This window comes from Cervus elaphus, chromosome 21 (assembly GCF_910594005.1).
Source record: "Cervus elaphus chromosome 21, mCerEla1.1, whole genome shotgun sequence".
Lineage (NCBI taxonomy): Eukaryota > Metazoa > Chordata > Mammalia > Artiodactyla > Cervidae > Cervus > Cervus elaphus.
Window position 1 is genome coordinate 33,354,686 of NC_057835.1, and position 60,948 is coordinate 33,415,633.

At 40.4% G+C, this 60,948-nt stretch overlaps 2 long non-coding RNA genes across 2 annotated transcripts; one reads left to right on the top strand and one right to left on the bottom strand.

Moving 5' to 3' along the window:
- Nucleotides 1–32,258: 32,258 nt before the first annotated feature.
- LOC122679363 lies at nt 32,259–55,072 on the top strand. The gene is made up of 3 exons (XR_006336373.1): nt 32,259–32,299; nt 32,482–32,636; nt 54,996–55,072. It is a non-coding gene; the product is annotated as an uncharacterized LOC122679363 (long non-coding RNA).
- On the bottom strand, nt 32,961–59,895 carry LOC122679362. Its single transcript, XR_006336372.1, has 3 exons — nt 58,636–59,895; nt 47,177–47,213; nt 32,961–33,018 (listed from the first exon to the last, which is right to left on the bottom strand). It is a non-coding gene; the product is annotated as an uncharacterized LOC122679362 (long non-coding RNA).
- Nucleotides 59,896–60,948: the final 1,053 nt, after the last annotated feature.

Sequence of the window (60,948 nt, forward strand, 5' to 3'; positions counted from 1 at the left end):
TGATGCCATACACAAAAACCAACTCAAAATGGATTCAAGACTTAAATGTAAGACCTGAAACCATAAAACTTCTAGGAGAAAAAAAATAGGGGATAAGCTCCTTGACGTTATCTTAGCAATGATTTTTTGGATTTGACATCAAAAGCAAAGGCAGAAAATACACATACAGAAATGGGACTATACCCAATTAGAAGGCTTCTGTATAGCAAACAAAACTCTCAACAAAATGAAAAGGCAACCTGGAAAGGGGGAAAATATGTGTAACCATGTATCCAAAAGGGGTTAACATCCAAAATATATCAAGAAGCCATGCAGTCCAAAAGCAAAATAAACAGCTAAACAATGGGTAAAGGACCTGAATAGATACTTTTATGAAGACAACATACAAAAGACCAGCAGATACAAGAAAAGCTCAAAATCACCTATCATCAGGAAAATGCAGAGCAAAACCACAAGGAGATAGCACCTCAGACCTGCTAGGATGTTTATTATCAAAAACACAAGAGATAACACATGATGAGGAGGGAGGGATAAAGGATCCCTGTACATGTTGGTAGGAATTTAAACTGTGACAGCTACTACAAGAAATGGTATTGAATTTCCTCAAAAAATTAAAAGTAGAACTGCCACAAGTATATATCCAAAGGATAGAAAATGACTTTCTTGAAGAGATATCTGTACTCCCATGTTCATGCAGCATTATTTCCAATAGCTAAGATATGCAAACAACCTAAGTGTCTGCAAAGCAATGAATGAATAAGGAAAATGTGACAATACACACACACAGAAATATTATTCACTTATAAAAATAAGAAAATCCTGGCATTTGCAACAACATGGATGAACCTGGAGAGCATTATGATAAATGAAATAAGCCAGACAGAGAAATACAAATACCACATGACATCACTTTTATATGGAATAAAATAAAAAAGTCAAACTCATAGAAATAGACAGAATGTTGGTTGCCAGGGGCTGGAGTTGGGGTAAATAAGAAAAAAAGTAAAAGGTATTAAAAGTTACAAACTTTCATGAATAATGTCTGAGGATCTAATGTAAAACATGATGACCGCAGTTGATAACACTGTATTGTATAACTGAAATTTGCTAAGAGAGTAGAACTTGAGTGTTCTCACACACACAAAAAAGGTGGATATGTGAGGTGATGTATATGTTAATTAACTTGATATTAATTTACATCACAATGTATACCTATATCAAATCATCACATTGTACACGAAATATGCAAGAGCTTCATTTGTTAATTATGCCTCAATAAAGCTGAAAATAAAAATATAAAATATTTTCCACATTTCAATAATACTTTTAAGTTACTTAAAAAATTTGCCTAAAGAATGTTAGATGGCAGAAATGGTGTTCCTATGTTCAACAGTGAGTTGGAGAGACTGTTGTTGCAGAGATGGAGTGAATAAAGATGGGGAGATCAAGGGGTTGAAAGGATAGGTCTGGGAATCAGAAAGCAGGACTCCCCTGGTGGTCCAGTCATAAGACTCCACACTCCCAATGCCAGGGTCCTGGGTTTGATCCCTGGTCAGGGAACTAGATCCCATATGCTGCAGCTAAGAGAACTAGCATGCCGAAACTAACCAACTAAGAGCTGGTGCAGCCAAAGAAATAATTATTTTAATTTTTTAATAGAGGACTTCCCTGGTAGTTCAGTGGTTACAAATCTGCCTACCAATGCAGAGGACAAAGGTTTGACCCCTGGTCTAGGAAGATCCCACATGCCGTGGTGAAACCGAGCCCATGCTCCACAGCTACTGAACCTGAGCGCTAGAACCCGTGAGCCACAGCTACTAAAACTCACAGGCGTGGAGCCTGAGCTCCACAGCAAGAGACGCCGTCACAGTGAGAAGCCTGCGCGCCGCAACTAGAGAGCAGCCCCCCAGCACAGTCACCAAGACCCAGTACAGCCAAAACTAATTTTAAAAATTAACTCATTAAAAAATAAATAAAACTTTAATTAGAAACAAAAAATAAAGAAAAAAGAAAGGCCTGCCACTTTGTAGGTCTTTGTCATTTGGCAAAGTACACCTCTCTACCCTGCATTCCCTTCACTTGTATTATAAGAATAATACGTCTGTAGGTGAGTCTCACAGGGATTAAATGAGTTGAAGCATGTCAAGACTCACAAGGAGCCAGGTGGGTACACATATGTTAAAAACACAACAAATGGCCAGTATCAATATTAAGAATTCATCATTTTAATATTCTGTTGATGACTGGGGCCAAAACATCTTCCTTCCTACTGACTGTTACATTTCTTGTGATATTGCCCTCAAAGGAGAGTGACGGTATTGTCATCCCTATCATTTTGATTTAGCTGGAGAGGAAGCTGGACTTCATTTGAACTACTGTATCAGCATCAAATCCCATTTTAAAAGCAATTGTGAAGAATTCTGAGAATAAACTTAAACTGTCTTTGATCAAATAAGCTGCTGTAATCAGAATGAATGTTCTGCAATGATCAAGCTATTTATTTTTCAGAGCTTCCAATTTTTTGAAGCCTAAAATGGTTTAGTTCTGTCCACCAAGCAATTAATATGTTCTACTAAACAAATCAGAGCTGGAGAACCAAATTAACACCTTTCAAGAGTGATATATCAGCATGGCTTCTACAGAATGCTTTATGACCCTTCCACCTAATTTAATGGATAAATTCTGAGCATCAGAATGCCCCAGTATGGCTTGAATTCTTTCAGAGGGAAGAAAATAAACATTTGTATGAAGTGTAGCTTAGTAGAAAAATTAAACTGCTCCGCATGAAATTCTACTTCCAAAACCCTTTACCTTAACCTCCAAACTAGGAATTAATTCACTTCATGAACCCAGACTTAATTCAGTTAAGAAAGATATTCTGTGTAAATGGATAAGAGTTGGGACAAAGGCACACCAAATCCCAGCATCATGCAACTGACAGATCATGTCCCAGGATTCAGGACCACACAGATGTAACTATCCCTTCCTGGTCTTCAGTTTGGGGCAACTGATCAGCCTTTCTGCAAATCCTGAAGCTACAGCAAAGGAGTCTGAATTTTAAGTTGTAAGTACTATCAAATAAGATCACACACACACACATGCACATGAAACAGCTTGTGATATTCAGGAAACAGAGTAAGCTCATCCCAGGAAGTCCCTTGGAATTCCAGAAGTCCTTGAAATTTTTGGAATTCCAGAAATCTAGAATGTTTAAAACATTGTAACATTCTAAACACTCTTAGGAGGCATAAGAACAATATACATTTTAAAATAGCAACAATGACAATGACCATTCAACAATTTAGTGAGTAGATACTGGAGTGACACTGATCTCATTTTATATCCAGCTCTGACCTTAGAAAAGTTTAGACTACCTGTTCCTCAATTCTATTATCTGTAAAATGGAAATGATATATACCTACCTACATCCTTGGGTTGTGCCAAAGTCAAACCTGCATAAAATGCTTAATACTTCCCTTAGCAAGTAATGATGTAGAGTCAGGGGACATTTTTGAGATGATGCACTTTGATATAATTTTATATTGAGTTATTTTGCATAATTTAAATATGATATTAAGGTAATATAAATATGTATATAATAGAAAATGTTAAATTTTACATAATTTTAATATAATGCTGATGGTCAAAGAGTTCAAATAAATAATCTTTATTAGTACATCCATCCTGCCTATAAATCAGATATACAATCAACGAAAACAGGAACCTCACTCTGAATAGAATCAGAATTCATTCACTTTAAATGCATTATGTTGCACTGGGCCTGAGGAAGTCCTAGCATAAAATGCATGCATGTGTGCTAAGTCGCTTCAGTTGTGTCAGAGTCTGTGATCCTGTGGTCTGTAGCCCACCAGGTTCCTCTGTCCATGGGATTCTCCAGGCATGAATACTAGAGTGGGTTGCCATGTCCTCCTCCAGGGATCTTCCTGACCCAAAGATCAAACCTGTGTCTCCCGCATCTCCTGCACTGCAGGTGGATTCTTTACCCACTGAGCCACCTGGAAAGCCTATCATAAAATAAATCAATATAATAAATAGTATTATCTATTAATGTTAGAGTGTTAACACTGTCACAGAGAAAAATGGTAACAAGAGGTAAAATGCCAACTCTCCCACTGAATAACTATGAAGGTAAATGCTGAAAGGAAAAAAGAAGTGTTCTCCTACAAAGATCTATCATTAATTGAATATTTCCGTGGTACTGTATCATATCATCACAGCAAACCCAGGAGGAATATATCATCTTCTCTATACAAATGACAAGGCTGGGGCCTGGAAGTGGTGGGTAACTTACTTGAGATTACTCAGTAAGGGGAGAAGCTGGAATCTAAGTAGAGACTCACTGCCTCAAAAAAGTCAGTTTTCTCCATCTCTGCCATATGGTTGCCCCAGAGGTACCAAGCCAAATAACTAAACCTGAGACTGATATTCCAGTAAGCAAACCTGACTATCCCTTTCTACAAAAAAAAAAAAAAGAATACAAAAACACAGCAGAAAAATGGTTTCACCTAGAACCCAAAATAAACTCAAAGATCAAGTATTTTTAAGCTATATCAGGCACCTATTACAAAGTAAACAAAAATCATTATTTCATTTGCTAACAAAACAGAAATTATATAGAAATGAAGCAGAGTTAATATAAAACATGAAATTTTCCCCACTGCTGGAAAACTTACACAACCAGTGCTCATATTAAAACTGGAGGCAGAATACGTGGTAAATCAGAGCAGAAAATCTATGATTCTACATTCAATAATATTCAATTAGGTATCTGTAGATATTAAGCATCATACATATATGTGTATGTGTATGTTATTTAATTTTCTGTAGGATTTACCAAAACTACAACTCTATAAACATATTTATAAGAAAATGTTTTAACCTACCATTACTACTAGAATACTTTGGGGATTTCATTTTTTTAAATTAAACTGCTTCATTAATTTATCCTTTGCTGTGTAGCAGGTGGGATCTTAGTTCCCAGACCACGGATCGAAGCTGAGCTTTAACCACTTGGGAGAGCACAGTCCTAACCACTGGACCACCAGGGAAGTCCTTTACTTCTTTTTCTAAATGATATTATATAAGCTACAGTTGTAAAATATAGTGATTCATAATTTTAAAAGGTTATACTTCCCAGGTGGTGTAGTGGTAAAGAATCTGCCTGCCTATACAGCAGATGTGGGTTCAATCCCTGGGTGGGGAATATTCACCTGGAGAAGGAAATAGCAACCCACTCCAGAATTCTTCCTGAAGAATCCCATGGATGGAGGAGTTGATGGGCTACAGTCCATGGGGTAGCAAAGAGTTGGACATGACTGAAGTGACTTAGTATGCACACATTCTTTTTCAGATTCTTTTCCCATCTAGGTAATTACAAAGTATTGAGTAGAGTTCCTTGTACTATATAGTAGGTCCTTGTTGATTATTTTATACATGGTAGTTTGTATATGTTAACCCCAAACTCCTAATTTATTCCCCCCCACACACAATTCCCCTCTGGGAACCATAAATTTGTTTTCAACGTTTGTGAGTCTACTTCTATTTTGTAAAGCTCATTCATTTGTATCACTGTTTTATATCCACATATAAGTGGTATCATATAATATTTGTCTTTCTCTGTCTTAGTTCACTTAGTATGATCATCTCTAGGTCCATTACAAAAGCTACTTTTAATTTCACTTACTCCATAGGAGATACTGAGATCATTTTTCTAGTACGGCCCTTTATTTATCAAGTCCTCGTGGGGCCTCACACTGCAAACCACCGCCATCCCTGTGCCTTACAAATTTTAATCTCTTTTTCCACCTTTAGTTTCCAAACCAATATGGACTTTGTCATCCACTTTCCAGTTTGGGGTGAAGGTCATCTCCTGGTCATTTCTATTGCTGTGTTCTCAATATACTTGAGACATATGGTTAATGTGTCCTTAATTGCGTTATTTCTGGGGGCTCTGGTGCCATCACATCTCCTGAATTTTCTTCAGCCAATAACTGTCAAGTGCATTTAATTCCTTCTGTTTCATGTTAGCCCAAGGCCAATAGTCTCATGCCCACAGGGCTGATATCCTACTGGAGAAATACTGGGCTTTTATTTTACACGAATGCAGTCACTCAATAACAGTTTCCTGAAAGTGAAGTTCTTCTATTCAGGAAGGCTTAGACATCCTTGAGAGAGCTGGCTTCTTTTAGCCTTTCACGTTCACATTCCTTATTCAGTATGTCACTGTTCCCATGTTCCACTTAATTATGTGATAATGCGGAGAGTGCCACAGTAGTCTGAGAAAACAGGTAGAACTACTCTAAATGTCAACAACAAGTGGCAGGGTCCATAGACAATGCTCTTTACTCATCCTCCATTTAAAAGAAAAATGCTACTGAAATCTTAGGAGAAAGATCTGAAGGCATAAGTGAAAGATCCAAACTATCTAAATTCCTAAGAAAAGAAATGTGTTTCCCCTAAATATACTATACTGACTATAGATTTGGGAGTTTTCTGTTCCTCCTCAGAAAAATGGTATAAGAATCATTTAGAAAACCCTTGGTCTATGATACAACTGAAAAACTTCATATATAAATTGGAAAATGTTGTAACTATACTTAGTGTATGGATGCTTCTCTGATTTCTTGTTGTTGTTTAGTCCCTAAGTCATGTCCAACTCTTTTGCAATCCCATGGACTGTAGTCCACCAGGCTCCTCTGTCCGTGGGATTTCCCAGGGAAGAATACTGGAGTGGGTTGACATATTCTTTTCCAGGGGATCTTCCCAACCCAGGGGTCGAACCCATGTCTCCTGCATTGCAGGTGGATTCTTTATCTGCTGAGTCATATCAATAGCTTCTTTGTTTTCTTTTTACCATAGAAACAGGGCAGGTTACTTCCTCCCTCCAGAATAAAATTTAAATTTCTTTATATTTCTTTAATTTTTTTAAGTGATTGTTGCTACAAGTTTCAAGAGTTGGTTTCAAGATGGAATTCACAATTTGCATCTTTTAGGTTAGATTCCATCTACGTGTTTTAGTGCAGATCCTAGATGTACTAAAAAGTGAAACATTTCTAAAAAAAAAAACTCAATACAGCAGCTTAGTCCAGATCATGATTTTCATAATTTTTGCTATTTAGGGAAAACTTTTTTTTTTTAACAGTGCAACAGTCCATCGTGAAATCTGCAGTGCATGGATACCAAATTTCCCCACAAAGATTTTTCAAAGGTAGGTAGGCACCAAATTTCTCCGAAAAGATTGTAAAGCGAATATTAGCAGTAGACTTGGGATGCTGGGTGGCAGCTGGTCTGACATGACAGGCGTGAATAAATGTGCCAACAAAGCCCTTATGGTTTATTGGGTAATTATGGGAAGTGACACTGGTCCAGCCAATCGGATTCCTGGACAGCTACTTCTCAACCCACTTACTCTTAAAGTAGATCGTTAAAAATGCACTTTGGTGGAGAAGCTGTGCTCCTACTAGACATAAATAGTCTATTTGCAAAGTTAGTCATTTGGTCAAAATGCAGCCCATCAGTGATGGTACAGTGAACAAGCACCTCTATATCACACAAACATCTTCCGTTAAAGGCATTTCAGAATGAAGCTTTTGAACTGAGAGGAACGAATGGGCCTGCAACGGGCATGTGCCCATCCATTCCCACCCATAAAATCACATATTGACACACAAAAGTGAGTTTGTTCCATTTCTGAAATGTAACTGTAGAGCTTATGGGGACAGTGCAGACCGAATCACATTTTTTAAAATGTCAAACAGAGGACACATTTTTTTTACTTGAAAAAAATGTTAAGTTCAGTCTCTAAGTCATGTTGAACTTTTTTGCAACCCCATGGACTGTAGCCTGCCAGACTCCCCTCTGCCCATGGGATTTCTCAGGCAAGAATACTGGAGTGGGTTGCCATTTCCTTCTCCAGGGAATCTTCCCACCCCAGGCACTAAACCTGTGCCTCCTGAATTGACAGGCAGATTCTTTAATGCTGAGCCACCAGGGCAGCCCCTTTTAATTCCTAGAAGCTGGTAAAATCCATCTCCTCTAGCCACACCACTAAACAAAGAGGTCATAACTAAGAAGCTCTCCAAAAATTTCTCAGCAAGATTAGAACTTTTTCTTAATGACATGGAGGTAACCATTCTTAAATACACAATCTCCCATTGCCCAAAACTTCAAAAGTAAAATTGCCTTCAAATACTGCTTGGAGGAGAGATCTTAGGATGATATCAAGAAAACTATGAAGGCTTTAGCCTAGGTCAGAAAAGCTGCTTTTAAACGACTACTGGATTGATATAGACATGATACTTCTTTTCTAATATGACATTTACCTTCATCCCCTGAAGGAGACTGATAGTCAATCCTGAAGTCAAGCCTCTCAAGAAAAAATTTTGGTCCCTAGAAAAGATATCCATGTTAAGGTCTAGAATGTTCTACCAATAAATTTCGTTTTGTGCATAACCAGGGGCAATGCTCAAAATATTCATAACTGGTTTCTATGGATAATAACCATCCACAGTGGATTCCTGGATGCCCTGAAATGCCTCTTGATGTTCCAAGGGATGAGTTCCAGGGTAGGGGCAAGGAAGTCAAAATGGCAGGAGTACCCAAAATATCAATAAAAGGGCTGTTTACTAACCAGTTCAGATGCATTCAATGTTTTAACTTGTGTAGATACACCAGTGTGTACTGATTCCTATCAGCCTTGTTCTTTCCTCTATGAAATATCTATCACTCTAGCCTAGACCTAGAGAAAAAGTATTTTTAAAAGAGACTGATGGACTCATTATCAGAGAAACGCAAATCAAAACCACAATGAGGTACCATCTCACACTAGTCAGAATGGCTGCTACCAAAATGTCTACAAAAAAATAAATGCTGGAAAGGGTATGGAGAAAAGGGAACCCTCTAACACTGTTGGTAGGAATATAAACTAGTACAGCCACTATGGAGAACAGTGTGGAGATTCCTTAAAAAACTGGAAATAGAACTGCCATATGACCCAGCAATCCCACATTGCTGGGCACACACACCAAGGACCAGAATTGAAAGAGACACATGTACCCCAATGTTCATTGCAGCACTGTTTACAATAACTAGAACATGAAAGCAACCTAGATGTCCATCAGCAGACAAATGGATAAGAAAGCTGTGGTACATATACACAATAGAATATTACTCAGCTATTAAAGAGAATGCATTTGAATCTGTTTTAATGAGGTGGATGAAATTGGAGCCTATTATACAGAGTGAAGTAAGTCACAAAGAAAAACACCAATACAGTATATTAATGTATATATATGGAATTTAGAAAGGTGGTAACGATACAAGACAGCAAAAGAGACACTGATATAAAAAACAGACTTTGGACTCTGTGGGAGAAGGCAAGGGTGGGATGATTTGAGAGAATAGCATTGAAACATGTATATTACCATAAAGATAGATGACCAGTCCAAGTTCGACGCATGAAACAGGGCACTCAAAGCCAGTGCACTGGGACAACACTGAGGGATGGGATGGGGAGGGAGGCGGGAGGGGGGTTCAGGATGGGGAACCCATGTATACCCATGGCTGATTCATGTCAATGTATGGCAAAAGCACTACAATACTGTAAAGTAATTAACCTCCTATTAAAATAATTTTTTTTTTTTTAAAAAAGAGAAACTGATGGGATTCCCTGGTGGTACTGTGGTTAAGAATCTGTGCTTCCACTGCAAAAGGCATGGGTTCGATCCCTGATCAGGGAATTAAGACCCTGCATGCTGTGGGGCACAGCCAATAAATAAATAAATAGGTAGATAGATAGATAAAGAGACCAGTGACTTACATCGAAAACGGAGACACTGATCAAATGCACTTGAGGTTTTCCTGTCAGAACACAATGGGGCAGGTGGGAGAGGAAGAAGAGAAGAAAGAAGGGAGAAGTTCAAGGATGACTATAACCTATCACAGCAACTAAAGGACTCAACAGCATGGATCTTGAGAAAAGGGAAGAAATACAGACTAGAAGGGAAACCTGAGGGGATTCAGCAGGTAAAAGGTTGCCTTTTCTCTGGGTGACAGGAATGACAAGTGTGTTGGCCACCAGGAGCAATGAAGTAGGCACAGGTTTCCATCAGTATCCCAAATCCAATTTGAAACCATCATTCCATCTTCAAAGCAGTAGATGAAAAAGTTTACACTGAAGACAAAGCACCTGAAGTTGAATCACATCATCAACCTGGGGCTGATGAGATACCGAATGGATTTTCTATTACATTTCTACAGACTGAACATCTGTCTTAGAGTGAGCTTATTCAGCCTCAGCCAAAAGCTTTCATATCCAGGCGTACTCATCATCATCTGAGGGCACTGAACTGAAAGATACTCTGAGGAGACAAGACAGACCATTGGGAAATTGTTGTAATTCATGAAAGCTTATCCTGAACAAGAAAAAACACTCCAGACAAAGCAGCACGAGAAATAATCTATGGTCTAGCAACCAGATTCTTTTAAAAAACTAGCCCTCACACTACTGCTGTTAGCAAAGTGACCTTTCAGTCTCTGAAGAGGTACCAGGTACCAAAGGGTGAGTGAAGTAACAAAGGCACAAAGCCTTCTTCCACTGAGGCAGAGGAAAATTCAAGCACTTCTGTTTTCATAGAAGAGATGTCAATACACGCTGATCAGAAAAAGAAGGGGATGAAGACATCCAGAGATCGAATCATTGTGGTATTTTGAGGACAGGAAGTTATGACTTAAAACTGCATCTCTGAAACAGTGATGAGGATGCGATTTGAAGATAACAGAGAAGACAGAGATTAAACATCAGCCAACCTTCCTTTAAGAAACCCTTAATACAGAGAACAAATTAGTGGTCACCAGAGGGGAGAGGGGTGGAGGAAGGGGCAAAATAAGTGAAGGGGATTAAGAGATACAAACTATTAGATATAAAATAAATAAGTTACAAGGATAGAATGTACAGCACAGGGAATATAGTCAATATTTTTTAGTAACTTTATATAGACAGTAATCTCCCTGGTAGCTCAGTGGTAAAAGAATCTGCCTGCCAATGCAGGAGCCACAGGTTTGCAAGTTCTATCCCTGGGTTGGGAAGATCCCCTGGAGAAGGAAATGGCAACCTACTTCAGTATTCTTGCCTGGAGAATCCCAAGGACAGAGGAGCCTGGCAGGCTACTGTCCATGGGGTCTCAAGGAGTTGGACACGACTCAGCCACTAAACAACAACAATCTATAAAAATATCAAATTACTATGCTGTAAACTTGAAACTAATATATTGCAAATCAACTATACTTCAATTAAAAAAAAATTAAACCCTTAGGGAGACCCCATAGGATCCTGGAACTCAACAGACTGAATTTGGAAAACCATGACAACATACCAGAGTATATGTTAGTCTCTTTCATTTCAACTTGTTGGCCTTTCTTTAGGGTCTTTTACGAGGAAGAAACACTGAAGATGATCTGCTCCAAAAGGGATTCCCCTCAATCCCACTACAAGCAAGAAAATTAAATCTTATGTCCTAGTTCTCCCCACAGAGATTTAAAAGAGAAGACCAATAAATCAAAGAAATAACACTTTGCAGCAAGTGCCTAAGTTAAAGTTGTGCCTTCTTTCTCTGGGGAAAATTGATACACACGTTTCTAGATCCAAGTTCTGAAATGCTTTTGCAAACAGTGTGGAGGAAAATCTACCTCACTTTCTTACCTGCTCTTGAAACTCTGCTTGATCAGATTCACTCTCCTTGAGATGCTGACCGACATCTCTCAAGGCAGTGGTACCCTTCATTTCACAGAAAGCCTCTCCCTGGAAGGCAGAGCTCCTTGGAATGGCACCACATTGGCCAGAAACTCTTGTTTCCTGCAGTGCAGCATCCAGCCAAGAAATAGTCTCTCCAGGACCAATTTTGCCAAGAACAATACAGAGAAGCATGCTGGCATTCACAAACTGAAGGTAGCCCAGAAACTGAGGTGCTCAGCTCACTCACAGTAGAGAAGGACAAACACACTTCACTTCTTTGTCTGGATTACCTACCACATACCTGAGAGATTTAGCAAGCCCATTACCAGTGAACAAAGACTAGCTCAAGAAATAAAGGTCCTTAAAAAAAAAAAAAAAAAAAAAAAGCTCATTCTTAAGAGTTGGAGACTTAGGGAAAATCTGATTTTTTTTTTTTTTAGAATGGTACCTCCCAACAATGCTGGACCAGATTCTGCCAGTGCCTATATTCTATTTTTGTGATTGAAGTTAAACACTAAGGACAAGGGTCTTCAGCCAGTCAAATAAAACTAAATAACTGACCTCAGTCTGGATTCAGCAGAATGCACAAAATTAGTAAAGCTAACCCGAAGTTGGTCTCACCAATCTTTCAAATGCCCCTGCATTTGAAGAGAGCAGGGCTGTGAACAGAGGTGACTATTATGGTTCCCTTCCTGAACCCCTATCTCTCAGCCTTTTTTTTTTTAAATTTTATTTATTTATCTTTGTCTGTGTTGGGTCTTCATTCCTGCCGAAGGCTTTTCTCTAGTTGCAGAGAGCAGGGGGTACTTTCTAGTTGTGATGTGAGGGCTTCTCATTCCGGTCGCTTCTCTTGCTGTGGAGCATGGGACTCCAGGCACCCAGGCTCAGTAGTTGCGGGTCCTGGGCCCTAGGGCACAGGTTCAGTAGTTCTGGTGCATGGGCTTAGTTGCCATGCAGCACGCGGAATCTTCCGGGACCAGGAGTTGAACCTGTGTCTCCTGCATCGGCACATGGCTTCTGTACCACTGAGCCACCAAGAAAGCTCCTCCCACAGCCTTTTTAACAAGGAAAGGACACGCATGCAAAAGCTACAAGAGGTTTAAATATTGACAGACACTGTTATAATATTACTTCTTTCAACTTCATGGCAGGAAATCTTGGTCAGAATTTTCTAAATTCCCTGCCATATTCCTCAGGAACCTCCTACCTGCCTAACATTCTCACAAACTAATTAATCCCCTCACCTCTTCTGGCTAGTATAACTCCTTACGATAAAGAAAGGGACCAAACTCTAAAAAGGATCACTTTATTTCAGAGTATTTACATATTGTAATTTATAAATATTCCCTAATAAGTTTTTTTGTACACTGTACTAATAATTTAGTTTATGAAACTATTAATAACTAAGTTAATACAATTTCGTATGTGCATGCATGCTATCTTGTCAGATTCCTTGTGACCCCATGGACTGTAGCCTGGCAGGCTACTCTGTCCATGGAACACCCCAGTATTGGGTTGCCATTTTCTTCTCTAGGGGATCTTCCTGACCCAGGAATCGAACCTGGGTCTCTCGCATCTCTTGCATTAGCAGGCAGATTCTTTACCATTACACCACCTGGGAAGCCATGCAATTTCATAAGAGACCAATTTATTTTCTGGACTTATTTTTACAATTATACTTCCACATACAAGGTGGAGTTTTGTAAGTCAAACTTGAAGTTATTTTATAGCAAAGATTGACTTGAAGAAGAAGAAGACTGGCAAATACCCTGGAAAAAATAATGTTAGAAATTGAAATCACAAGGCCATCAACAGAGGCAGAGTAAAATTAAGAAAGATGAGCAAGGAGAAAATATCTAAATACCTTTTAAATGAGATTTGAAAAGGAGATGGAGGAGCAATGAGGTGTAAAGATAAGACAAAGGCAAACTTTCAGATTTCCAGATAAACAAGCAGACATCATTCACACCCAGTGAGCTACGAGACATGGAGAGACCATCAAGCCTCACCAGGAGCAATGCTCCCACCTCGCACGTTAATTATAAAAGGAAGTCTAGTCCTTGTCTGCCATATAGCTAGTTAGATTTCTAGTTTTCCGTCTCACTGCTCTAAGGAATCATTTATGTTGGCTCAAGCCACCAGAGACTAATGGATATTCCCCACTCCATAAACCAGCAGCCACATTCATGTGTTTCTATGGAGAGGCTGGGGAAGGGGCCATGTACGTAAGGTTTTCTACATAACCAAAACTATCGTTCACCTCACCAACAACATCAATGCTAAGACACGCCCATGGGTAAATCCAGGGGACTCACACACTTCTAAAGTGTTGCTGCTTGCCTTAATAACTTAGGCAAATACTTACCAGTTCTAGTGATGAGTACAAAGTCTCACTAATCAGGAAACAGAAACTCCAACTTGCACTGAGCCTAAACCATGGTAACAGAAGAGAAGTCTTGACATTCAGGTGTGCTAAGGTTCCGAGTACAAAGAAGCATGCCTAGCTACCCAGTACCCAGATCTGATTAGAGAATTGAATAAACATTGCTTCTGGCCCTTTCTTTCTCTGAAACATACCAACTTTGACCACTTTAGTTTACATCAGTACACCCATCAAGGAAGACTTATTATTACCTAAACTTTATCTTATAAAGATTTAAAGCACCAAAGAAATAGAGGGGAAAAAGCAAAACAACTAGTTTTTCTTATGTTTAAAAAAGGCAAAAAGAATAATGAAATCATTAATAACTTTTTTTTTGACTGACTAAAAATTTTAATCACTGATTAAAGCTAAATATATCAGGTTTAACCCACGATATCAGGCCCTCAGTGGCATTATCTTTTACTCAATTGAGGAAAACAGTCTTTTTCTTTAAAGAAAAAGGTAGAAAGCCAAATAGTACAAGTATGAATTAAATTCCAAGCCCCATGAAATTAGCTTCAGAATAAAGTGAATTGTCAATTATTCTAGCTTTATTCTAATTAAGTTCAAATATCTATGCTTGGCTTTTTTGTATGTATATTTGCTTTTTGTGTGTGTGTTCTTTTATAGTTGCTGTCTACTGAGTTCAACAAAACCAAAGATGATGCTGGCTGGAAATTTTGGTCTGTAGCTGAGAACTCAGATGTCAGCCTTATCAAATGTGTTTGGCAATACAGCCAGAGTCCAACTGTCATGACCATTCTTATACACTCAGGCTACTCCTGTGGTATTTTCCAATTCAGGAATAGAAAATTCACCTCAGGCGAAAGCATTTAACTCATGTACTATGGAGCAAACCCAAGTGCTTCCTAAAAATAATATCAAACTAGACTATTCCTATACCTGAATCAATATGGAGAAAGTTGGACCTTTCAGAACAAGGATTCTCTGCAATTCATGGATAATCATTCACCCAGAATTGTGGAGAAATCACTATTGGTCTTGGGTAGAAGTGAAAGATGACGTTAATTTTTCTTTCATAAAATCCTTTGTAAACAAGAATACTCATAATTTTTAAAAGACAAAATACCTCCTTTGTATTTTTTCTTTAATACAATAAATGACAATTTCATCTTTATCTTCTCTCTAGTCATTAAAGAAAACTATCAGATGGAAACCATGAGAATAAAAGCTCTATCATCAGTGAAAAACAGCAGTCTAGCAGACACTGGAGGAAACAGAAGGGGTTTGGAACTCTAAAAGCTCTGTCCTCAGAGAACTGTCACCATTTGATCTGGAAACTCATTGAAAAACTTTATTCTCAGGCTTATCTTTCTTTAACATGACTCAGAACTCACTCTGTGGAAACAACCCTATTTATAGAATATTTGTGAAAATAATCAGTGGCAACTGTTTAACATTGCTGCTGCTTGAGGCAGCATCACCAACTGTGACTAACAAGGAGATGACCAAAAAATTTAAAAGGAGAAACTTGGGGGTGACAAGTCCATACAAGCTTTGAAAACTCTGAATATTTCTGGCAAGCAAGAAAGCCATGTGTCTAAGCAAGGCTGTGTGTACACCGAGGGCTGTGAACATGTCCAGAAAATATCTAAGATGGCCATGATTTTGCATCCTTGGTTGACCATGACACTCTGTCCAAGCAGAAAGTGAAGGATAAGGCAGACTTAAAAATAACTTGCCATAGCACTGAAAGTGTGCCCCACCACACACACACACACACATTAGGAAAGAGTTATAAACTATGTTGTAAATTATAATGTATAAAGATGTAATTTTTATGACAATAACTATACACCAGAGAAGAGAGTGATACTGGAACAAATGTGTTATAAACTATAAAAATTAGTTTGGTATTACTATAACAGGATTATTTTAAGTTAAGATGTTAATTATAATCCCCAGGACAGCCACTACTAAAATAACTCAAAAACACATACTGAAAAGACAGAAATGTAATTAAAATGGCATGCTAGGAAATGTCTACTTAACATAAAAGAAAGCAGTATTATAGCAGTAGAGGAACAAAGAAGCAATAATATATACAGAAAACAAATAGGAAAATGGTAGATATCAATCTTACCTTATCAGTAGTTACATTAAATATAAATGGACTCTAATCAGGGCAGGGATTGGCAGAATGGCAAAAATAGTCTGTCACTCTTTCCACTGTTTCCCCATCTATTTGCCAGCTTTCTTTATAGTCCAACTCTCACATCCATACATGACCACTGGAAAAAAACAAAGCTTTGGCTAGACGGACCTTTGTTGGCAAAGTAATGTCTCTGCTTTTTAATATGCTGTCTAGGTTGGTCATAACTTTTCTTCCAAGGAGCAAGAGTCTTTTAATTTCATGGCTGCAGTCACCATCTGCAGTGATTTTGGAACCCCAAAAAATAAAGTCTGTCACTATTTCCACTGTTTCCCCATCTATTTGCTATGAAGTGATGGGACCAGATGCCATGATCTTCGTTTTCTGAATGTTGAGTTTTAAGCCAGCTTTTTCACTCTCCTCTTTAACTTTCATCAAGAGGCTCTTCAGTTTTTCTTCACTTTCTGCCATAAGGGTGGTGTCATCTGCATATTCTCCCAGCAATCTTGATTCCAGCTTATGCTTCATATAGTCCAGCATTTTTCATGATATACTCTGTATATAAGTTAAATAAGCAGGGTGACAATATACAGCCTTAACATACTGCTTTCCCAATTTGGAACCAGTCTGTTGTTCTATGTCCAGTTTTAACTGTTGCTTCTTGACCTGCATATAGATTTTTCAGGAGGCAGGTCAGGTGGTCTGGTATTCCCATCTCTTGAAGAACTTTCCACAGTTTGCTGTGATCTACACAGTCAAATGCTTTGGCATAGTCAATAAAGCTGAAGTAGATATTTTTCTGGAACTCTCTTGCTTTTTCAATGATCTGATAGATGTTGACAAGTTGACCTCTGGTTCCTCTGCCTTTTCTAAATCCAGCTTGAACATCTGGAAGTTCACGGTTCATGTACTGTTGAAGCCTGGCTTGGAGAATTTTGAGTATTACTTTACTAGCGTGTGAGATGAGTGCAATTGTGTGATAGTCTGAGCATTCTTTGGGATTGCCTTTCTTTGGGATTGGAATGAAAACCGACCCTTTCCAGTCCTGTGGCCACTGCTGAGTTTTTCAAATTTGCTGGCATACTGAGTGCAGCACTTTCACAGCATCATCTTTTAGGATTTGAAATAGCTCAACTGGAATCCCACCACCTTCACTAGTTTTGTTCGTAGTGATGCTTCCTAAGCCCCATTTGACTTCACATTCCAGGATCTCTGGCTCTAGGTAAGTGATCACACTATCGTGATTATCTGGATCATGAAGATCTTTTTTGTATAGTTCTTCTGTGTATTCTTGCCACCTCTTCTTAATATCTTCTGCTTCTGTTAGGTCCCTACCATTTCTGTCCTTTATTGTACCCATTCTGTTATGGCAGCAACAGAAAACTAATAGATTATGATGATGAGAGTGGGGTGCTGATATAACAAATACCTAAAAATGTGGAAGTAACTTTTCCAATACTTACTTTTACTTATTTATTTATTTGGTTACACTGGGTCTTTAGTGTGGCATGCGAGATCTAGTTCCCTGACCAGGGATTGAACCTGGACCCCCTGTATTAGGAACACAATGTCTTAACTGCTGGGTCACCAAGTAAGTCCCCTAGAAGTAACTTTTGAATTGAGCAGTGGAGGCAGAGACTGGAAAACTTTTAAGAAGCATGACTGGAAAAGCCTAGATTGCCTTGAACAAACTGTTAGCAGAAATAAGGATATTAACAACTCTGCTAGCAATGGCTCAGAAGGAAGTGAGGAAGCATGTTAGATAAAACATACGTTGCCTTAGAAAATTTCTAAATGATTGTTAACAGACCTCTAGAATGAGGGGAAAACTGTCAAATGGAAAAAAAAAAAAAAACACAGGACTTGATGGTTTGAGAAATCCTCAGCCTTTCCAGTTGCCAAAGACACTGAAATTTAAAGTATTCACTGTCAAGAGAGAAAAAACTGAGTGTGTGGCTGTATAAACTTTTGCTAATACCTCAGATCAATCATAAGGTCAGAATACTTAGTCACATATCACAGAAAAGGTTCTTGAAAAGAGTAAGTGGGTACCTCATAAGTCCCTCAGCCATCTCTGCAGAGGCCAAGAATAAAGACAGTATCACCTAAGAAATATCTTACAAGGGCCTCTTGGATAATGGACTGAATCCCCATCATATACACAGAAGACCACCATGTTCTTAAAGACTTTAAATACCAGCAGAAACACTACTGGGCTTCCCAGGTGGCTCAGGGGTAAAAATCTGCCTGCCAATGCAGGAGACGTGGGTTTGATCCGTGGGTTGGGATGATCCCCTGGAGGAGGGCATGGCAACCCACTCCAGTGTTCTTGCCTGGGAAATCCCACGGACGGAGGAGCCTGGAGGGCTACAGTTCATGGGGTCACAAGGAGTCAGACACGATTGAGCACACACACACATTCTCAACAGAGACCTTAACTAAGCTATTAGCACCTTAGCCCAAGATATAGGTTCTGCACGATGGATCCTGGCGCCAATGAATTTTGTAGCTATTCCTGAACAATTAGGGTTTGTGCAAAGTTGATGTACTGAGAGCCTGGAATTGAGAAACAGAATTCTGCCCATCATTAAGGGTTAAACCACTATTTGAAAACTGACAAGACATTTAGTATTAATGTCATCGCAGAGGGAGACTGCAAGCCCTTTATACTAAGTCTATTCTCATGGACTCTGGTTAGCCGGCTTCTTTAAAAGCTGTCTTTCGTATCCAAACGCTGTCCCACCCGTCAGTTACAGTCACTTGCTGGCTCAGTCACAAGACCTCCCTGTCATCTCTGGACAGGATTCTGACAGCATCCAGAGCATCAGTTCTGTCACTAACACTTATTTCTTTTCAACCTACATAAGATTATATTAATTTAACCAGGCCAGAGACCTTCTTTTTCTGTTAAGATCAACCTGGAGGCCAGACCTGTCCTCACCCGGCAGTTTTTCTGCAGGGCCTATACCCAGGACTCTCCCTTCCGCTCCCTCTCGTCAGAGACTCTGCTCGCGGTGGCCACGCTCAGGAACACAAAAATATTTGCCTCAGTTGACATTCCATTGATTCTGGAGGTAAATTACTCTGGAGGTGTGCTTCTGCTAAATTACAACTGGCACATTCAGGTCGATTATCCCTTCTGTCTAACCTGACATATTTCTCTTGGGCAGTAAGGTCTACCACCTCTCTCTCAGGACATTCACTTCCCAGAGAATAACTCAGCCAGGTGACTGCCTGGGCGGCCCAGGTATGGGAGCATTCCATCTGCCTCCTCAGAGAACCCCACACGCTTTACAACTCATACAACACTGAAGGTGGATCACGGTTATTTCCCACACGTTGGCTACTACAGGAATTTTCATTGATTTATGGAGAAATGACATGATCTGTGTTAAGTGTTTGCTGGTGATATTTAAGCTCAGTTAGCCAACCTCTGTAGAAAACCATGTAAAAACTGACTGGACTTGAGACCCATTCTAAATGAGAAATAAGAGAAAGTTCTCCAGATGGGTATGTAGAGTGAGTTGGTGGGTGCATGTTCAGTCATGTCCAACTCTATGCGACCCCCTGGACTGTAGCCTACCAGACTCTTCTGTCCATGGGATATTCCAGGCAAGAATACTGGAGTGGGTTGCCATTCTCCAAGGAAATTTCCTGACCCAGGGATGAAACCCGTGTCTCCTGCATGTCCTATATTGGCAGGCAGATTCTTTACCAGTGAGTCACCTGGGAAGCCAGTTGCTGGATGGCAAAGCCTTAATTTGCTAAAGGAATTTCACGTTAACATGTTAAGATGGGAGGAACTTGGAAGGTGATGAAGCAGAGAAAAAAACCTAAATTGATGTTAAATATATTGTGTTTGAGGTGTGTGAGGTAACTGGAAGTGAGAATTGGGAACTGAAACATGAAAGAGAGGGAGAGGTTGAGGAAACTGATTCGAGAATGATCATCAGAGAGACTGGAGTGGTTGAGATTCATAGAAAAAAAAAGAGAAACCAAGGAAAGAGAAAGCTAATCAGTAAAACATATTCTCATGCTTCTTTTCCCCCTTTCAGAGCACAAGTCTGTTCATGGAAGGGTGAGTAATCGTTGTGACTGGAGCGTAGAATGAATGAGAGACATAGAGGAGACTGAAGGGCAGACACTTCAGTCAAAGAAATCATCTTCTCAGATTCTTTAGCTCCCACTAAAATTGTCTGTATCACCAATGCCCCTATAAACTTATTCTATCCACACTGGACAACAAAGTCCAGTAATCTACTAGTCAAATCTAGAGAATGAAATCTAATCTCCGTTTAGCTTTTGGTTTATCCATGGCTAAATAATAAAAATCCAATTTATATACTTTTCATGTAAGAGCTTAGAAAAGCTCACACAGGATTTTGTACATCAGTACTGATATGTTCAATCATAATCATTATATTTCCCATGATAACAAAATTTACATTGCAAATTTTAACTCTCACTTTAAAGTAACTCAATTCTATTCAACACTAGCCTCGTGGAACTTCATTTCAATCTGTTGCTGACCAACTATTCTGCAGATTTTTAGAATATACTAGTCTCCATCCTTAGACTATATCTGAAAATCTATACTTGTACTGCACAATGAAAACCACAGATAATTTATTTAGTCTCCACTCCATCTCTCTGGACATTCAAGTATCTCCTACAAAAGCTTCTTTACCAAGCCCTACATCCATCTGGCAGAGTCTCACTGAAAAGTGCTATTGCATGTATCTGCCTGCTTTTGTTAACATGAGTATAAGAGAACAAAGGTGAATAAAATGCAGGTGTTTATTAATCAACTGCTTTTCTGTGCTCTGCCCCACTGCCTCCTCGACCTTCTCCTGGAGTCCTAGGACACAGTAACAGATACAATCCATGTCACGTAGGCCAACAGACTCACAAATAAATTTATGATTCTAAGCTGTGATAAAGGCTATGGGTGAAAATTAAAGAGTTTGATGAACATTTTGAGAGGATAACATTTTGATTAGGGAGCCAGGGAAAGTATCACTGAAGAAGCTATCTAAGCCCAAAAGGTAATATATAATATCACTTACATGTAGAATCTAGAAAATGGTACAGATGAACTCATAAGCAAAGCAGAATCAGAGATACAGATATAGAGAACAAATGTATGGACACCAAAGGGAGAAGGGGAAGTGGGATGAATTGGGAGATTGGGGCTGACACATATACACAATTGACACTATGTATAAAATAGATAACTTACCTACTACTGTTAATACAGGGAATTCTACTCAGTGGTCTGTGGTGACCTAAATGGGAAGGAAATCTGAAAACAGGGGGCATACCTGTGTACGTATAGCTGATTCACTTTGCCGTAGAGCAGAAATTACCAGAACACTGTAAAGCCACCACAACCAGGAAAAACTGTAAAGAAAAAGAGAAGCTATTCAAGTCCCAAATGAATAGGAATAGGCCAGGAGAGTGACAGGAGATGAAAATAGTGATGAGCTTTGAATGAAGAGGATGGGATTTGACAACCAAGGCTCTGGAAATGGCAATCCAGGCTCTAGTGTAAGTGAGACAGTGAAGTTACCTGTGTCCTACCCAGGGCTCTGGCTACGGTAAGCCAAGAGGGTCATTAAATCTCTACCTTTCAATGTAGGTCACCAACTTTCAATGTTAAGTTTTTTCTGTCTTCAGAGTCAGGCAGGCAGGAAGAGGTTACCAACACTTTGGATTCTGACTGCTGTGGTGATGCTTTAGTCACTAAGTCGTGTCCGACTCTTGCGATTCCATGGACTGTAGCCTGCCAGGCTCCTCTGTCCATGGGATTCTCCAGGCAAGAATACTGGAGTGGGTTGTCATTTCCTTCTCCAAAGGATTTTACCAACCTAGGAATTGAACCCAGGTCTCCTGCATTGCAGACAGATTCTTTACCTGCTGAGTAAAGAGCAGGTTCTGACTGCTGAGGTTGTCATTATGTCGATCCTTGAACTCATTGGGTAGAATGAATCATTAGACATTCTAAGTTCACATAATATTTTTTTATGATTTTTTTTAATGTGGATCATTCTTAAAGTTTTTATTAAATTTGTTATAATATTGCTTTTGGCTTCTGTTTTTGATTTTTTGGCTATGAGGCAAATGGGATCTTAGTTTCTTGACCAGTGACTGATCAACCCACACTCTCCACATTGGAAGGTGAAATTTTAACCATGGAACCACCAGGGGAGTCCCTCATATAATAATACTGCTGTATTATAATTACATCTTTACAAATGTTTCTCTCCTTCTAGTTTCTGAAGTTATAATATACAGAAATGTGATGTTTTTATTTATTTCCCTGAAGTCTAGAACAGTGCCTGGAAAAGAGTAGCTACTCTTATCAATGTGTAATAAATAAATACATGAAAAAATAAGTTACTTAGTCATGACATTCTGCAGAATTCTCACGTATTTCAAGGAGATACCGGTTTACATACATTATGTATTTTTATGTGAAAGTGTCTAAAGATGATAACTGATGATAAATCATCTCTTTGCTTTATTGGATGATTCTTAAAATCTTAATGAAGTGAAAAAAACCTGAAAAATATTTAAAGAAATTGAAAAAATATGACCTAGGTATTAAGTATGCAAGTAGTTATTTTCATCTGTAAATGTCAGTACATTATGGTCAGTGAAGGTACAAAAGTCTCCACATACCACCTGACTTCAAAATAAATGCATCCATGCTTAAAATAATCAAGTCAACACTGAGTTAGTTTGTGCCCTCACTGAAAATGTAATAACTTCAACTAAAAAAGACTTATATTCCAAACTAATATCATATGAATATAATTATTCTCAAAATGTCCTATTTGGAATCATTGAATTTTACACAATGGCAGCCACCCACAGTTGCTGAGACACTCTCCCCCCATACACAATGGCCCGATATCAAAGGTAATAGAACCAGACGCAGCAGACAAATTAAAATGTGTGTCTTTGTCGAATGATACTGTTTCGAGGACTGTAAGTGACATGGCAATTAATGTCTGTGAACAGCTGGTTTTAAAGATTAAAGAAAGTGATTATTTTGCCCTGCCAATGGACAAATTCACCTAAACGTGCTGAGATGCTGGCATTTTAAGATACAATTCTGTGAAACACCATGGATGAGAGAATGCTGTTTAGAAAAATTTAACCCAGTTTTACAATAGGAAGAGATCAGTTTGAAGTATGGCCAGAGGTGACCCAGAATTACAATATACAAACTAGGAATTGTATATTGCTGTTTATATGGTCAGAGCCAAATCACAGACTTATCAAAGCAGGAAATCATTTGATTACAAAAAATGATTTAGAATTTTCATGTATATGCTGCTTCTTTTAACCCCATAATAGTGGTCTTTAAAGGAGAGAGAGATTGAGACTGAGAGATATGCGGGGGGGGGGGGCACATTTCCATGTATCTGGAGAATTACTACCAGGTTAGATGGCATCACCCACTTAATGGACATGAAACTGAGCAAACTCTGGGAGACAGTGGAGTAGGAAAAGCTTGGCATGCTACAGTTCATGGGGTTGCAAGGAGCTGGACATGACTTAGCAACCAAATAACCACCACCAGTATTAACAGGAATGTTCCTCAAAATGTCTGCATGATCAGGAAGTTCAAAAACTATGAATGCAAAATATGTCCGAGGTCCAAATATCAATTTCCCTTCAAGCCTCTACTAGCAAATCTGCATGGTGAGCACTAACGACCAATCCCATCATGTAGAGCCTTGACATCGCGAAAGGATGTGTCCTATGACATTCCGAATCTTATGAAACATTTGGGAATAGTAACAGAACTGGCAGTGGGCTGTGTTTTGAAGGATACTTTCAAAAGAAACATTTTTATTACTCGAAGAGATCTGCTCCTTGGGAAATGAGGCCAATTCATTGACATAGCAAGTATCTGTTGAGTTCTGTTTTGTAGCTACAAAGGCAGTTAGATGAAACTGGTCACATTGGAGAAGTGAAGAGGTTAAGAGTTAAGGTATCTGGAAATATGGTTCCTGGTTGGACAGGATATGGAAAGTGAAGGTAAATGTTATGTTTCTGTTTAAGTAAGTAATCAGAGGTATATGATGCCTTTAGTGTGACATGGAAAATGTAGAGGGGGCATACAGTGAACAGAAGCTTAAAGAGAAAACAAGGCTCTTAAGGAAAGTCTTAAGATATTACTAACTGGATAACTAAAGAGGTGTGTCAAGTGTCAGAGCTACACCGCAGTATCGGATGTATGGGACTCACCACTATGATCGATACGAACATTTTGGGCTTGATTTATTGGCTTTTTGAACATCCAAGTGCAAGTATGAATGGTTTCAGTGGGTGCAGAGAGAATGAAGCTTGCAGAATGAAGCTGAGTAGATTCTTTGATATGCAAGTCAGAAAAAAATTACAAAATATTTACCCATCATCAAGTAGCTTATTAGCACTGTCACATTACATATCGTTGACAGTGAAGAGTTTAGGCAGAGATGCTCTTTACCATATTAGTGCCACAGGCAAGACTCAAAGGCAAACAGAAATGTTTTGGGGGGAAATTCAATGACTTCCCTTAATGCATGAGGCTGAACAGCAAAGGCAACATCTTGTCCCATAAGCTCATGTAATAGAAGATCTTCATTGACAATATTGATCTCTGTTATCATTGCATTAATTGGTATCTAAAAGTCACTGTCTCCACTTTAATCCTTATTTAGAAACATCCAGTGGTGAAATATATTGATGGTCCCCAGAAGCAGCTAATCAATTGCTCAAGGATTCTTTCTGACTTGGAAAATCAGAACTTGGCAGACAAATGGACTTTCTGTCTTAGTTCTCAAATCAATAGGTCAATTGGTTCTGGCTCCAAGTATTCAATATATATTTAACCTAAAAATGATAGAGTCTTTTGAAGCAGTTCTATGAGCTTCTCTTTATTAGTAAGCTATGATTATACGTTATCAGGAAAAGACTAAAAAATAATTGACAGGATAATTCAGCAGTGAAAAGTCAGAGAATCACTTTCATACGTCATAGAGACATCTCTGGTTGATTTTCTCCTCTAGGTCTTAGAGAGCCTACCCCTGTTAGAGCTCTCAGATCTTTCCCCGCCTCTCTTCTGACCTATACCTACTCTCATTATCTCACCCTTCAGTGCAAAGTCTCCAGACCCTCCAAGGCTCTTTAATTCATTCACTTAACATGTATTAACTGAGCAGCAACATATGCAGCAGGCACTATGCTAGGTGTGCGTGTGTGTGTGCTCAGTTGCTCAGTTGTGTCCGACTCTGTTTCCTCATGAACTGTAGCCCACCAGGCTCCTCTGTCCATGGGATTTCCCAGGCAAGAATACTAGAGTGGGTTGCCATTCTCTTCTCCGGGGAATCTTCCTGACCCAGGGATCACATCCACATCTCCTGCACTGGAAGGCAGATTCTTTCCCACCGAGCAACCAGAGAAGCCCACTATTTTAGGTACGTGCAAACAAAACATAAAAAACTCCCCGAGCTTAAGGAGTTTACATTCTACTGGGGAAAATATACAAACAAGAAGCACAAGAAGTTAATTATACACGCTAAAAGGTGTAAGGGGCTTCCCCAGTAGCTCATCAGTAAAAAATCTGCCTGCCAATGCAGGAGACGCAAGTTCAGTCTCTGGGTTGGGAAGATCCCTTGGAGGAGGAAATGGCAATCCACTCCAGTATTCTTGCCTGGAGAATTCTATGGACAGAGGAGCCTGGCAGGCTACACTCCATGGGGTCACCAGAGTAAGACACAACCAAGTGATTGAACGCACATACAGGCACCAGGTAACAAGTGCTACAAAAAACCAAAAAGAAGGTAGAGTGAGGTGAGGAGGATGGATATAATAACGTGGGAAGGTGTGTGACATTGTTAGACATGTGGCAGGGAGTCTGGTGGAGAAGAGAGGGTTAAACTGGAGCGGAGACTTGGCAGAAGGGGAGGAGTTGGTGAAGCAGACATCTGTGGGGGTGGGGAAGGCAGGAGAGGCAGAGGCAGTGGCCAGCACACAAGACCCAAGTCAGCCGGTAAGGAGGCCCTGGTTGGTTCACCTGAGTGGACGAGGGGTGGAGAAGAAGTGAGGTCGGACTCTTCCCAAGGCCACACTCCAGCGGGCAGTGGAGGAGCCACCAGAACTGTCCCTTCTCCATCTCCTCCCATTCTACCAATATGCTATGTTGATTTCACCTCATGAACAGGGTTTTACCTCTTCTGATATCTTATTTTACACTCTCCTCATTCCCCACAGGGATTGTGGAAGAAAGTCTTACCTTCCAATCCACTAGTTTTCCTACTTCGTTCCTGTGAATTTCAGGAATTCCTAAGGGCTTGAGAGGAGACCCACTTATCATTCTGATAAGGCTATCTCAAAGAATGGTTTTCAGAATGGCCACTGAGGTTGTCTCTAGGTGATAGGATTTCAGAGGATCTTCTCCTATATTGCCTTTTTTTTTGAAAAGCGCATTGTTATGAAAACATTGCACAGCTGACCCTTGAACAATAGGGATGAGGGGCACCCAGCATGTATAACTTACAGCCTGTGTATGTGGTTCCTCTGTATCAATAGATTCAACCAACCTCAATCACATGGTATTGGAATATTTACTACTGAAAAAAACCTGCCTGTAAGTGGACCTACACAGTTCAGTTCAGTTAGGTTGCTCAGTCGTGTCCGACTCTTTGCAAACCCATGAACTGCAGCATGCCAGGCCTCCCTGTCCATCACCAACTCCCGGAGTCTACTCAAACTCATTCCATTGAGTCGGTGATGCCATCCAACCATCTTATCCTCTGTCATCTCCTTCTCCTCCAGCCTTCAATCTTTAACAGCATCAGGATCTTTTCAAATGAGTCAGTTCTTCACATCAGGTGGCCAAAGTATTGGAGTTTCAGCTTCAACATCAGTCCTTCCAATGAATATTCAGGACTGAATTCCTTTAGGATGGACCGGTTGGATCTCCTTGCAGTCCAAGGGACTCTCAACAGTCTTCTCCAACATCACACTTCAAAAGCATCAATTCTTTGGTGCTCAGCTTTCTTTATAGTCCAACTCCCATACATGACTACATGACTATCAGAAAAACCATAGCCTTGATTAGACGGACCTTTGCTGGCAAAGTAATGTCTCTGCTATTTAATATGCTGTCTAGATTGGTCATAGCTTTTCTTCCAAGGAGCGAGAGTCTTTTAATATCATGGCTGCAGTTACCATCTACAGTGATTTAGGAGGCAAAAAAATAAAGTCTGTCACTCTTTCCACTGTTTCCCCATCTATTTGCCATGAAGTGATGGGACCAGATGCCACAATCTTTGTTTTCTGAATGTTGAGTTTTAAGCCAACTTTTTCACTCTCCTCATTCACTTTCATCAAGAGGCTCTTTAGTTCTTCTTTGCTTTCTGCCATAAGGGTGGTGTCATCTGCATATCTCAGGTTATTGATATTTCTCCCGGCAATCGTGATTCCAGCTTGTGCTTCATCCAGCCCAGCATTTCTCATGATGTACTCTGCATATAAGTTAAATAAACAGGGTGACAATATACAGCCTTGACGTACTCCTTTCCTGATTTGGAACCAGTCCAATGTCCAGTTCTAACTGTTGCTTCCTGACCTGCATACAGGTTTCTCAAGAGGCAGGTCAGGTGGTCTGGTATTCCCATCTCTCGAAGAATTTTCCACAGTTTGTTGTGATCCACACAGTCAAAGGCTTTGGCATAGTCAATAAAGCAGAAGTAGATATTTTTCTGGAACTCTCTTGCTTTTTCAATGATCCAGCGGATGTTGGCAATTTGATCTCTGGTTCCTCTGCCTTTTCTAAATCCAGCTTGAACATCTGGAAGTTCATGGTTCACGTACTGTTGAAGCCTGGCTTGGAGAATTTTGAACATTACTTTCAAATGTTTCAAGCGTGTAAGATGAGTGCAATTGTGAAGTAGTTTGAGCATTCTTTGGCATTGCCTTCTTTGGGATTAGAATGAAAACTGACCCTTTCCAGTCCTGTGGCCACTGGTGAGTTTTCCAAATTTGCTGGCATATTGAGTGCAGCACTTTCACAGCATCATCTTTTAGGATTTGAAATAGCTCAACTGGAATTCCACCACCTCCACTAGCTTTCTTCATAGTGATGTTTCCTGAGGTCCACTTGACTTCACATTCCAGGATCTCTGGCTCTAGGTGAGTGATCACAGCATCATGATTATCTGGGTCATGAAGATCTTTTTTGTATAGTTCTTCTGTGTATTCTTGCCACCTCTTCTTAATATCTTCTGCTTCTGTTAGGTCCATAAAATTTCTGTCCAATAAAGGACAATAAAGATGTGCCCATCTTTGCATAAGATGTTCCCTTGGTATCTGTAATTTTCTTGAAGAGATCTCTAGTCTTTCCCATTCTGTTGTTTTCCTCTGTTTCTTTGCACCAATCACTGAGGAGGGCTTTCTTATCTCTCCTTGCTATTCTTTGGAACTCTGCATTCAAATGGGTGTAATCTTTTTATTCAAGGGTTCGCTGTAATTATTTTTATAATAAACTAACAATAAGTGCTTTCATTTGAGGGGCGAAGCCTCACCCTACTTACTTTTTTCCATTTTGTTGTTTTTGTTTGGTTTTCATTTTTTTGCCACACCACATAGCATGCAGGATCATAGTTCCCTGATCAGGGATTGAACCCATGCCCCTTGCAGTGGAAGCATAGAGTCCTTGCCACTGGACCACCAGGGAAGTCCCCCTACTTATTTATTTACATGGAGAAATGCATTACATTGTTGAGTGAAAAGCAATCTCTAAAATGAGTATGTTGCATATACATTGTTTTTATAGTTTTTTAAAACTGCAATATTTTTCATATACTCCATACATTTTATAAAAGCTAGTACTAAAACCTTAATACAAAGGCATATTTACATTGAAACTGCCTTTGCTAATGCTAATTAATTGTCCTGTCCATTCTCACCTCTTGATATGTACTAGTCTCCTACTGACTAATAAGTCACATTGAGAAACCCAGGATAAGACAGTTATGCAATCATTTCTTTTTGCACAGCTTTAAAAGAAGATTTTGAAGAAGGGAATGGCATCCCAGACTCCAGTATTCTTGCCTGGAGAATTCCATGAACTTCCATGTCCATGGGATCACAAAGAGTCAGACACCCTGAGCAACTAACACACACACACAAGGGATTTACAATATGGCACTGAAGAGATTTCATAGCAAGATGCTGCCATGCCTCCAAATGTATCCTTAGACAGATAAGGAGGACTATACACATCAACTTGGAGGGAATTCCCTGGCTGTCCAGTGGTTAGGACTCTAAGCTTCCACTGTAAGGGGCACAGGTCCAACCTCTGGAATTTGGGAATTCTCCACATTTTTGTCCAGATTCCCTTCAACAACCATACTGTTTGTCTCAACTGTTTAAGACCTATCCTTTTAATTTCCATTTCTCACACACAGAACCCTGTTTTTCCTCATATGGAAATAACTGCTTTATCATTTTGATCTTTCCCCTTTGGAATTACACTCTTGCTCACATCCTTAATCATAAGGGGTTAATGGTGGGCCTTACCTTACATTTGTTCCTGGAAATCCTGACCAGGAAAGCTCTCCTCAGTGTCTTTATTTTATATCTAAGTCATCTTCTTAGTCAATGAACCTCCCTAAAAGATTAATGTAGTTTGAACTTTTATAGAGGAATATCATTTGTGTGCTGTCATATTTAGCACAAGTGGTGCTTCAGTCACAGCTCAGTAATATTCCAGCATATTATTTCCAAGGCATTTGAGAGTTTAAAGAATTATTGAAGGGCACGCTGTACTCATTTGGTAATAAGGCAGAGAGCACTGCCGTCTACATATGATTTCAACAAATGGAATCACCGCTAATTTCATCGCACGTAGCAAAATAGTTGTGATAATAACCCAGATAAAATATCCCACTGGAAGAAAATACATGAGACAGAGTCTTTTATAAGACCTCCAAGAAGTATGGAAGAGGAAGTCCTAGCAACTGAAGGCAAGATGCTGAGAAATCATCTTCCCACAAGAACACATATCCTTGACATTGTGGTTTTGTCAACCCTAGGGGTAAAGCCATGGCCCCACTCAGCCATTCTTTGTCTTCAGAAGCTGCCAAGCTGTGCTGAAAGATATAGCATGATGGGGACAGCAGAGCCACAAAAGAGAAAGGAAGGAGATGATGTCATTTAAGGGACCCACCAAACTGTGGGTAATTGGGGGGAAAATTCCCTGATTACTGCAGCTTTGTAAAGAGCAGGTGAGACTAGTTTGACATTTTTTTAACATTTGAATTGATAAATATGTTTTAGAGGAAGGAAAGGTCTTGCTTACTGTCAGATGTCACTGAATAGTTTAAAGGCTTCAGAATGTACCCTAATCAGAAGAACAAGAGAAACCTGCTGTCATGAAAGGTCTTTACACATACATTGCTTCAACTCTATCAGATACTGACTTCTTTTTATTAAGATATACGCTCTAAGCCAAGAGAGTATTTGAGTCTCCAAGTTATGAGAATCCTGAGAGCAGGAATGGATCTCTTCTTCTATTTCTGGATTTAAAAAGGCATAATATGGCCATTTCGGGAACTAGCTTATGCAAAACACATTATGTACTGTTTCTCCTGCTTATTAAAAGTTATAGCCTGCTATTAGAATTAACGAGATGTTTTGAGGATATTGTTATTTGTATTAGTTTGAAAAAAATCCAATCCTTTATTTAGACAAAAATGGCTCCACCGTCAGGCTTCTCTGTGGCTTGCCAACAACTTCAAGCCCCTCCACTCTACCCACTATGTCTTTGTTTCCAGTGACCAAAGGCATTTCAGCCTCTTACGAGAAAGCTCTTGGAATATTCTGCGGGCAGCATCTACACATTACTATTTAAGGGAAAATGAAGTTATTTCAGTAATATTTTGGTATCACTAAATTCTTTGCGGGGGAAAAAAGCAGTTAAATGGGCAGGTAGCATATAAGGGGCTTCCCTGGTGTCTCAGTGGTTAAGAGTCACTAATGCAGGAGATGTGACTATAATCCCTGGGTCGGGAAGGAAGATCCCCTAGAGAAGAGAATGGCAACCCACTCCAGTATTCTTGTCTGAAGAATCCCATGGACAGAGGACCCTGGCAGGCTACAATCCAAGGGACTGCAAAGGACTGAGAAACTAAACAACAACAAAGCACATAAAACTCCTTAAAAGTTTAAATTTAAGCTAGATGAAAATCATAAAAAGTATATAAATGCCAATAAGTGGTTCACCCAAATACAACTGAAGTGATGACATGTCAAAATCCTTAGAAATACAGGAATCCCACCTCACCTGTGGGAAATACGCTCCAAGACCGCCAGTGGATGCCTGAAACCACATACAGTACCAAACCCTACATGTACTATGCTTTTTTACTATACATACATACCTATGATAAAGTTTAACTTACAAATTAGGCACACTAAGAGACGAACAACAGATAAATACAAGTGTAATAATAAAACACAACAATTATAACACTACATTGTAATAAGAGTTATATGAATGTGGTCTCTCGCTCTTTCTCGGATCTTGTACTCACCATTCATGTGATGACGTGAGATGATGCGACACCTGCATGATGAGATGATGCGAGGTGAATGACGTAGGCGTTGTGATCTAGCGGGAGGTTGTTGTTATTTCCTTTCGCTCGGACACTCAGCAAGTTAAACGTGGACGCAGAGATATGCAGCAAAGAGATAGTTTATGTGCAAGACCAGCGAGGGAGGGAAGAACACATCTCAAGCCCACCTCCCCACAGGCAAAGGATTTGGGGAATTTATGGGATAAAGAATAAAGCAGCAGGTGACCAGGAGCGTGGGGAAGAGGGGTCAGAAAAAGGTAGAAGAATTGGCGGTTCTACGCAGACTTTCTGCACATGCACGTTCAGAGGGCGGAGCTTTAGGCCCTCTGACGTCAAAAGAGCGCCAAGGGGACACTCTGCCTGTTCCCTGTTGAAGGGTCCGTGATTCCCCTGTGAGACTTAACTAGCTCAGCTCCTGACTGCTGACTCTCCTCTCAGCTTAAACTCCAGGTTTCGGGGTGGGGGGCGGGGAACTCAGGCAAACATTTTATTGTTTAGGCTACCTGCCGCATGCAGAACACATGAGTCTTAAAATGACCTTGATGGATTTAACCCACAGTTTCACTGCTGTTGACCTTGGGTTGATACATCAGAAGAAAGATCGTCTGCTTGACGTGGTCCTGAGTCATCACGCCAGGAGAGCATCATTGGCTGAGGATCGGAGTGGTGGGGACCTCGCGGAGGAGGCAAGATTTCATCATGCTACTCAGGAGGGTGAGAAATTTCTAACTTATGAATTGTCTATTCCTGGAATTTTCCACTTAGTACATTTAACACACGTTGGTTGACTTGGGGTAACTGAAATCACAGAGTGAAAACACAGATAAGAGGGGACTATTATATAGGAAAATGGTTTTTACAGATTTCCTTAAAATACAGAAGATTTTGTCTTCAAGTATTTGGTATCGGGTATATAACACTTGGATTTGTTTTCCAGTATCTTACTCCTCCTCGGGTATCTTATCCTTTGTTGTTGTTATTGCTGTTTAGTCTCTAAGTCATGTCTGATTCTTTTAGGACCCTATGGACTGTAGCCTGCCAGGCTCCTCTGTCCACGGGATTTCCCAGGCAAGAATACTGGAGTGGGTTGCCATTTCTTTCTCCAGGGGAACTTCCCGGGCTAGGGATTGAATCCGAGCCTACTGCATTGGCTCAGATTTACTGCTGAGCCACCAAGGAAGCTTGTATCTTATCCTACAATGATTCAACTCTCCCTGGCTATGACACTCTTCAGGGGTGGCCATTGGCCTTAATAAGATCCAGTAAACAGGGACTTCTCTAGTGGTCCAATGGTTAAGAATCTGTGCTTCCACTGCAGGGGGCACAGATTCTACACAGGTTTCTGTGTAGAAGTTCCACATGCCACATCATGTAGCCAAAAAAAAAAAAAAAAATTAAAAAGATCAGTAAGCATGAAAATCGAAATATTGATCGAGACATGTTTTTTTCTCCCACTGAACGTAAACAACTGCACTCTGTGCTGTCAGTTATTGGAAGTCACTTTCAACCACCAGGGGGAATCAGACTTGGAATAAAAGTTGACATTTTAGAAAGCAAAATAGAAGGGAAAATGTGGCTTTAGTAACATGGTTGAGCTCTAAATGAAGCCCCAAAGCCTGACTTAACTTTGCATTTTTCAGTAACATAAAAATATCAGCCTTTTTAAAGTTTAATGTGGTTTGAGACAGGTTTTAGTTATTTGCAGCAGCAATTTAAAAAGTACTAACTGACAGATCCAGGGGGAAAAAAATTGAATTATACCTATTAAAAATCTAAATAAAAAAGAAAAAAATATGTAATTTTATAAATCAAGAAGTTCCAGGTCAGGGCTTCCCTGGTGGCTCAGTGGTAGAGAATCCACCTGCCATTTCAGGAGACACAGGTTCAATCCCTTACCTGAGAGGATCCCACATGCCTCGGAGCAACTAAGCCCATGAGCTGCAACTACTGAAGCCTTCGCGCCCTAGAGGCTGTGCTCCACAACAAAAGAAGCCACTGCAATGAGAAGTCCTCGTACCACTACTAGAGTAGCCCCCGCTCTCCACAACTACAGAAAAACTGCACAGCAACAAAGACCCATCATGGCCAAAAATAAATAAATAAAATTATATTAAAAAAAAAAAAAAGTTCCAGGTCAAAGACTAAATAAAGCATTTTAAGTGCATAATTTTATACAGTACTTATCATCAAGACACTCAGGTGCCATGACGAATGAGCAGGTTAAAACAGGATACCATGTCATTTCTCAGGTTTTGCTGCCAAATACCTCTTTTTTAAAAAATTTCTTGTCTCCAAACAAAACTGGAACTGAGGATTATATACAATTTTCTTTTGTATTCAAGGCCCAGATGGCAGACTGCAAAAACTTAATTTCTGGTCTCTTGATAGAAATTTGAGGACTGTCAGCTCTTAAGATTTTAAGTAATTCAGTCAAGTGACTATAGGCTCTGTAGGCTTGGGAATTGTGCTTTCTTCAGTTTTGTCGTTGTTTTTGCTTTGTCTTTAATAACTGCAACATATCTTAATATTCATAGGCTGTTCTCAGAGAAAATCAGCAGGGTGTCCCCCCCACTTACCACTCCCCACCCCATATCTGACAACATGGATTGTTTACAAGCCAAGGATCCCCAAGGATCAAGCTTTGAGCAGCTGGAGCTTCAGAGGACTGGTGTGATAGAGCTCAGCGAGCATTTGGGAACATTTGGGAACATTTGGGAATTGTGCCATGAGATGCTGCCTTGAGGGAGGATTGACAATAGGAGAATAATGACATGTGACAGAGGCAGACGGGGACAGAAGGAATCTGGGTTGTCCATAGGACTCTGCAGAAGGCTTTTAAAGCTCACAGATTTGATTTGTTACGGGATTCTAGGGAGGGGAGGAGGATGGACCCCTAAGAAGTCCTGCCTCTTTCACTCATCCCCATACACACTCTGCCAAATCCTCTGTACTGTGAATCTGATGGCTTTTTTTCTCCATATTTTGTTGTTGTTGTTGTTGTTCAGTTGTTAAGTCATGTCTGACTCTTTGTGACTCCATGGACTAAAGCATGCCAGGCTCCCCTGTCCTTCACTATTTCCCGGAGTTTGCTCAAATTCATGTCCACTGAGTCGGTGATGCCATCCAACCATCTCATCCTCTGTTGCCTCCTTCTCCTTTTGTCCTCAATCTTTCCCAGCATCAGAGTCTTTCCAGTGAGTCGGCTCTTCACATTAGGTGGTCAAAGAATTGAAGCTTCAGCTTCAGCATCAGTCCTTCCAATGAATATTCAGGGATGATTTCCTTTAGGATTGACTAGTTTGATCTCCTCGCTGTCCAAGGGACTCACAAGAGTCTTCTCCAGAACCACTGTTTAAAAGCATTAATTCTTTGGAGCTCAGCCTTCTTTATGGTTCATCTCTCACATCCATATATAACAACTGGAAAAACCATAGCTTTGACTAGACAAAAAAAAAAATAAAACCATAGCTTTGACTATATTACTTTGTCTGCAAAGTAATGTCTGTGCTTTGTAATATGGTGAGTAGGTTTGTCGTAGTTTTCCTTCCTAGGAATGAGTGTCTTTGAATTTCATGGCTGCAGTCACCGTCCACAGTGACTTCACAGTCCAAGAAAATAAAATCTGTCACTGTTTCCACTTTTCCCCCTTCTATTTGACATGAAGTGATGGGACTGGATGCCATAATCTTAGTTTTTCTCCCATGGTCAGATTACATAATGTGACACAGGTCACTTTAAGAAAAGTGGATTATCAAGATGTACACAACCTAATGGCCTGAAACCTTTCAAAGCTGGGAGTTTTCCCTGGCTGTGAGCAGAAGAGGAAATCAGAGATTTGGGGCCTGAGAGGGATTCTACTCACCATGGCTGGCCTGAAGATGCAGGAGCCACAACACAGTGGAATCAAGTTGTCCATAGCAAGTCCCTGCTGACAGCCAGCAAAGAGACATAAATCTTAGTCCCCAAACTGCAAACAACTGAAATCTGCCAACAACAAGGATGAACTTAGAAGCTGATTTTTTTTCTTCTCAGAATCTTTAGGCAAGAACTCAGTCTGGCTGACACCTTGCTTTTGGTCTTGAGTTCATCCTGAACAGAGAACCCAGTCCTACTGTGTGCTGGACTTCTGACCTATAGAATTGTGGGCTAATGAACGGATGCTAGGGTCTTTTTGTTTTTGTGGGTTTTTCTTTGAGGGGGGCACAGTGTGCAGCATGCAGGATCTTAGTTCCCTGATGAGGGATGGAACCTGCAGCCCCTGCAGTGGAAGTGCAGAGTCTTAACCACTGGACCACCAGGGAAGTCCCAACTGGGTGCTGTTTTAAACCTCTCATTTTGTGGTTATTTGTTGCACAGCCATAGCTGACAGATACATTTGTCAAATCCAAACCAAGAAAATTATTTTGGCAGGAACAGTGAAGAAAGAAGGTGAGGAGGTAGAGTTAAGTGAAAGAAACCTACTGAATAAAAAGTTATTCACATATTAAGGGCCAGTGGCAAACAGTCACATAGTTCAGACCTACATATCTTGATACTGATCACGTTATTGAGTTTTAGATAAGACCACATATCAACAGAGAAGATACATGAAAATCATATAGGAATAGGACTTTCTTCATAACTTTATAAGCCCAGTGCTTCTGGAACACAGGCAGCAATGATTAGGAATGAATAACAGTATAGTTTTCATGTGATAAGATCAAATGATCTATAATACGATCTTATGACTTGATCGCCTAAGAGTATGCTAACTTTTGTAAGAAACCATCAAGCTATCTTCCAGAATATCTGTACCATTTTCTATTCCCACCAGCAATGAGTGAGAGTTCCTGTTACTGCACATCCTCACTGGCATTTGGTGTTATATGTGTTCTGGATTTTGGCCACTGTAAGAGGTATATGGTGGCATCTCACTGTTGTGTTAATTTTCATTTCTCTGATGACATCTGAAGGGGGGCATCTTTTTATATGTTTATCTGCTGTCTGTATATCTTGGCAGATTTGGTGAGGTGTTTAAGGTCTTTGGCCAAATTTTTAATTGGGTTGTTTGTTTTCTTATTATGGAGTCTAAAGAGTTCTTGGTATATTTTGGATACCAGTCCTTTACCAGATATATTTTTTGCAAATACTTCCTCCCTCCCAGTCTGTGGCTTGTCTTCTCATTCTCTTGACAGTGACTTTTGCAGAGCAAAATTTTTTATTTTTAATTGAGTCCAGTTTGTCAATCATCAGTGATTCATGAGGCTGTATCTAAAAATTCACGCCAAACTCAAGGCCACCTAGATTTGTCTCCTGTGTCGTCTTCTGGGAGTTTTACAGTCTTACTGTGCTTGGTTGCTCAGTCGTGTCTGACTCTTTGTGACCCTGTGGACTGTAGCCCGCCAGGCTCCTCTGTCCATGGGGATTCTCCAGGCAAGAATACTGGAGTGGGTTGCCATGCCCTGCTCCAGGGGATCTTCCCAACCCAGGTGTCGAACCCAGGTCTCCCCCACTGCAGGCGGATTCTCTCACCCATGATCCACTTCAAGTTCATTTCCATGAAGGCTGTTAAGATCTGTGTCTAGATTCATTTCTCTGTGTGTGTGTATGTCCAGATGTTTCTGCACCTTTTATTGAAGCGTAAAGTTTTTCATTTCCCTACCAACTTTTAATGAAAGGCATCTTCTAGTATGTTAATGGACATATGTTTCTAACAATAACAATAAATCTGTCTAAAAACTCAGGATGTAGGCATTTTATACAAAAATCCGACAACAATGTTGAGTTTATTCACTTTTCTCATATCTATTCTCTGAGCTGGATTAGCGGCATGACCTCATTTTACAAATAGAAAAGCTGACAGAGAGAGAGGGGGGAAAAGCTGCCTTGTTTACCCCACAATGCCCACAACAGAGACTTCACACTTACTATCTTTAATTGTTGTGCCTGCTCACCTGAGTGCCTGATGCATGAGGTCACCCGTTTTTACTCGGTTGTTCATAAATCAGTGAGAAGCATGCACATTGGATTTTCTTGGTCCTGCACTATGGAAGTAGCTAAGATACCATTTTTCAAAAGTGATCTTCCTCTCTTAAAACAAAAGTGAGCAGAAACCCCGGGCAGCCCAGTCACAAGGAGTATGAAACCATTTCTTACCAAGAAAGGAAGGATCTCAAGCTTCAGTCCTTGTAGGACAAGAAGGAAAAATACAAACTCTGTTCTTTCCCTCTTTTTGGCAGTAATACTAACAAAAGAACAAACATGCGAAATTGTGAGCCTTAGCTAGAGGTGAAGGGAACATTAGTTGCAGACCTTGAAATGTCATGCTCGTTTTCTGCAAATGACTTATCAGTAAAGTTCTAACAAAAAACAAGTCTGAGGGACTTCCCTGGTGGTCAAGTGGTTAAGACTCCACACTTCCACTGCAGGGAGCATGCGCTCAATCCCTAGTGGGGGAACCAAGATCCCACATACTGCACAGTGTTGCAAAAAAAGTCATAGTAATAATTCTGGGAAGTTGGGAAGTCGATTTGGACCAGAACACGCACAGATAACTTTAGAAGCAAAAAGAAGATGCTTATCTCAAGTTCCAGTGGTCACAACTTAAATACTCCTTTCCTTAATTAAGGAACATAATCCTGCTGATTTTTGTGAGCGCTTTGCTTGTGCACAGCTGAAAAAAAGAAAAATGTTACATGACAAATTCACTGATTCTTTGAAAGAATATTCTAGAATCTGTGAGACAGAAGACAGACCTTTTTTAACACTGCAGTCTAGCCTTCTTGTTGACTTTCTTTGTTTGCTAGCTATTCCAGTTGCTCAGAGTCAATGCTGCTCTTGCAGAGAAGTTCCACCTGAGTCAGGGTGTCTGACACTGTTTCCAATAGCCATGCACTTGGTCCCAAAGTACTAGGTTACTTTCTTGACATTTTCAGCTTCTAGAAACTCCTCCATTCCTTGGCTCTTGTCCCCTCTCCACGTCATTCCAACATCTCGCTTCCATCACCATGCCTTCTACTACTAACTGGGGTCCTGCCTCCCTCCTATGAAGACCCATGAGATTACACTGGCCCAACCTGAATATTCCAGGATCATCTCCCCATCACAGAAGTCTTAATCTAATCACACTTTCAAAAGTCTCTTTTACAACACAAAAAGATGATACACTCACAAGTTCCAAGAATTAGGACTTGATGTCTTTGAGGCAACCATATTTAGCCTACCTACCACATCAGTGGGCTTCCAAGGCGACATTGGTGGTAAAGAACCCACCCACCAGTGCAGGAGAGGTAAGAGACTCGAGTTCGGTCCCTGAGTCAGGAAGATCCCCCGGAAGGCGGCAGGCAACCCATGTCAGTATTCTTGCCTGGAGAATCCTGGGGAAAGTGAAGCCTGGCAGGCTGTGGTCCACAGGGTCACGAAGACCCGAACTCAACTGAAGCAACTTAGCATGCACACACCACATCAATCATTTCTCGGTTCATCTAAAATGTGTACTGTTACATTCACTGTCTAAAATATATAGAGCATACTTTGGTGCTATGAGGCATCATAAGGACAATAAGACAAAGTCCCCCAATTTTAAGGAATTGATAACCTAATAAGGAAAATAAACTCGTAAATGATTTTCAGTTCAAAAATGCACATAAGCAACGGGGACAGAACAAGTTGGTTTCTCAGAACCCAACACAGGAAATTAAGTAGGACACTAAAATTCAGAAAGTGCCAAAAGTTAAGGTTGTCATGGTAACATGAACTCAGCAACACAGCAAAACCTGCTCTTCAAAAGTATACACTTAACAGCTTTGCACAATTCTGATCTGCTGAAGGAGCAGCTTTCATTCAATGACCCAGAACCCTTTACAGCTATGGATTCGCTCTTGTTCTATAGCTGTAAAACAGGAAATGGTTTGCCTCACCAAATTCAGTTCCACAAATATCTAAGGTCATCTACTACATGTAAGACGAAGAGCTAAGTCCTGAGGGGATGCAGATATGCATAAGATCATTCCTGACCTGAAGGAACTTTTCATTCAGGGTTACGTGTGCTAGTGGTAATGGAGAAGGTCCACTGAACACAAAGAGTGCTAAAAAGGAGGTCAAATATGTGCGAGGCCAGACTTGGGATGACACAAGTTTTCCTGGATCAGGCAGAGTTTGAAAGGGATGGGATATGTGCAAGAAGGTGCTCTGGTGGGAATACCCCAGTGAGAGCTCAGAGCTGGAAAGAGCAGAGGATGTCCGAATCCAGCTGAAATAAAGGAACATTCCAAGTCCAGCTGAAATAAGGATTACAGGAAAGGGTCTTACAACACCAGGGCCCAGAATGATAGCCAGTAGTGTCATTAGCAGGTGTCAGCATTTTCAGTAAAGGTACTCCCCACTTCCCTCTGTGTGGCCTCTTCCCTCTGACCTCATGTCCTACCCTCCCCCTTGGTCAGTGCCCTCCAACCACACACTTGCACAGCACGCTGCTATCTTGAGGTCCAGGCATCCGCTCCTCCTCCTCCTTGGGGCACTCTTTCCCCATTTATCCATCCTTTCAAATCAGTGCTCAAATGTCATCTTATTCATCCTATTGGTAGGGCCTTCCCTGACTGACCCACTTAAAATGCAACTACTTTCTCTGCTTTGTTCATCTCTTTGTTCGTCCTTGGCACTGATCACAATCTAATATTATAAGGTTAGTCTATTCACTTATTATCCCTCTCTACCCACTAAAAATTCAGTATGCCAAGGGCAAATCTTTTTTCCAACAAGAACAGTGCCTCGGAAGGTACTCAATGTAAACTTGTTGCATGAATGAAATCAGAGCATTAATGCACTGCAAACATTATATTTTGCCCTTGCAACTGGTAAAAGCGCATAGAGATACAGAACATATGAAACACAGCCTCTACAGTGCACAAGTGCACATTCAACGGTTTTACCTGTTTGTATGTTTTATCACGGGCTTCCCAGGTAGCTGGGTGCTAAAGAATCTGCCTTCCAATGCAGGAGATTCGGGTTGGATCCCTGAGTTGAGAAGATCCCCTAGAGAAAGAAATGGCAACCCACTCCAGTGTTCTTGCCTGGAAAATTCCATGGACAGAGGAGCCTGGCAGGCGACAGTCCATAGGTTCTCAAAGAGTCAGACACGACTGATCACACACCTGAACATCAGTGTTGTATGATCTTATTTCATTTAAAATGCAAATGTTTTCTAGAAAAATACCTAGGAGGATATTAACAAACTACCTCAAAGGATTATGGGAGACTTCATTTTCTATGTCATATATTCCTATCTGCTTTAAAAGTTTGCAGCAAGCATCTATTATTTCTATAAACAAAAACACATTCGTGTGTGTGTGTGTAAAGTTCACCAAGTTTTGGGCATAATGAAATTCAAAAAAATGGTCCACAGCAATGATGATCAATTTCCTATTAGTTATATCTGTAGAACAGACTTACACCTTGTATCACTTTATAAGAAATACATGAACCTAGAACTAGAAAACTGAGGTCAATCACAGGAAAACAACTTTTCTTTCTGACTCAAAAAGTCCAATTACCCATTGAAACAAATAAGCAAAAATGAAGCCAAAAATGTAAGATAGTATAAATTTAGGTGAAGACTGAACTCTGTATATAAATATTCTTTTCCCCTTGGGCTCCCTCTTTTCTTAATCTACCCACCACATACCCCCCCAGACAAGCTCAGGCCTCAACCTGAAAACCACTTTCACTTTCTTGCTTGTTCCTAAGTGATGGTACAAGTATGTTATAAATTTCCACAAAGAACACACTAAGTAAGATTCTACAGTCTGTTGGTCTCAGATTCCCTGAGATGACTAGTTGGAATGCTGTGATGGAAACACATAGACCAGCATATACTCTGATTGGCATTTAGATGTGACTCTCATAGCAAAATATGATAAATGACTGTAAGATAAATAAAGAAAATAAAATTTTCATTATATCTTTCATAAAAGACCTGAGAAATCACTCTAAAGCTCTCACTGGCTACTCTTTGTTTAGAAAGGACCAAATTACAAAGATTTGTCTATAGTTTATTAAAAAAACACTTAAAACAAGCTCTCTGAATGATAAATTTAAATGAACATTTCTCTGCTGCCATCTCGTGGATTATCTAGGTAATGCAGCCAAAGCTCAGGAGCAGGCAAATTTCCCCAAATTATACCAGATATGAAAAGACTTATTGGTTATTTAAATTTATATACTTGACAGACCAAACACAATGGTGTATATATAACGCTACTTCTAATTAAACCTCTTCCTAAGAACCAGGTTAATATTAACTTCTTTTAGGTTTTAAATGTTGTTACCTTGTTATAGAAACAAAATACTTTTTGCCACTGCTTAGGCAATAATTGGGGCTTCCCTGGTGGCTAGATGATAAAGAATCCACCTGCAAAGCGGGAGACCTGGGTTCAATCCCTGGGTCTAGAAGATTCCCTGGAGAAGGCAATGGCTACCATTCCTGTATTCTTGCCTGGCAGGCTACAGTCCAGGGGTTTGCAAAGAATAGGACATGACCGTGACTAAGACTTTCACAGGCACTAATTACTATAAAAAATACATTATAAATATCCTCTGTTAAAGTGATGATCCCTTTTAAAATGAGTTATTAATATACACTGTTAGCATTATTTCTACCACCTAATGCTAAAATTTGGGGGGGGGGCGGGGGGAAGTAAAATCTGCTGTCTTAAAAGATAACATCCATGGCATTTTAGCCTAATTCCAGGTCCAGTTCCTCCAGACCCACATGCCATTGGGAAATGAATCCAAGACCCCTAGCAGGAATTAACTTGTGGGGACCTCCCTGGCGGTCCAGTGGTTAAGACTTTACCTTCCAGTGCAGGGGTGAGGGTTCGATCCCTGGTGAGGGAGCTAAGATCCCACATGCCTCCTGGACATGAAACCAAAAAACCCATAAAACAGAGGCAATATTGTAACATATTCAATTCAGATTGTTAAAATGGTCCACAACAAAAAAAATCTTAAAAAAAAAAAAATTAACTTGTGGTCTTAGACAGTGGGAATTCAGAGCCTGAGCTCTCTGAGCACCTTCCCCCAACATCTGTGAACATCAGCCATCTCAAAGCCAAGGGCCTGAACCTCCGGGAGGACCTGTGCACTTCCTGGTGGTGTGACAATGCCGTGGGGTTAGGATCACCAACCAGAAGTCCCCGCAACCTGATTTCTACTCTGTGAACGCGGAGTAGGATAACTACAGAACTGTCCCCCCTCCATCAAATCTGGAGCAGGGAAACGAGTGCAGCAAAGGAGGAAAGAGTATTGTGACATGTCATTTATAATAACAAATGTATATTTGGTCTTCATCTCCTTCCTGGCAAAATAAAGTGAAAGTGTTAGTCGCTCAGTCATGTCTGACTTTTTGCAACCCCATGGATTGTAGCCCTTTCCTTCTCCAGAGGATCTTCCCCACTCAGGAATCAAACCTGAGTCTCCTGCATTGCAGGCAGATTCTTTATCTTCTGAATTACCATGAAAGCCCCCTTCACGGTAAAGATCTCCTAAAACTCTTGGAATTTCCTGAGTGATCAGGGTGACATTTGTTATGTTAATGTGGTGACTTTGGGGCTGCACCTAAGGATGGGGGCTGGTTGCCAAGGAAACCAACTAGGTAAGGGACTGGTGGTTGAATCCATTGCCAATGGCCAGTGATTTCCTCAATCACACCTCTGTAGTGAAGCCGCCATAAAAACCCAGAAGGACAGGGTTTGGAGAGTTTCCATGTTGGTGAACACATGGAGATGCTGGGACAGACACATGAAGGTCTGCATCCTCTCCCCACACCTTGAGCTGTGCACCCCTGCCATCTGACGGCTCCTGAGCTGTATATTCTTTTTCATTTATTTATTTGTATTTTTGGCCACACTGGGTCGTTGTTGCTTTTTTCTCTGGTTGTGGCCAGTGGACGCTACTCTAGTTGTGGGTCCTAGGCGTCTCACTGCGGTGGCTTGTCTTGTTGTGAAGCAGGGGCTCTAGGGCATGCAGACTTCAGTAGTTGCGGCTCTCGGGCTCTGAAACACAGGCTCAGTAGTTGTGGTACACAGGCTTAGTTGCCTCACAGCTTGTGGGATCTTCCCAGACCAGGAATCTGTGTCCCCTGCATTGGCAGGCAGATTCTTAACCACTGGACCACCTGGGAAGCCCCTGTATACTAATTTATATTAATATTAAATATTTGTATTTCTACACTCGCTGCCAGAAGAGCACCTTTCAGCAGGTTGGGGCTTTGTGCACAGTAGCTACAGTAAAAGGAGGGAAGCAGGGTGGTAATATCTGCTCTTAGTTGGGGATCTGTTTACCTCTGGTTGTAATGTAGATGGTTCTGTGAGAAGAAAAGGGTGTTGACTGATAGATCATAGCTTCTGAGTCAGGCCCAGGCCTCTGAAATGCTATTTGTCCTTTAGGGTCTCTAGAATCTTCTTTTGGGCCTTCAAGATATAAAGTTATATTGACCAGAAGGAGAGCCTGGGGTTACTAAATTAAGCAGAGAAAAAAGAGACACCCTATTAAATTAAAATTTCAGATTAAAAAAAAAACAAGCAATTGGGGATGAAGTAAGTCAGACAAAGAAGAAATATCATATGACATCCCTTATATGTGGAATCTAAAAAGCAATGATACAAATGAACTTACTTATAAAACAGAAAGAGACTCACAGACATAGAAAATGAACTCATGGTTGCCAGGGGGAAGAGATAGTTAAGGACTTTGGGAAAGTCATGTACACACTGCTGTATTCAAAATGGAGAACCAAGGACCTATTGTATAACACATGGACCTCTACGCAGTGTTATGTGCCAGCCCGGATGGGAGGGGGGTTTGGGGGAGAATAGATACATGTTTGTGTATGGCTGAGTCCCTTTGTTCACCTGAAACTACCACAACATTGTTAACTGACTATATTCTGATGTAAAATTAAAAGTTTAAAGTTTGAAGGGGAAAAAAAAAAAACAAGCAATTGGGACATACCAATATTACAAATATATTCATTTTTTATCTGAAATTCAAATTTCTAATGGGCATCAGGAATTGTATACAGCAACCCTCATCTTTCCCCTCCCCAAGGGGGAAAAAAGTTGACATCTCCATTAGAGAGAAAGAAAACTGGTAATTCCTTTTTACCATAAAGCTAATATTTTTAAATTTTAATATAAACTAGCATAAGAAATACACTGAGTAACGAGTTTTCCAAATATTATGGGGACAAAAAGTAAGGCAAATTACATTAAGGTTGTAATTACAGAGAAAATTGAATGTCAGGTAGAATGATTCAGTTCAGTAGTTCCACCACTGCAGGCAGGCACCATGCCTGACACCAGGAAGACAGAGAACAGGCTCATCGTCTAGACCTGGGGTCTCCAACCTCCAAGACCTAATGCCTGATGATCTGAGGTGGAGCTGGTGGAATAATAACAACATGCACAATAAATGTAATGCATTTGAATCATCCTGAAATCATCTCCCCGCCAAGGTCCGTGAAAAATTGTCTTCCACGAAACCAGTCCATGGTGCCGAAAAGATTGGGGACTGCTAGTGTAGAGGGTGGAGGTGGTACACAGGTGATATAGGCAGGAATCCAGAGGACACACAGACCTCATGCCTCTCTTCTGCCTCCCACAGAGCCTGGTCTTATCACTCAGGAGGTATGTGTATCAGGTGAAGAGACTTATCTTAAACAAACAGACCAGAACTGTCTGCACTAGCTCTTGGTTAACTTAGAGGAGAACATAGGCAAAACACTATCTGACATAAATCACAGCAGGATCCTCTATGACCCACATCCCAGAATATTAGAAACAAAAGCAAAAATAAACAAATGGGACCTAAAGAAACTTAAAAGCTTTTGCACAACAAAGGAAACTATAAGCAAGGTGAAAAGACAGCCCTCAGATTGGGAGAAAATAATAGCAAACGAAGCAACAGACAAAGGATTAATCTCAAAAATATACAAGCAACTCCTGCAGCTCAACTCCAGAAAAATAAATGACCCAATCAAAAAATGGGCCAAAGAACTAAACAGACATTTCTCCAAAGAAGACATATAGATGGCTAACAAACACATCAAAAGATGCTCAACATCACTCATTATCAGAGAAATGCAAATCAAAACCACAATGAGGTACCATTACACGCCAGTCAGGATGGCTGCTATCCAAAAGTCTACAAGCAATAAATGCTGGAGAGGGTGTGGAGAAAAGGGAACCCTCTTACACTGTTGGTGGGAATGCAAACTAGTACAGCCGCCATGGAAAACAGTGTGGAGATTTCTTAAAAAACTGGAAATAGAACTGCCATATGACCCAGCAATCCCACTTCTGGGCATACACACTGAGGAAACCAGATCTGAAAGAGACACGTGCACCCCAATGTTCATCGCAGCACTGTTTATAATAGCCAGGACATGGAAGCAACCTAGATGCCCATCAGCAGATTAGTGGATAAGGAAGCTGTGGTACATATACACCGTGGAATATTACTCAGCTGTTAAAAAGAATTCATTTGAATCAGTCCTAATGAGATGGATGAAACTGGAGCCCCTTATACAGAGTGAAGTAAGCCAGAAAGATAAAGAACATTACAGCATACTAACACATATATATGGAATTTAGAAAGATGGTAACGATAACCCTATACGCAAAACGGAAAAGGAGACACAGATATACAGAACAGACTTTTGGACTCTGTGGGAGAAGGCGAGGGTGGGATGTTTCAAGAGAACAGCATCGAAACATATATATTATCTAGGGTGAAACAGATCACCAGCCCAGGTTGGACGCATGAGACAAGTGCTCGGGCCTGGTGCACTGGGAAGACCCAGAGGGAGCGGGTGGAGAGGGAGGTGGGAGGGGGGATCGGGATGGGGAATACATATAAATCCATGGCTAATTCAAGTCAATGTATGACAAAAACCACTACAATATTGTAAAGTAATTAGCCTCCAACTAATAAAAATAAATGAAAATATAAATAAATAAAAAATAAAAAAGGGAGAAAAAGAGAAAAAATGAAAAAAAAATCCAGGAGAAACTACAGAACAAGTCAAAATATAAGAATAATAAATGTTTTTCTTGAGTCAAAAAAAATAAAAAATAAAAAAATAAAACCTACACAGTACCTGTTAAATGTGTTAGTTGCTCAGTCATGTCCAACTCTTGGCAACCCCACGGACCGTAGCCTGCCAGGCTCCTCTGTCCATGGAATTCTCCAGGCAAGAATACTGGAGTGGGTTGCCACACCCTCCTCCTGGGGATCTTCCTGACCCAGGGATTGAACCTGAGTCCCTTTTGTCTGCTGCATTGGCAGGCAGGTTCTTTACCACTAGAGCCACTTGGGAAGCCCCAGATAGAGGGTAGAAATTGACATAAATTACTGAAGCTAGTTATTTACTGCCAAGAATCCTTCTTTCCTTTATTTGTTACTTTAATTTAAAAGAATAAGCGGGGAGGGGGAGAGAGAATAGAGAGGAGATTCAGTCTCTGGGAGAAAAGGGTAAAATTACATCAAAGTAATGGAGTGCTTGTTCATGTTCCTCTCACTTCCCTTTCTTCAAATCCTCCTTTACTTAGGACATCCTTCTCTCAAGGACATGACGTCCTTGATGTCATGTTGGGAAAATCCTGCCCTGTCTCCCCAGTAACTATCCATGTTCCTCTATATACATAAGTATGCGCTGATCCCGTCTAGAAATAGGAAAACTGATTAGGACAATTGCACCAAAATGTAAATGATGAATAGTTTTTAATCTTCTGAACCCACCCAGCAACATTTTCCTGTTTTCACAAAATTGATGACATTTTAGGCATCGATACAGAGGTATTTTTAGTCATTAAGAACTTCTTTCTCTGCTCCCTGCCATCAGCTCTACTAGCAAATTCTTTATTTTTTTGACCACAGCATAAGGGATCTTACTTGGTTCCCCCACCAGGGATCGCACCCATGCCCCCTGCATTGGGAGCAGGAAGTCTTAATTACTGGACCACCAGGGAAGTTCCAGGATGGACAATTTTTATAGTACATACTGGCCAGTCCCTAATTCACTACTCTTTGTTTTAATAAAATACTCATCTGCCTTTTGCCCCTTCATATTCAAAACTTCCCAACTTTTCTAAACTACATGATTGCAGAAAATATTTATGTTTTAGGCCTAAGACTCCTCATCTTTGGCTTAACCTATTTTGTTCTGTTGAGCTGAATCATATAAGCTCCCATATCAAACTAATCTACATATAAAGTAAGCCTATCACTGAACTTTTTAGTTTTGTGAGCAGTATGTTATTAATACCTCTCTCGTTATGCAGTTTAAATCTATCATTTTCAATAAAAGAACATGATATAATTAGTATACTTGGGAATATCTGAGACAATAACTGAGGCATGAGGCTCTGAAAAGAGGACAGAGAACCAGAAAGATTCTTAAAACTCAAACTATGATTTAAATAAAATTTTTACAGAGACCTAGAAGAGAAAGTTGAAAAAAAATCCCACAGTGTAAACCAAAAAGGTGAAGCAGTGGAAAATATGAGAAAAAAGTTGGAGAATGCAAACTAAACTAAGTCAAATAGTAGCCAAATAGGAATTCAGGGAGCGAGGGAGGAAGAGCCAACTAAAGTAAGAAAAATTTTAGACTTAAAAAGACATAAGTCCTGGGAATTCCCCGGGAGTCCAGTGGTTAGGACACTGCATGGGCCCCAAGTTCAATTCCCAGTCAGGGAACTAAGACACCACACATAGCCAAAAAAAAGAGAGAGAGAGAGACATAAGTCTTCAGGCTGAAAAGCCATGCTATAAGAAATAAGAAGAAATTTATACCAGGGTATAGTCCCTTGGACTGCAAGGAAATCCAACCAGTCCATCCTAAAGGAGATCAGTCCTGGGTATTCATTGGAAGGACTGATGCTGAAGCTGAAACTCCAATACTTTGGCCACCTCATGTGAAGAGTTGACTCATTGGAGAAGACCCTGATGCTGGGAGGGATTGGGGGCAGGAGGAGAAGGGGATGACAGAGGATGAGATGGCTGGATGGCATCACCGACTCAATGGGCATGAGTTTGAGTAAACTCCGGGAGTTTGTGATGGACAGGGAGGCCTGGCATGCTGCGATTCATGGGGTCACAAAGAACCGGACACGACTGAGCGACTGAACTGAACTGAACTGATATCCTTATATAGTTGCAAAATTCTAAGGAAAAAGTGAAGATCCTAAAGATTCTAGTGGGTGAAAACAGAATAGAATACAAAGTAATACTACAAAAGAATAGAATTCAAAGTAATACTAGATTACTCAACAGGCTACCTGAATAATGTAACACAATATCTTAAAAATGGAAAGGAAGAAAATGGTATACCTACAATCTGTATTATTCAGTACTGGGCATCCAGAACAAGGCAGTAAGATTTTTTAAAGATAAGAAGTGGAAGGAAAAAGATAAGGCTGATTATTCGCAGGTGATTTGATCTTCAAATCAGTCAACTCATAAAAATAATAAGAGAATTGAGCACAGCTCTTAGATAGAAGATAAATTTATCAATAGTGTTATTCTACACTCACCCAGTGACTCAGCGGTAAAGAATCCATCTGCAATACAGGAAAGTCAGGCGGGAGACCTGGGTTTGATCCCTGGGTCAGGAAAATTCCCTGGAGAAAGGAAATGGCAACCCACTCCAGTATTCTTGCCTGGAAAATCCCAATCCATGGGGTCACAAAAGAGTCAGACATGACTGAAGGACTCCACAACAGTGGAGACACACAGGACACAGATCAACAACACTCACCAATTAGAAAATATAATTGAAAGTTAGATACCATTCAGAGCAGCAGAGTCAAGCATAAGGAAAAATTTAAAGTTTTATAGAGATGCAAAGACTCCTTTGACACACACCCTTATGGAAAAAAAAAAAATAGAATCTGAAAACAATGAGGCTGACCCAGAGTACAATGAAAAGACATTTCAAACAGGGAGGCCAGCTCAGTGCTCTGGGACCTCGGGAGGCGGGGTGGGAGGGAGGCTCTAGAGGGAGGGGATATAGGTACACTTACTGCTGATTCACACTGTTGTACGGCAGAAGCTAACACAACACTGTAAAGCAATTATCTTCCAATGAAACTTTTAAAAAATAGCAGCCATGTGGCTAGACCGAGACATGAAAATGTGTTAAGAAGTGGATCACAAAGAGTCGGACATGAGCGATTGAGCACACCCGCAGGTGCAACAGAGAAGCAGAAGCCAAAGCAACAAGACAGAAGCTTTCCCAAGATCAGAGTTGTCTGAAGACCAAAAGGGCAGCCTAGGAAGAGCTACACTGATCAACACAGCAGCAACTGGGTGACAAAAGGAACTACATTAAAAAAAACAACATTCAACCCTGAGACTTTAATCAATGTAATGTTTCTTTTTTTAGTATCTATGTATTTGGCTGTGCCGGGTCTTTAGTTACAGTACATGGGATCTGAATTCCTGTAGCATGTGGGATCTAGTTCCCTGACCTGAGATGGAACCCAGACCCCCTGCATTGAGAGCTCAAAGTCTTAGGCACTTGACCACCAGGGAAGTCCCTCAATGAGATGTTACACATTGAGAGGATATTGCCTCCAAAGTTTATGCTGGGAAAGTAGACAGTCAGGGGATGTTTTTGATCCAATATTTGACCCACTATGGACAGTGGATATGGCCCAAGCTGCCACATAGGATCAGACAAAACAGAAGAGGACTGAGTTAGCCTAGTGAGTCTTTCAGGGCCCTCAGATCACCCTGGTGCCAAGGCCCAAATAGAGTTAACCATCTAGAGAAGGATGCTTTTACTCCGGCTTCTTTATGGATTGTAAGCCTGTCACATTTCACTCATTTCATGAGCACCATCTACAAGCCACACTAAAAATTAATCAGCGAAACAGGATGGTCACTGTGATTACAAGACACAGAATCTAGAATCAGGAATGTAATGTTCACCACAGAACTGTCTGGTGAGGCCACAGAGACAGGAGGAGGGCCTGACCATGAGAGGATGATGAATCAAAGTTTCCTGAGCCACTCTTGCGTGGTGAGCCCACAGGATGCAAGGCCCCATCACAGTCAGCACAACCCTAGTCCACGTGATCAAACTGTACAATCAGGGGTGGAGGCCAAGCTGATACATCAATCAGAAATAAAGCAGCTGCGACCTCCCTGGCGGTCCAGTGATTAGTACTCGGCACTCTCAATGCCAGGGCCCAGGGTTCGATCCCTGGTCGGGAAACCAAGGGATCATCATTATTAGGTTCTGCTCTAAACTGAATCCCTCTGTGAATCCCACAACTGTACTATACGGTGATAACACAAAGGAAAGCTGGTCTCAAATTTAAGGGAAATTTTTCAACAGAAATTTAGAATACACTCCCACATATTAAACAGAAAAGACAACTTCATCAATTGAAAAACAAATATCTTCTTACTAGAAGTATAAAACTACTTTCTGACTCAATAGAGTACTCACAGTTATTTCAGTGCTCAAATCACTTTACTATTTAGTGCACCAGGGCTAACACCATCGAAAACATCTTGCATCGTTTTAGATTTCACCTTAAGGATCTAGATCTTTATACAGATATATATATATATAAAATCTTGCCTAGTCCCCATCTCTTTGAGAGAGAAAAGCTTCATCTAAATTATTTCATCTGATTGATGATTATCATTTATAACTTTATTGCTACTTCTACCTTGAGTATTCCTTTGGAAAAGGTGTATAGATTCATTACATATTCTAATGTATTATCTATAGATTATAAGATAAAGTCAAGCATTTTATCTGCTGATACTTTTTAAGTTGACCTGTCTTTATACTTAGAGATGTCTCTTAATAGTAGGCTTCCATAAAAAATAAATAAATTAATTAATTAAATAAATAAATAAAAATAAAAAAACAATTCTCCAATGTACCAAATCTGAAAGCTGTTAAGTGTAGACCTGTTTACAAAAACAAATGTAAATTTTGAAAAAATAAATTTTCACTAAAAAATTAAAAAAATAAAATAAAATAAAAAAATAGTAGGCTTCCCTGGTGGCTCAGATGGTAAAGAATCTGCCTGTAATGCAGGAGACCCAGGTTCAATCCCTGGGCCGGGATGATTCCCCTGGAGAAGGAAAATGGCAACCCACTCCAATATTCTTGCCTGGAGAATTCCATGGACAAAGGAGCCTGGCGGGCTACATTCCATGGGGTTGCAAAGAGCCGAACATGACTGAGGGATTATGTACAATTTTACTTATTTTTGGCTCTGCTCGGTCTTCATTGCCGTGCAGGCTTTCTTAGTTGTGGCGAGCGAGGACTACTCTCTAGTTGCAGTGCACAGGCTTCTCATTGCAGTGGCTTCTCTTGTTCTCCGTTCTCTAGGTGCACAGGCTTCAGTAGTTGTGGTGCAGGGGCTTAGCTGCTTCACAGCATGTGGGATCTCCCCAAACCCGGGATCAAACCCAAGCAGATTGTATCCCCCAAGCAGATTGTTAACCACTGGACCACCAGGGAGGTCCCAGGAATCTAGATCTTTAGAGCTGTGATTCTCAAACTTCAGTGTGCATGTGTCAGACCTCTAGGAGAGCTGGTTAAAACCCTCATTGCTGGACCTCAGCCTCAGCTTCTAACTCAGTAGCTATGACTGGGAGGGAGGAGGGGGTCTGAGTATTTGCACTGCTAACAGTTTGCACTGATGTCAGGGCTGCTGATATGGGAATCACATATGAGAAACACTGCCTTGGGCATCATTTTCTAACTCAGAGAATCCAGTGCACCCAATCCAGCCTGTCATTTCTTTGTAAAAATAGTCTTATGGTGACGCAGCCCCATTCATTTGTTTTCTCGTGGTCTGTGGCTGCTTTCTTGGTACAACTGCAGGATCAAGTAGTTGCAACAGACTTTAAGGCCTTCAAAGCCTTTTTTGGTCTTTTACAGAAAATTTACTATTCGGTGCTTTATAGAAAAAAAAAAAAAAAAAGCTCTGGTCTAATGCATCATCATCTAGCCCTAGACAACCACCACATCATGTACTGGACGGGACAGAGGGCACTCCTAGCAGGATGTTGCCGTGACTGGGGCTTATTTCACTAAAGATGCAATTTGATAAAATTTTATAATAATCTCGACTTTGTGTGGGTCATTTACAACTCCATATAAACTAAAGAAAGGGCTTTCCCAGGTGGCTCAGTGGTAAAGAATCCACCTGCAATACAGAAGACACAAGGGACCCAGGCTTGAAGCCTGGGTTGGGAAGATCCCTTCGCGGAGGGATTCTTGCCTGGGAAATCCCACCCACTTGCCACCCCAGTATTCTTGCTTCGGAAATCCCATGGACAGAGGAGCTTGGCGAGCTACAGTCCATGGGGTTGCAAAAGAGTCGGACACGACTGGCCATGCGTGCACGCATAAACTAAAGACATTTGCTCAAAACCCTGCTTTATAGTCAGGTCATTATTTTAATTCCTTGAATGAAGACTTTTTTAAAAGGCCTCCATATACTTTGGAAGATAAAGAACTGTTGCAAGTATATTATCCAGTAACACAGGAAAATTGGAAAGATAACAGCATTTATGATGGAGTTGTATCTTGTGCACAGATATATACACAAGGGAAAAAAAACCCTCATGGAGTCAGAATTATGCTTGGAAATCAAAGTCACCTTTAAAAGATACAGTACACAACATTTACAGACCATGTTGGAGGCAGACTCAATGTGTCCAACACAGCCAATTTTCCCTTCAGTGTTCAAACAGATGGCTCATTCTTTGGGTGAGCACCAGATGAAGTAGTTGGCTTGCATTTGAGGCCATCTTGTGTAAAAAATACTTATCTTTAAACACTAGAATCACACTCTGCGCCGTGAGAAGCTCACACTACAAGACACAAAGAATCTATGACCAACTTAGGGAGTTGTGGATTACTGTCTCCCTTTGAACACTTAGTCCTGGGAGTACTAAGAGAAATGGTAGGCACAAGCGACTGCATGACTTCAATTCTCAACCTCTCTCTTTCTCTGTGGCCCAGCACATACAGTTGGATGTATAAAACTTGAATGTGCCTCTGATGGGACTCCCCTGTGTTCCTGAAGACTCTGATGCTATAATAAAGGGTTCAAAATGGTGCTTCATATCCCACTCTGGTACTAGAATACCAGTTTCTAGTATTGCTCTGCTTAGACTACAAGTAAGAAATATGCCCAGGTAAACCTAAAGGAAAATGGATTATTTTTAAGCTCTATCAGCATTACTAATGGTATTAGTACGCTGACACATTGTCATCTGTTACGTCAGGGCTTTTTAGCTTCTATTATCCCAAGCTGAAAGCTGATTGGGTCATTTCATCACCATCCACCACCTCTGATCCCTGAAGTTATTGTTACTGTTCAGTCACTAAGTCGTGTCTGACTCTTCACGACCCCATGGACTGCAGCACGCCAGGTTTCCCTTCCTTTACCATCTTCTGGAGTTTGCTCCAACTCACGTCCATTGAGTTGGTGATACTATCTAACCATCTCATCCTCTGTCACCCTCTTCTCTTCTTGCCCTCAATCTCTCCCAGCATCAGGGTCTTTTCCAGTGAGTCAGCTCTTCGCATCAGGTGGCCAAAGTTTTGGAGCTTCAGCTTCAGTATCAGTCCTTCCAATGAATACTCAGGGTCGCATTGGTGGTTCTCAACTTGCGGCTTTGCTGAGCAGTGGAGGATGTGTAGCATCCCTGGCTCCAGCACACTAAGTGCCAGCGTGTGCATGCTCGGTCGTGTCTGACTCTGCAAACCCATGGACTGTAGCCCACCAGGCTCCTCTGTCCATGCGATTCTCCAGGCAAGATTACTGGGGTAGGTTACCATGCTCTCCTCCAGGGGATCTTCCCAACCCAGGGATCAAACTCCTGTCTCCTATGTCTCCTTGCATTGGCAAGCAGATTCTTTACCTGAGCCACCTGGGAAGCCCCTAAGTGCCAACAGTTCATTCCATTACTATGACCATAGCAAAGTGTGGGCATTAATCATGAACATGCCCCCAAGTGTTCTGAAAACCCTGTACCACTCTGCTCTTCCCCTTCAAGACCACTATGATGGATGTTACAGCAGCCCTGGACCAAGCTGGAAAAGTAGCCAGTTCTTTGGAAGAGGTTTTCAGAAGACTAGATGTATTCAAGGTAAGATATAGCTGAGAAATTTTTCTATAACTCATAATTTGACTTACTGACTTCTTCACTATTGAGCTGGCTTAATTTTGGAGTAATACATCCCTGTGATACTGAATAGGCATAACGAGTATTTTTTATTCCTGTAGATAACTGTGTTCATTTAAGTTAAAGAAGGGTTCTGAGTCAGAACTCAAAATTCAGGAATTATACCTTTCTCTCTTCCTCTGCACCCCTCCCCCATACCACGCCCAATCACCACACAAGACTTGGACTTCTTTTTAACTTGAAAGAATAAAAATATAATGGAAAATCAGGGTACCTCTATTTATAAACTTCATGTATCATACAAGATTTCTTTAAAAAAAGAAAATCAGATTTACTAAACCGTTAAATCAATTCCTCATAGCTCAGATGGTAAAGAATCTGCCTGCAATACAGGAGACCCAGGTTCAACTCCTGGGTGGGGAATATCCCTTAGAGAAGGAAATGGCAACCCACTCCAGTATTCTTGCCTGGAGAACTGCATGGACAGAGGAGCCTGGCAGGCTACATTCCATGGGGTCGCAAGAGTCAGACACGACTTAGCAACTAAGCCACCACCACTGATTTTATAGAGCACATTTATATATTAGTTTTAGATGTGCTTTTGGAAAATTGTTATGCAGGCACATCTCACAAATATATTACTGCAGAGCCCCAGTACAATTATAAGAACTACAAACCAGAAAATCTTAACTGAATAAGACTGCATGGAGGCAACTATTAAAACACAGGTGAATCTGAAATCTAAAAAGTAGGTGGAGAATCAATCTGCTTTCATCCTTTCTCTTGGATAGTTCATCTGCCAAAAAAGAGGGAGGTAAAATTTATAAGAAAACTTTCAAATCTTCAGTTGAAATTAAAACCACTCCTTAGCACACAGGCACAGAATCTTTGTTTTATATAAAACTGTATTGAAAATAATCCAGAATATCCATTACATTTGTGTACTTGATAGTTACAAGTTATAATGTACATTATAGAGCCCTGAATCTACAATATGCACATAAACTGGCAATATTTACTTTAATAATGAGATTGCTTCTGTAGAGCAAATGATACAATAAATGTTCAACTATTTCGAATAGGGGCTATTTCTATTTTATAGTCTTCATATGTCTTCATTGTTTTGAAAATGTAGACAACTGAAATTAAACAGTCAATACCATTCCTCTGCAGTAAGTACTAATAGATGTTACACATGAACCCACTTATAAAAACACACTATGCTTTCCTTAGAAACAGGTAAAGAAAAATAACAGCCATAACTTGCTAAAAAGTCATGTAAGATAGCTGCCTTTCTATTGATGACATTTTTGTTTCTAGGGTTATGAATTAATATTTTTAATTTGCAGAATTTATAAATGTACAGAAAATGTATGACACCCATTAACCAAGACTCACAAACCAACATAATAGAAGTTTATGTAATAATAGAAGCTGTGATTTATAACATGTACCAAATAACAATTCAAGCTTATTACAACTATCAAAAGCTTTTTCATCCTAAAACATTTATGTTTTTGAATAGTTGCTAGCTCTAAAATGTTTATGTCCATTTCAAGTATTCAACTGATTAATTATAAACCTTCTCCCCAGCAGAACCTTGAGAAAATTTTGAATTATATTCTTACCCTATTAATATCTTTTTACTTGGATCATGCCCTAGATTCTGGCTATCTGGAGAATACAAACATTTGAGGGTATATATGTTGTCGAAATATTTTAAAATAGATAATATTATTGGGGGCTGAAATAAAAAAGAATTTTAAGGTTAAAAAACTTCAAGTCTATAAGGAATATACACCATCAAATAGGTGGCACCATGCTGGATGCAGTTTAGAATACCCTGACATTTATAACAGGAAACATGTTAGAAATAAGCCCAAGGGCAAAATGAATACACTAAAAACCATACAAAACTGAGTAACTAATAAAACTGCAAAGATACTCAACTAACAATTAATGTTTTATACTGGGTTGGCCAAAAAGTTCATTCATGCTTTTCCATTACATCTTCTGGAGAAACCCAAACAAAGATTTTTGGCCAAGCCTATATATAAGCTTTTGCTCAGAACTTCAATTTAAGCAGTTTCTAAACCAGTTGGTTGAAGGAAAGGGGCTTTCCTGAACTGAGAAATAAGTAACAGCTCTCACAAGACTTTTAGATCTTGAAAGTACAAGAATTAAGCCATGGTCTTCAATCTTGGCTGTGTATTACTAGCATCAGCCCAAAGTTGTTAAAAAAACACCCATGCCCTTACCCCATCCCCAGAGACTGGTTCAAGTGTCTCAGCTGGGGACAGACAGGGTTGAGACCCACTAAACTAGATGCAACGATCAAATGAAAGGATCAGAGAAAGCAGATGGTAATCTGGGAATCTGATGATCTTCCACGGTAATAAGCTGATCCATGCTAACATAAGAAATATGAGTGACTAGAAGATTGAGACTGAGCAGTCTCATTCTGGTTAATTTTTTACTATTATATTTATTGGCATGTGTGTGTGTGCGTGCGTTCACTTATGTCTGACTCTTTGAGACCCCATGGACTGCCAGGCTCCTCTGTCCATGGGATATAACTGGCATATAACTGCCTTCATTCTGGTTAATTTTAAATAGCCTTAAGATAAAACTAATTCAACTTGCCACCTTAGTCCACAAGGAATTTAAGAATAGGAATATAAGAAATTTCCTAACAGGCCAACCTAGCAAGTCTCTGTTTAGCCTTAGAGCCTCAGAAGAGTTCATCTATCAGAGGCCAGTCCTTCCACTCCACTCTGGATTACTACTCACTTCTCATTCTACATTAAATGTCTCTTTTCTATATCTTCTCTCTCAAAACCATCCCACTAACATTTAAACATGTCCGTTTCTCCTATCCTAAAACACACATCCCTAGATCCTTCATCAACATCTTCACCCACAACCCTATTCTTCCAACATCTCCTTGCTCAGTGTCCGACAAGCCCATCAGTGCAGCCACTAGGAGTGCTGGAAGTCTTCCCTCAAAAGGAATCACCGAGTCTTTCTGTGAAAATGCATTAAAAAACGTCTCCATGTCACCTCTCCATGCCCACTGCTACTTACCTGAGTCCAAGCCACCATCTTCCCTCACTGCAACTATAATACCCTTATTATCTGGTCTCCTTGGAGCCATTCTTCTCCTCCCAGGACCATTCTCCACATTGTGGCCTAGGTAACCTCACCTTAGGCAAATTATCAAGCTTGTGCTTCAGTTCTTTTCACATGCAAAGTCCACTTTTAACAGACCTCATACAATTGTTAAGATTGAATGAATACCAAACAAAAGCAATTATTAATAGCAACTGTGAAGCATAATAAATGGTAGCTATTTTAAATTTGTGTGTGTGTGTTTAGTCAGTCATGTCTGACTCTTTGATCCCACAGACTGTAGCCTGCTAGGCTCCTCTGTCCATGGGATTTCCCAGGCAAAAAGACTGGAGTAGGCTGCCATTTCCTGCTCCAGGGGATCTTCCCAACCCAAGTATCGAACCCGAGACTCTTGTGTCTCCCGCATTGGCAGGTGGATTCTTTACCACTGTACCATGTGGGAAGTCACTTTTAGTTTATTAAGGTACAAAGACTTAAAAGCAACTAAACTACTTGCACTATGAGAGGAAAGGATACTCAGGAACTAAATCAAAGGGCCTGCAAAGTCTTGTATTATCTGGCCTCCACCAATAATATTTCAGTCTCAACATCTCCACTGAGTTTCACCAACCAGAAACATTATACATAAAAGAGTAAGGAAAGTATCTTTTTATCCCCCCTAATATTAAGGTTATATTTCTAACATAACTTACAGAGGTGACAAACCATCTGTTTTGCTCTGACAATACTAGGGAATGTTATGTGTGCTTAGTCGCTCAGTAGTGTCCAACTCTTTGTGACTCCATGGACTGTAGCCTGCCAGACTCCTCTGTCCATAGGGATTCTCCAGGCAAGAATACTGGAGTGGGTTGCCGTGCCCTCCTCCAGGGGATCTTGGCCAACCCAGGGATTGAACCCAGGTCTTCTGCATTTCAGGCGGATTCTTCACCGACTGAGGGAACAGCATACTGAAGGAAAAAAGCTGGTCTATCTCTTCCTGTATCACAACTTGATCAGGATCTTAATTTCGTGAATTAAGGTGAAAACCCTAATTTCCAGTACACTTGCTACTTACTATCCAATCACAGGGTGAGAAAAAATTCCTGTAGGTTGTCAGCCCTGAGTTTCACTATACAGTGTCCACAGGAAGTTAAATAAAAGACTAGTAGTCCTTAATATCAAGTACCACATGTATCTACATCCAGAAGTGTCTTTCTGTTGTTTACCGTCCTTACACTAGTTTTCTACTATATTTGACTCTCGAGGGACTCTATATAAACACTTGGATTTCTCCTAAGTACGTGGGTGCATGCTAAATCACTTCAGTTGTGTTGGACTCTTTGCGACCCCATGGACTGTAACCCACCAGGTTCCTCTGTCTGTGGGATTCTCCAGGCAAGAGTATTGGAGTGGGATAGCATGCTGTCCCCATGCAGAGGATCTTCCTGACCCAGGGATCAAACCAAGTGCCATCTCCTGTATTGGCAAGTGGGTTCTTCCCGTGTGTGTGTGTGTGCACGCATATGTGTGTGCACTTAGTTGCCCAGGTGGGTTCTTCCTGTGTGTGTGCACGCTTAGTTGCCATGTGTGTGTGTATGTGCGCACGCACTTAGTTGCCCAGTCATGTCTGACTCTTCGCAACCCCATGGACTGTAGCCCTCCAAGCTCCTCTGCCATTGGGGATTTTCCAAGCAAGAATATTGATTAGAGTGGGTTGCCATGCCCTCCTTCAAGGGATCTTCCCAACCCATGGATCAAACCCAGGTCTCCCACATTGCAGGCAGATTATTTACCATCTGAGCCACCAAGGAAGACCCCTCCTAAGTACATCTTGCTTTAATTCCATGTGTCACCAGAATCTAATTTGAAAAACAAACCAACCAACCTATGACTAGAGGAACTTGATACATTAAAAAATAGGAAACTTTGTTTTACAAAGCTTTATTTTTACATACAAATTTCCTTAAAGCAGTACACTTTTCCTCTGAGTCTCTGTACTACTGCTGCTTCTGTACTGAGAGGCAGTAATTCTTCTTCCCATAAAATATATCTCCTTAAGATGAATCCTGCCTTCTAGATCAACTCTTTCAGTCTGCCTTAAGAGTTTCACTCTATTTTTTCATTCATTGGTGATGTCAGGATGACTGAGTTTCCATGTATCTCCTCTTTTTCCCATCTTTCATTTCCTACTATCATTTTAAATTCATTATATGCCACTTTCTTACCTACCAGTCTTCTATTGTCTTTATCTTAAGCTAAAATTTTCCTTTTTTCACCAATCACAAGGTTCCTTTTTCCACTGAAAGTGTAACTGGAATATTCATTTGCAGACTACACATTGAGAATTATTTTTAAAAATGTGCCCTAATAAACTATCATCCCACCTGGAATATTTAAACATGAGAAAATGGGTACTTACACCACTTACATTTTCACATTGAAATCCCTGTCAGAAGAGAATCAATTAGCAAAGAACCTCAGGAAACAGGCTGGCACAGAAGCCAGTGGTAATGAGGCAGCACAGAGCTAAGCTTCAATGTGGGCTTGGTTTAAGAAGGCGGCAGGGTAAGAGGAAGCATGAGCTTTGAAAGTGATCTATGCTGAAAGACACTCAAGCCTCTGGACTAGAACAGTGGGAGAAGAGAGGGCTCAGCAGGGGCCCCACGACACAGACTGCCCATGAGAGGCGGAGCTGGGAGCCAGGCCACCCGGTCTA